The sequence below is a fragment of the Castor canadensis genome, chromosome 16 (assembly GCF_047511655.1).
Source record: "Castor canadensis chromosome 16, mCasCan1.hap1v2, whole genome shotgun sequence".
NCBI classification, from domain to species: Eukaryota; Metazoa; Chordata; class Mammalia; order Rodentia; family Castoridae; genus Castor; species Castor canadensis.
The window spans coordinates 270,273-342,361 of NC_133401.1; the positions used below are offsets into that span (position 1 = coordinate 270,273).

The window sequence follows — 72,089 nt, forward strand, 5'->3', positions numbered from 1 at the left end:
AAATTGAAAAGTGAAAGTTAGACAGTCAAGGGAGAGTAGTGGGCTCCAGGGTACAGTTGTCTAGGGTTTCTGCTTTTTTGTGGTTTTAGCCAGGCTGGTGGGAGAAACCTGGGCATTTCTGCAGGCGGGGTTAGGGTGATGAACAGATTTGGTTGAAAGTCAGATGTTATGTAACTGATTTCTGATTGAGCATGTTTCTTCCCATAAATTGCTCTGTTATAACTCTATTCATGAGGTTCCAGTAATAGTTATGAAATCCTAAGTAGGGGAAAATGCCTAAAAGGTACTACAGGTGACAGTAGTACCTGTCTTCAGAACTGGTTGGCATTGGCTATCACCCCACTTTGCAGGATGTGGGAGTCCATTAAAACTGCAATGTTAACTGTGTAAGGAGTCTTTTGTGGGCCAGGGTGGTTTGGATCTTATCTCCCATGCCAGTCTTCACATAACTTCACTTTAATATGCCCTGGACAACTACATCATAGTGGCCTGTTATCTCCCTGCCCACACACACCTAGCACACAGAGAGGACAGTGGCATGAATGTGCTGGGCTTGGGTCTATGGGAGGCACCCTGCATGCCCTGATCTGAGTGTTTATTCCCATCAAGCACCTGTGCCAGTTTTCTTTTTTTTTATTAAAGACTAGTCCTAATCCCTAGGAAAGATATTCATACCTCTTCATTCTGCTCTCTGGGCCTTGCCATTCTCTGAGTATTGTTATTTTTCCTTAAGAAATGCCTCAGTTTGCAATTAATGAACTTTCTCCACCTTTGGCTTGTGTACATAAAGTTAAGTTTTCAATGGACCCTTCCCATTTGATGTGTGTGTATATTTGTGTGTGTGTGTGTGTGTGTGTGTGTGTGTGTGTGTGTGTATTGACCTTGGGGCCTCATGAATGCTAAGAATACACTCTTCCACTGAGCTACACCCTGATTTGTCCCACTTTTCAACTTTTCTGACTCTCTTCTCCTTCGATACAAGCAATGACACAGTGTAATCACTGTTGGGAAAAACACCGCTCACAAAGAAAGCTCATGAGAAAAGTCTCACGTCCACAGAGCAAAGCTTAATGGCAGGCCCAAACTGCCAGGCTGACTGGGGAAAGATGGTGCAGCCCCCAGCCTGGGCGAGCAGTGGTTTTTGTACAAAGAAGAGGTAAGGAAGTTAGCACATGCACGGTAGTCTGTGGTAGGGGTGGGGCTGTCTTAGAGCACGGGAATTTGTTTAAGGGCGGGGCTGCCATTTTGGCCGATTCACAAAATGGCGACATTATTGTTCTATCAATCACTTTTTTAAAAGCCTGTGCTTCTTGTGCATGCCTAGAAAGCCTAGGAAAGCAGAGAACCTCAGGGCTGTCCTCACACAACAGTCTGAAAAACCTGGGCATTTGTGGCTCACATCTGTAATCCCAGCTACTTGGGAGGCTGATATCAGGAGGATCATGGTTCATGGCCAGGTGGGGCAAATAGTTCTCAAGACCTCATTTCCAAAATGACCAGCTCTGGTCATTGTGGTGTACTCAAGCAATAAAGCCAGGAAATCCTGGGTTCAAATCCCAGTCCCACCTTCCCCCCAAAAAGAAAAAAGTCTCTGAAAGGAGTTTACACCTTCAAGCCCTGGAGGTGGGGTTGTGCTGATTCTTGCGATGCCCTCGAGGCACCTTTTCAATGTACTGGGGCAAATAATTTGGCTTACTCTTAAAAGCACTAATCTCTGTAGCAAGCACACCTTGACTACTACTTTACACATGCTTCCTTCCTGAACAAAAGGCAAGTTTTCAAAACTTTTGCTCTGGTTTTTGCTCCCAATTCTCATGTATGTGTGGCTAAGAACAGTCATCCATATCCATGCCATACTCTGAGTGCTGTGCTGCCTTCAGCTGTCCTCCACCAGATGAACCAGTCCACCTCCTACAAACTCATCCCCTCACAAATATCAGGGAATACACAAAATGTACACAAGTTCTTTGCCAGATTGTTATTCTTATGATCTGCAGTCTGCTTCCCAAGGGAGTCCTGGTTCCCATCTGAACCTTGCAGTATAGCTTTGTGTCTGCTTCCCTATCAGCAGTCTAGCCTTCCAAGTCCTCACCAGAATTGTCCATTGAGTTCCATTTACAGTGTCATAGGGCTTGTCTAGCCCACATCTCCATCTTTTCCTAACTCCTCCAAACTAACTCCAAATGTTCTGAACCACATTAACACGTGCAGTCACACCAATGACCCCATCTTCCTGTGTCAACTTTGTGCATCACTTAGCCTTCCAAAACTGTAACAATCTACCCAAGATCAACTTACAAGGAGTGAAGATTGTTAGGGGTCACCATTTCAGAGGTTTAAGTCCATGGTCAGTTGCACAACTGATTTTTGATCTGTGGTGAGGAAGAACATTATCACAGGGAACCAACTCCTCACCTCATAGCATGTGAGAAGCAGAGAGCTTGCTTTTATAACCAAGCTCCTTCCTCAATACCCTTTATGCCATCCTCAATAAAATAAACAGTTGGCTTCTCTCCAGAAAACATGGCAGTCCAGAAAGCAGTGGAAAAACACATTTAAAATGGACTGGAAGAAAAAAGCAAAACATCCTTTAAGGATTGAGGAGAAATTGAGGCATTCCAAGATAAACAAGAAGGAAAGACGTTTCTTAACAGTAGATGGGCTTTACAAGAAATGCAAAAGGGCTTCCTACAGGCAGAAATGAAAAAGGATAGACAGTAACCCAAGGCCAAATGAAGGACATTGGTAGAGGCAACTACTAAGGTATTAGAAAGGCCAGTACTATTGCACTTTGGGTTTATCACTCTTCTCTTTATTTATGATTTTAATGTTAAATTTATCAAATGAGTGACAAATCCATGTTAAGTGGAACACAATATATAAAGACGTAATCTGTGTTGTAGAATATATAAAGGGAAGGAACGGAGCTGATTAAAAGCAAAGTGTTTTCATGCCACTGAAACTAAGTTGATATTATTCCAACTTGCTTGCTATGAGTTTAAGATATTCATTGTAATCCCAAAGACAACCAAGAAAAAAAACCTGAAAGAAATACAGAAAAGGAAAGAAAAAGGGAATCAAAATGATATAGTACAAAAACTCAACTGAAAGGGCTGGGATGTAGCTCCTTGTGATGTCGTCTTTACCTAGCTTGAATGATATCCTCGGTTAAAATCCCCAGCACTGAAAAACCAACTAAATCGATACAAATGATGATGCAGTAATTAAAAGTAATAAGCCGGATGCTGGTGGCTCACATCTGTCATCTTAGCTACTTGGGAGGCTGAGATAGGGATGATCAGAGTTCAAGAGCATCCCAGGAAACAATTCATTAGGCCCCATCTCCAAAATAACCAGATCAAATGGACTGCAGGTGTGACTCAAGTGATAGTGCAAACACAAAGCCCTGAGTTCAAACTCCAGTACAAGAAGCAAAAAAAAAAAAAAAAGTGACAGAGAACAAATAGCTAAATGGCATGAGTGACATGCTCCCTTTAAGGAATTCCTATGAAAACAAATAGTTTAAACTGTCCAGTTAAAAGGAAGAGACTGGCAGAATGGATTTGAAAACAATGATCAATATAGGCTGCATTCAGAGAGATTCACTTTGAATACAAAGAAACACAAAGATTGAAAGATGAAAAAACTTGTTCCTTGAAAACAGTATATTTCAGTAGAGTATGTTATCATGCAAGGTACATATAACACCAAAAAGTAGCAAGAACAATCAGTATATATTGATAAAAGTGTCAACTCACCAAGGTACAACAATTTTTATCGTAATATCTCCAAATATGTGAATACTCCAGAAATAAAGGAAGCAAAACTAGATGTAATAAAGACTTTGAGAAGTCATACCCAAGATCTGTGATGAAACAGAGAATTTGACCAACACTGTAAACCAATCAGGCCTAGCAGATTACACAGAATGCTGAAATCAACCCCAGAAAAATATACGTTCTTTTCAAACGCTCATAGAGCATTCTTCAGGGCAGATCATGTGTTAGGCAACAAGTCTTCATACATGTAAAAAGAATGAAATCATACAGGGTATTTTGTCAACTATAGTGGAATAAAACCAGAAATCAACAGCAGAAGGAAACTGCAAATTTACTCATGATAATTATACATGCAAATAAGTAACACATTCTTAAACATCCAGGGGGTCAAAAAAGGAAAGAAGATTCCTAGGGACAATGAAAACAAAACCAGAATGTACCCAAATTTAAGCACACAGTGAAATCAAAAGCACTGGTTACAGGGAAATTTTTGCCTTTGCACACTTGTGTTTAAAAAGAATGCTCTCATCTCACCAAAATGAAATTTAAACCCAAACTTAGCAGAAGAAGGAAATGATCAAAATTATGGCAGAGATCAATGAAATAGAGAATAGAGAAGCAAGAGAAAAATCAGTAAAGCCAAATATGGATTCTTTGAGAAAAACTAACAAACTTGATAAACGTTTAGCTGGACTAGCAAAGAAGAAAAGTAGAGGAGTCAAGTAATAAAATTTGAAACTGAAGTGGGAACATTGCTATCAACACTGCAGAAATAAAAAGGATTATGAGTATATACAGCACTGCATGCCAGCACCATACAATTGAGTACTATTCAGCCATAAGCAGGAATGGAGGACAGATAGATGTGAGAACATGAACAAACCTTGTGGATTATGGTTCTACTTACAAGAGACAGAATTCATAGATATGCAGCAGCCGTTACTAGGAGCTGATGGAGAGGGAAATGGGGAGTTAGCATTTCTTGCAAACAGAGTTTCTACTTGGGTGATGAAAGAATCAGTGGTTCTTCTCTTTGTGGTGTTGAAAACTGCTCCCTGGCTAACAAACATTCTGGAAATTCTCATCTTGAAACTCTTAAATACATTCCTAAGCCCTTTATTTGGTTTTATTACCAAAATACTCTGCCAGAGCTGGGCACTGGTGGCTCACACCAGTAATCCTAGCTATTCAGGAGACAGAGATCAGGAGGATGGTGGTTCAAAGCCAGCCTGGGCAAATAGATCACAACACCCTATCTCTAAAAATCTCATCACAAAAAGAGCACACTAAAAAAACCCCACAATAAACCAAATACTCTGCAGAGCTGTCCAAGCTGGCTCTTTCTACTTCCTGCCTCCACGTGCTCCTCTAAGCCAATGCTACAGTTGTTACAGACCCATGAATTCTCAGGAGACTATGAGATTGATTTGTTGATTGAAATAAAATATGAATTAGCAGTATGTCAGAGTGTAGCACACGTGGACTGTTTTCCACTGCTGTGTGGAATTGCCTACTCCTTCAGGTTCACTTTATACACACTAAACCTGTGGTGTAAGGTGCGCACACACTTAGAATTGTAGCAGTCTCCTTTAGAGATTTGGGACAAGCTCGAAAAGTTTTTTATTTAAAGCCAAGTGTGTCTGGCATAAGGATAGGCAATCTAACTTCTTTTTGGTTTGCTTTTCCTCAAGATACACCTAAGCATTTCTTTCCCTTATATGTGCACTCACACTACTATTTAAAGTCTGTACCTTATGGTGAGTATTTGGGACTATCAGGGACTGTAAACATAGTGTGGGGAGTCCCCAGTGAGCAGTGGTTGAGATGGCAAACACATGACTTTGACATGTGTCCTAGAATGGGAATTGGGGCATGATCAGTTGTAGCCAGAACCACCATTACTATTCTTGTTGTCACATTTCCCAGGAAAGGACATGCTAGCAAGGTGAAGTGATCCACTCCAAGCAGGTACACACTGAGATCTATGCAAATCCAATCAGAATTCAGAAAAGGCTCATGGATGTGTGAAGGAAGTCAACACAGGACATAAATGAAATAATGGATCAATATCAGTGGTCATAAAGAAAAGATTCACTCTACAACATACTAAAGAAAGGTAAACCTACTGTAATTTTAAGATATTAAAAAAGAAGAGGTCAGACCCTGGGCAAATTCAGTCAAAGCAGGACCCAATTACAAAGAAAAGTGACTCACCTCTACAGACTGGAAGCCAAAGATAAAACCACACCATGGATAAAAATAAACGCAGTAGTCTTGTATAAATCATTGGGGTGGGCGTCAGAGATGTTCACAATACATGGACCTTTAAATCTTAAAGACACACTGCTCACAGCTTCTCTGTACCCTAAAAACACAGACTCATGATGGTGTGTGCAGCTCCAGGTTCACACACAAAGTCAGTGCTAACCAAGATTTCAGGGCCAAGAGACACTTGATCCCCACCCTAGACACAAGACCTCCTATGAACACTGCATATGCAGCATTATATTATGGTCACATTGTTGGGTTGTCACTAAAATACTGTGGAGAAGAAATTTTGGTGTAAGAAATGTTGGGTAGGAGAAAGTAACAGGCACCCCAAATAATCTTCTAAAACAGGATGGGGATGAATTTCAAATTGGGGGGTGTTATTGACAGAATTGTGTGTGAACTAAGGACCTCAAGCTTGGTAGGTTGACTCTTACCACTTGAGTTATATCACAAGCCTATTATTATTATTATTATTATTTTAGATATTTTCACATAGGGTCTCAGGTTTCACCCAGGGAGTTCTGGAACACAATCCTTCCACCAATGCCAATCATAGAACTATGGTTACAGATGGGTACAGCTGTAACAACACCTGGCTTGTTAGAGATGGTATCTTGATAACTCTGCCCAGGATGGCCTAGAACCATAATCCTCCACTCTTCACTCCCAAATTGCTGGGATTATAGAAATGAGCACTGTTCTTAGGCCACCACATTTATTTGATTATCCCAAAAACTGACTTGAAGATGAAAGATGACAACACAGGTTTCTCTTCTGTATGAATGTTCTGATACACACGAATTGGGTGAGTCTCTCAGGAACACCTCCCATATTCATAAAGTAAGCATCAGTGGCTGTGAGTGCTGAAATGCACAGACTACACATAAAAATGCTCAACAGAGCCTTTGTTATGATTACATCTCTAATAAATCTCATGTGTAACAAATGGAGGTTGCTGGACCAGTGGAGGAAAAGCCTCTGTTCCAAATCACAGTGACTGAACACACATGAGGCTCCCATTTCAAGTCCAGGAGGACTGCAAAGTCATTGTTCCATTACAGCCCTGGAAGGAATGTTCATCACTGTGTCTGTATCTCCACAGAGAGCTGTGAAGTCTTGGCCACAGGAAGTGGCAGCAGAGAAAAGCTTGCCATATCCCAGAGGAAAGAATATGGGTTTTAGCAGAAACACAGTGAGTGTCTGCCATACAGGACTTTCCCATCGTGTAAATTCGCTGATGTTTCCTGAGGTTTGATTTCTGAGAAAGCTCTTCTACCTTCAAAAGCCTCCTCTCTTGTGAGTGGTCTGATGCCTACTGAGGTGTGACTTCCAGCCAAAGACTTTTCCACATCGGTTACACTGACAGGGCTTCTCCACAGTGTGAGTGTTCTCATGCTTCATGAGGTGTGACTTCCGGCCAAAGGTTTTTCCGCACTGACTACACATATAGGGCTTCTCCCCAGTGTGAACCATCTCGTGCGGTATGAGGTATGGCTTCCAAACAAGGGTTTTTCCACACTGACTACACTTAAAGGGCTTCTTCCCAGTGCGAATTATCTCATGCTTGGTGAGGTTTGATTTCAGGCTAAAGCCTTTTCCTCACTGATTACACTGATAGGGCCTTTCTCCAGTGTGAATTATCTCATGTCTATCCAGGGCTGACTTCAGATGAAAGAATTTTCCACACTGACCAAACTGAAAGGCTTCTCCCCAGTGTGAATCATCTTATGCCTAGTGACTTGTGACTTTGAGATAAAGGTTTTATGACACTGACAACACTTATAGGGCTTCTCTCCAGTGTTAATAATCTCATGCATGGTGAGGTATGACTTCCAAGCAAAGGTTTTATCTTACTGATTGCACTTACAGGGCTTCTTCTCAGTGTGAATTATCTCATGCTGGGTGAGGCGTGTCTTGCAGCCAAAGGTTTTTCCACACTGATTACACTGATAGGGCTTCTCCCCAGTGTGAATTATTTCTTGTTTGAGGAAGTTTGATTTTTCCATATTGATAGGGCCTTTCCCCAGTGTGAATCATCTCATGCACAGTGACGTATGAATTCCAGGCAAAGGTTTTACCACACTGAATGCACTTATAGGGCTTCTCCCCAGTGTGAATTATCTCATGCCTGGTGAGGTTTGATTTCTGGCAAAAGGTTTTCCACACTGATTACATTGATAGGGTTTCTCACCAGCACACATCCCCTCAGGCTTAACAGGGCAATGCGTGTTCTGACATACATTCAACTCCTTGGGCTTCACTCCTAAAGAGCCTGAATTCTTTACAATCTAATTTGAAATATGGTTAGAACTCAAATGAAAGGCATGTTGTAATGTAACTCTCTTAGTTGGTGTGTTGTTCATAGTGATTCCAGCTTGCCACAAATATCTGTCTTGACTTTCCCCACTGGTCTCTTATGATATCCACCTTCTGGACATCTAAAATGAGAAAAAAGAAAATGACCATATGCATGAAACACATCTAACCATTTCTATGGAATGTGCATATGTACATAAAGGAGATTCTTCCCCTCCTACTGGCATAAGATTTCATTTAAAAAAAACACAACAGGAATTGACTTGTAAGTAAATAGCTTTCTTCCTACTGACTTCAAGTAACAAATGACACTGATGGATTTTATATTGTTGAACTTTTTTCTTTGCTTCTTTCATTTTATTTCCATATGGTAGTATTTGGTTAAAATATTCACCTACAGCCTAGTCATCAGTCATCATTTTCTGTGGAGTATTTCTCTCCTGCCAATTTCCCCCCATTTTTTCCTCTATCATTTTGATAATGCTGGGGTCTCCTGCTGCTGTTCCTTTTGTTATTCTACTTTGAAGAGTGCAAGAATTTTCAGGGCCAGAAACTGTATAATACAAGTGAGGTTCAGCTGACTGCCACCTAAACAGGAACATGGCTTTGGTATAGCAGCATTTGCATCTATGTTTGTTTTGCTTTCATTCTTACCCAGGGAATAACTATACACATCTAGGGAGTTTTTCAAATATAAAATGTATTCTTTCCTGTTCTAGATGAAAATAGCTTCCTATAAAGTCCTGATTTAACCTCACTGACTCTGTTTCTCAGAAATGTAAGTTTTTTCTTCATCCCCCTCACTTTTGATTTCAAGCTACCAATTTCTAAATTTGTGCTTCCAAGAGTGATGTAGACTCTCAACTGTAAATCTTCATATTCACCTATTATGTGTAAAATTTTTAAAACAGGAACTAAAACTCAAGCTATTTCAAGATGAACACTTAATAATCTTACTACAAGTGAAGCCCATTGGTACAATGCTGGACCAGCACACTTGAGACCCTGGGTTCTATCCACAATGCAGGAAATTCAAACAAACAAATTCCACCTAAGTCTGTCTTCTTTGACAATCCTTCCTAAATGATCACATATCAATTTCTTTTTCTCACATTGGTTCTTATTTCACTACTTAAAATACACTACTTTCTTGCTTTTCTCTCAGCACACTATAAATTCGATGAAAGAGACATTATTTTGATAATTTCTTTCATCATTACATCAATAAAACTGCCAGTGCTTAAAACCAGCTTTAAGCTAGGCACCAGTGGCTCACACCTATAATCCTACCTACTCAGGAGGCAGAGATCAGGAGGATTGCAGTTCGAAGCCAGCCCAGGAAAATATTTCACAAGACCCTGTCTTGAAAAACCCTTTACAAAAAAAGGGCTGGTGGAGTGGCTTAAGGTGAAGGCCCTAAGAACAAACACCAGTACCGAAAAACAAAATAAAACAAAACAAACAAACAAACAAAAAACAGCTTTAGTACGATGTGAAGAAGCATAAATAATTTATGAATAAATGTCAGACAATACAAATCCATGAGATGCCAGGCATAGTGGCAGGTACCTGTAATCTCAAATCAAAGGAGGCAGAAACAGGAAGATCCAGACTACAATGCCAGGGTACATATCAGGAATCTGTCTCAAAAAAATTATTAAACCAGGTGCCAGAGGTTCACACCTCTAATCCTAGCTCCTTGGGAGGCTGAGATCAGGAAATCTGGATTTGAAGCCAGCCCCAGGGAAATAGATCACAGGACCTCACCTCCAAAATAACCACATCCAAATGGACCGGAGGTGTGGCTCAAGCAATAGAGCACATGCTTTGCAAGTGCCTGCCTGCTTTGCAAGATCAAAGCCCTGAATTCAAACTCCAGACCCACAAAAAATAATTAATTTAAAAGTAAATTAATTTTTTAAATCCACGAGAATGGAAGGTGAGGCAACTGAGAAAATAAATAGCAAAGAAAAGTATCTAAGAAGAATAGGGTTTAGATTTGGGATAAAGGAAACAATATATGTGTGAGAGCCCTCCTTGGTGGCTGTAATGCACAAGCCCACTGTCCTCAGGTCTGCAATCTGGAAGACAACCTGGTATAATCAGTCAACATAGCCAACATCTGCTGGGCTCCCCTCTAATGCCCTCCTCACTCAGGACGCATTGACTCACCTGGTGGGCTCTGGCTTGGGGGTTCTTCTCCAATCCATAGCTCTGCTCCTTGCTCCAGCTTGAAGATCAGCTCAGGTTTGGTGACGCATTTGCCTGTTCATGCAAAACAAGGTAGGATTTCGTCAAACAATTAAGTCAGGTATTCCCCTCCACTATCCATTTCTGCGATGACGGACATGTTCTGTACCTTTCTTACCAGCAAGGCTGCTGCCAGCCACAGTGGTTATCAAACATTTGAAATAGGACTAGTCTTGCTGAGGAGCTACATTTAAATTTTTATTTAATTTTTTTCTTTTTCTTTTATAGATGAATCAGCATATTGTAGTTGTATCAGAGATACATTGTGACATTTACAAAGTAGTTATATTAAATCCTCCCTCCCGTCATTCTTACAACAGTCTCAGTAGGTCTCATTATCCCATTTTCTTACACAAATACGTAATACTTCCGCCATATTACCCCTCCTTCACCCTTTCCTTATGCCATACCAAACCCTGGACATTTTACCTTTCTTTCCCTTATTTTTAAATTTTTATTTATTTATGATGGTTATACAGGGAGTTTCACTATGACATTTCCTTATATACGTATGTGTATTATAACCTGATTTGGCTTATTCTCTCCATTATAAATCAGGTTCTTTAATGCAAGACAAACCACAGCTTTGAAACTGTGCAATGAAGGGGCACATGTGAACTTTTCATGAGAGGATGAACAACTGATTTTTTCATAGGCTGGAACTGTGCATCTAAACAGTTTTCATATATTTACTAAGAAGATAGTGCTTGCTCCTGAGCACGATAGGACAGTTTCACTCACCTAAGGACACCAGGCTGCTGTAGGTCTCCAGCATCACCTCCCTGTACAGGGTCCTCTGAGCATGGTCCAGATCCCGCCATTCCTCCCAGATAAAGTCCACAGTCATGTCCTCAAATGACACCGACTCCTGGAATGCCAAATTTCTTCTCAACTCAAAAACCCTTGGAATATGGAAGTTCTGCTTCTGTATGTGGAGCTGGGAGTGGGGGGATTCTTATATGTATTTTGCAAAAAAAAAAAAGCTACTCATTTTGCACTCTGTATGGTAAAGGAAAATCACAGGAATGTATTGTCATTGTAATAATTTATTAAGTATCAAACAGTATTAAAATATTATAACAAAGTTTACATCACACATCTAAAAACATCCTTACCCTAGGGAATAAAGCATTAGTAAAAACAGGCCTGGTGGTACATGGCTATAATCCCAGTACCAAAGAGAATGAGATCAGAGTATTTTGAGTTGAAGGCCAACCTGGTCTGCACAGCAAGTTCCACTCTATTAAAAATAAAATAAAATTCTGCTCCTTCAAGGAGCTTATGAACTGGTATGAAGAAGCCATTAAACACAAATAAAAGCCCACAATCTGTTAGAAGAATTGATTTACAGCTTCAGTGTAAATGAAGCAGGGAAGCAGAACATATACTTCTATTTTGCATAATAAGTCTGCACTTCACTGAGAAGCCTAGGATATTTTCCCTTCCATTTGCTAAAAACATGTGCAGTAGAAGTCCACCCACAACCACACAATCAACAGCCACCACAGTAATGGAACTACACATGGTACCATGTTGAGGTGAATGAAACTGGACCATGATGGGAGATACACACAATATTGAGGCACTGATTATGCATTTTATATGTATACACAATATCCAACAAGAAATTTTATGTGCTTGTTGTTTTCTAATGACTTATAAACTAAAAATATGCACACAGCCTTCAAAAAATTTCCTTCTTATCTCCAAAAGATTGCTGGTATTCACTCCAGGCATCTCTGTCATTTCCCAAGCAACAGGTGTAAAATGTGAGATCAGGGGAGAACAGCTGAGCAAACAGAGCAGATCTACATTTCAACAGTCATCCTTGAGAGGAGAATTGGAAAGGCTTAAGGGAGAGTTAAAGAGTAAGAAACAAGAGTGAGATGTCAGGTCACAGAGAAGTAAGACTGCAGAACACAGAGGTAAACTTCAAGGGGAAGAAAGAAAAGAAGGGCAAAAACAGAATTGGGTTAAGATTTTGCTGAACAAAGATAAAAAGATGTTTTAGTTCCAGATGATCTACTTAGATACACGTGCCATGACATGAAATTTGGAAAATGGAAGAACACAACAGCAGGCTGGGTACTGCTTGGTCTCATCAGTAATCCTACTTACTCTGGAGGCAGAGATCAGGAGGACCCTTGTTCAAAGCCAACTTAGGCAAATAGTTCATTAGACCCTATCTCGAAAATACCCAACGTACACACACATACAAGAAAAACAACAACAATAAAAAAGCACAACAAAACAAGAAAGAAAAGAAAATACTCAATTTTAAAAAAGGGCAGGCTAAGTACCAAAATGGTAGGGCACCTGCCTAAGAACCTGAGTTCAAACCCCAGCACCTCAAAAAAAAGAAAAATCCAACAAAGTGACACAGACTTGAACAAATCACTTTTGGAATATCTGATACCACATATATAGGAGGGCCTAATACAATAACATACATGATTCAATAGTTCAGGAGAGAGATATAAAGCTAAAGATAAAATAATTTGTGCAGTAACAGAACTTTAGTGCTGCCTAATGTTATCACAGTGAGTGAAATGCATGGTCTTCAGAGAAGGAAAGTACAGTACTTATGTTCTTATAAGTAATAAGAATATAAGAAACTAATATTTCCTGATAGAGGACAAGAAATAGACTAAAAAGGCAAAGAAAGAATTTTCAGAGTTTGTGCCAAAAATAAAGAAAAATTCAATGTTAAGACTTTATGATGCTTTCATGATGGTACATGCGTGTAATCCCAAGACTCAGGGGGCCGAAGCAGGAGGATCATCACTTCCAGGCCAGCCTGGGCTACATAGTGAGACCCTGTCTCAGAAAAAAGAGAAAAACAAGAAAAAGGAGCTCCACTAACATAATTAAGTATATTCACATTCTATGGAGAAAAATTCTTTCAGTGGTTCACATGGGCATTGAGAAGGTTCTTTTTCAAATACCATCCTGGGCCAGGCATGGTGGTATACACCTGTAATTCAAGCACTCAGGAGGTAGAGGCTGGAGGATCCAGAGTTCAAGGCCAAGCTAAGCAACAGAGGGCAGATAAGGCTAGTATGAGCTAAAGAGGAATCCTGCCTCAAAAACACAAAATAAATGAAAATACAAGAACCATCCTGGTATAAGTTTTGCTTTAGCTAGGATACAAAATGCCATCAAGGACCAGGAGTGTGGGGGGAGGTGACAGGGGCAAAGAGATGGCCCAAACAATGTATACACATATAAATAAATGAATTTAAAAAAAGAAAAACAGCCAAAAATTAAAAATTAAAAAAAAGTATATATATAAAAAGGACCAGGAATGAAAGTCTAGGACCCAGCCCATGGTGCAATAGCAGGTGGTGAAATCTTTAAGAGGTCATGGAAGGTGTGCCCTGAAGGTGATATTGAGGCCTAGCCAATTGTTGTCTGTCTTTGCCTTCCTGGTTATGAGGCAAAAGTACATCTGGGCCTTGCACAGGCCCAAAAGGCAATGGGGTCAAGTGATGACACACTGAAAACTCCAAACCCAACAGACAATACAAATCTTTCCTCCTTTTAAGTTCATTATCTCAGGTATTTTGTCATAATGACAAAAAAATGATAAAAACAGTAAGCTGTCACTCCATCCAAAAATCAAATACAGAGCTAAAGAAACTAAAAATACAACTCTTCCTGAATCCAAAAGGGAGTGGAGGAGACAAAGCACACTGCAGCCAGTCTGTGTCATTCTATTATAGTAGCCTTAATAGAATAACACAGCTTGCCCTCCCTGATACCTTATCATATTACTAAATGCATTATTCCCAACCATTCCTCTTTTTTGCTATGACAGGTTAGGCTATGAAGAAAATAGTTCAAGGTGTATTAAAAGACAAAAACCAGAATTTGAAGTGGCAAAGAATGCATTGAAAACAGACATGGCATTTTTTTTTCATTTACAAAATTAGAGAACCAGAGGGGAGAACAGGTCCTGCCTCAGGAGTTTGGTACCAGTGGGAGGGGGGAGGAGGTGTGGAAAGGACGTGGGAAGGTGAATAAAGTACAAATACTGTGTGCACATGTATGTAAATGGAAAAATGAGACCTGTTGAAACTGTTCTGAGAATGGTAGAGGGGGTGAATTCAAGTATGATATACTTGACATATTGCAAGAACTTTTGTAAATACCATAATGTACCCTCACCCAGAACAGTAAAAAAAGAAGAAAAAAAATGATACTGGCTGAAAAAAGAAAAACCATCAATAAAATTCCCAATTATTGTGCTACATGCCCAGCTACTCAGGAGACAGAGATGGACAGGACCACAGTTTGAGGTCAGGCAGGGAGTATTGGCATGATCCCAGCAACTTGCAAGGCTGTAGATAGGAGGACCACAGTCTCAGGCCAGCCAAGCAAAAACCATGAGATCCTATGTGAAAAATACCTAGAACAAAATGGCTTCGGGGCATAGTTCAAGTGGCAGAGCACCTTCCAAGCACATAAGAGGCTCTAAGTTCAAATACAAGTATCATCCAAAAAAATCAATAAAATCCTTAAGCATATAGTAAGGTCACGAGAAAATCGCTCTTGCTTGTGATTTTTGACTGCTGTGGTAGGAACTGGGCTTTGCCCCAAGGATGGATTTACACTGCATACTGCTCAAATGTCTCCTTCTAGCACTCCCCTGGGTCCTCATATTTTGGCCCTCCAATTACAGCCATAGTCCCTGCCTAGCATCCTTACAGAAAGGTGGCTGCTTCCACTTTCAACCTACTAAAAAACATGTCAATCCCACCTATAAGACACACTTGGATATGTACGGACTCTTCCCCAGGTGGGATTTAAACAACTTATCCAATCAACTTTAAGGAACAGATGGCAATGAGTCCAAACTGAGGTGTAGGGCATCTGAGTTGTTTCCATAGCTTGGCTACTGTGAATAGTGCTGTGATGAACATTGGTGTACAGGTGTCTATATTGTAATCTTATGTTTCTTTGAGTGGATGTCCAGGAGCAGTATCACTGGATCATACGGTTGTTCTATCTTTAGCTTTTTGAGGAATCTCCATGCTGCTTTCCATAGTGGTTTGCATTCCCACCAACAGGGTATAAGTGTTCTTGTATTGCTGCATCCTTGCCAGTATTTGTTGTTGTTATTGACCTTGAATATGGCCATTACAAGTGTGGTGAGATGAAATCTAAGTGTTATTTTGATTTGCATCTCTTTTGTAGCCAGGGAAGTTGAACACTTCTTCATGTTGTTACTGGCAATTTGTACCTCTTCCTTTGAGAATTCCTTGTTTAATTCATGTGCTCATTTCTTCATTAGGATGTTGATTCATTGAGGGTTGAGTTTCTTGAGTTCCTTGTAGATTCTTGAATTTAGTCCCTTATCTGATGAGTAGCTGGCAAAGATTTTCTCCCATTCTGTGGGCTGTCTCTTGAGTCTAGTGACTTTCTTTGGGTGTGCAAGCTCATTATTTTGATGCAGTCCCATTTGTTCATTTTTTTCTCTTAGATGCTGAGCCTTTTTAGTTATACTTAGAAAGTCATTCCCTATACCTACATGTTCCAGTGTATTTCCTACTACTTCCTGGAGTTGTTTCAAAGTTTCAGGCCTTATTTTAAGGTCTTTGATCCATTTTGAGTTGATTTTGTATAGGGTGAAAGACAGAGATCTAGTTTCAGTTTTCTACTTGTGGATATGCACTTTTCCCAGCAACATCTCTTCAAGAGGTGCCTTTTCTCCATCATGTTTGGGCTCCTTTGTTGAAGATCGGGTAGCCACAGATGAGTGGGTTTATGACTGGGTCTTCTATTCTGATCCATTGCTCTTCCTGTCTGTTTTGTGCCAATACTATGCTGTTTTTATTGCTATGGCTCTGTAATATAGTCTGAAGTCAGATATTGTGGTGCCTCCACCATTGGATTTTTTGCTCAGAATTGCTTTGGCTATTCAAGTTCTGTTGTGTTTCCATATGTATTTCAGGATTTATTTTTGAATTCTGTGCAGAATATTACTGCAATTTTGATAGGAATTATGTTGAAAATGTATATTGCTTTTGGTAGTGTGTCCATTTTCATAATGTCCATTTTACCAATCCATGAGCATGGGAGATTGTTCTATCTTCTGATGTCTTTTCAATGGTTATAGTTTTCATTAAAAAGATCTTTGGTTTCCTTTGTTAAGTTTAGTCCAAGGTACTCGATTGTGTTTGAGGCTGTTGCACATGGGGTTCTTTCCCTGATTTCTTTCTCAGTCTGTTCATTGTTGTATATACGACAGTTATTGATACCTGTACATTAATTTTGTGTCCTGCTACTTTGCCCAAAGAGTTTATGCTTTCTAATAGTTTTGGGTAGTTTTTACAGCTTCTTATGTATGCAATCATGTCATTTGCAAATAGGGATAGTTTGATGTCTTCATTCCCTATTTGAATCCTTTTTATTTCTTGCTCTTGTCTTATTGCTCTGGCTAGGAATTCCAGAACTATATTGCATAGGAGTGGGAAAAGTGGGCATCCCTTTCTCATTCCTGACTTTAATGGGATTGGTTTCACTTATTCTCCATTTAGTATAATGTTGCCTATAGTTTTGTCATATATAGCCTTTATTATGTTGAGGAACATTCCTTCTATCCTTACTTTCTTCAGAGCTTTTATCATGAAAGGGTGTTAAATTTTGTCAATGGCTTTTTCTGCATCTATTGAGAGGATCATGTGGTTTTTGTCCTTGCTTCTGTTTATGTGCTGTATTATTTTTATATATGTTGAACCATCCTTGCATGTCTGGAATGAAACCAACTTGGTCATGGTGTGTGATGTTTTTGATGTGTCATTGAATTCTGTTTGCCAGTATTTTGTTGTGAATCTTTGTGTCTATAGTTATTAAAGATACTGGTCTATAATTCTCTTTTGGGATTTGGAATGAGTGTAATGCTGGCTTCATAGAATAAGTTTGGTAGTGTTCCTTCCCTATTTCCTGGAAAAGTTGAGGAGTATTTGGATTAGTTCTTCTTAAAAGGCTTGTAAAATTCAGTCATGAATCCATCAGAACCTGGGCTCTCTTGTAGATGAGCTCTTTATTACAGCTTCAATTTCATTGCTTGTAATAGGTCTATTTAAGTGAGTTCGAACTCCAGTCCCCCTCCCCCCTTCATAGCTTGCATGAGGACCTGGGTAAAATCCCCATGACAAGTTGATTTTACATCAAAAATGTAGCAAGAAAAGTCAGTATATATTGATAAAAATCTCAATTCACCAAGATACAACAATTTTTATCATAATACCCTCAAATATATGAACACCCCCAAATATATGAAGGAAAACTGAATATATTCAGTTAAAGACTTTAACATGTCAAATCCACAATTGATGGGAAAACAGAGAACTTGACTGCTAGAAATGAATTTTGGATATTGGGGTGGCACAAGAGAGATGGCACACCTCAGAGCTCAATAGGCAAGGCAAAATTTACCTCTGCAGAATGGTGTGCCAGAAAGAGTCTGGTTAGCAAGCACACTGGGTGGGAAGATTGCTCAGCTTTTATCTTTAATGCAAGTGTGCCATCACAGTGATTGAATGGGTTTTGAGTTCACAATTGTCACGACTGGATAATTTGAAAAGGGGACATGTGGGGCAAGCAACCTTGGGCAAGGGAGAGCAAAGATTTACTTGAACAATAGTTGCCTTAAGCAAGCAGTTTTTGAAACTAGGGCTTCTGATGATAACAGAAACTTACTCAGCTATGAAGAACACCACTGTGTTTAAAACAAGAATTTATAGGGTTAAGTGATTTCTCACAAGATACAGAAGCAACAATTCAGGGAGGTTAAGCTGACAAGTACGATGATAATGTACTATACATTAACACTTTTGACAGAAAAGACCTGACTTTAGTTGATTCTCACAATTCCTCCTTTTGTTAAAAGTTTTCTTCAAAATTATCAAGCATTAATTGACTCTTTTTTTGTTTTTTTAGCTGTATACAAGGAGGTTATTATTTTGGTAAGAAACAGGTGTTTAGTGAGGGTGTGATGGAAATGCAAGAGGAGGAATTTGAGCCAAAAGACCTTGTAACTTGAGAAAGATTAGGGTGGAAGATAGCCCAAGTATATAATTTTTTGAGAAATTGATCTTTGGTTTTCATAGTAGGAGATCAGAGTCCCTCCCCAGATAAGGCATTCCACATAACAGTTAAATGTTCCAAGAAGAATGTTCTATGACTATAAAATGTATCTATACAAACACATTTAGGTTCAGAGGCATGTGTCAAGTGGTAGAGCACCTGCCTGGCAAGCATGAGGTCTTGAGGTTAAACCATAGGACCAACAACAGCAAAAAATGTTAGTATGAAAACAATATACAAACACATTTCTTTCAAACAATGAAATAACTATTGGGTGCTTGGAGTGATCCTGGATAAAATAACAGCCATCCTTGAACATGTTCTGAAAAGTAGCATTTCTGCTCTGGAAGTGCAATCTGCAATATTTTCATAGTGAATAAATGTTATAAAATTAACCTGACATGAAGACTTTTAAGAAAGAGAAGCTGACAACTTCACTGCTCTAAATACAAGGAACTGTTCTCCACATGCCCTGTTGTGAACTCTGATGAATCCCACCCTCAAACAAATCCTCTGTTCCAGAATGTGGAAGTGACCTGATATATGGCACTCCCAAACAATATGAGAAAGTTGCAGCAATGTGACGCACACAATCACGTGAAGTCCAAGCTGATCCTAGCACACTGGAGTTGAAACCCTGCCCCATGGGTCATGAGGAAGCAAGCAATCCATGTGCTCTGTCTACAGAGAAAGAACCATAGGCAGCCTCCAGTCACAACCTGTAAGAAACCAGGCCTTAAACTATGTCCTCATCCTTTAGGAAACAATTTCTGCCAAAACCTGAATGAGGTTGGAAGTAGTGCTCCTCGGTTAGTCTCCAGGTAGAATGCAGCCCAGCTGACACCTCGATTCCACACTTCTGAGATCTGCAGCAGAGGACCTGCCCAAGTCATCTTCAGTCTCCTGACTCACAGACACATATAGTAAATGCCTGTCATTTTCAGCTGTTTCTTATGCAACAGAAGAAACACAATACCCATATAAATATCTCAAAAGACAGCAACTTGAGGATTAGCTATTTCCGTTGCCTTCACATCATCATTCATGTTGGCTGTACAGCACTCTGCCCAGCCACTCTCAGGGCCAACATCTGAAGCCACAATATGCAATCACAAGAGTGTCAACAAATAGCAGTCTCTCAACAAGAGAACATGTGTTCCATACCTACTGTTTTCCTTTGTGAGAATATTCCCAGACATGACCCCAAACCCTGTTATATCCCTGAACAGAGCTAGAATATGTTCTGAGGGCAAAAGGACTCCTAATGAAAATATTACTTAAGATAATCATAAAAAGAGAAACCACAATAAATTTCTGAATCACTATGTAGAAGTGCATACCAAAACCAAATAAAGACTTTGTCAGGGCCAGATGTGGAGGTACACAACTGTAACCCCAGCTACTTGGGACACAGATCAGGAGCATTGAGATTTATGTCCAGCCCAAGGAAAAGAGCAAGTCCATCTTAATTAATAAGCCTGGTGTGGTGGCAGCACCTGTGACTCCAGCTACATTAGAGGTTGCAGGTAAGGATTGTAGTGGGAGGCCAGGATTGGGCAAAAAGGTGTGACCCCCACCTAAAAAACAACTAAACCAAATAAAGCACTGGGGGGAATGGCTCAAGTGGTAGAGCATCTGCCTAGGAAGCATGAGGCCATGAGTTCAAATCCCAGTACTGCAACAACAAAAAACTTGGTCACAAGAGTGAAGATGGTTGTTGTGAAGTCCAACAAATCTGTTAGAGGCTTCTACCAATTTAATACAGTAATGGTATATGTGATGATAGTCACTGTTACCATCATGGCTACAGACTCTATGTTATTTATCAAGTGCTAGGAAATACTAGGAGACTTGTCCTAATTTACTCCTCACACTGACACTTTGATGCACATTCCATTATTACTTCCGTTTTCAACATGAGGAAACAGAAGCCTAGAGAGGGGGAAAAAAGTCATAGGCTAGGTGGGAGATCCAGGATTTACTGTGTGGCCTGTTAGTGGGCTTGATCACACAGCCCCATCAGTGAAAATGCAGAGGCTGCTCAGATGCACGGCACACAGCACACACACGCACAGCTCTGCTGCTACTCCATGGAGGATGGAGAGTAAGAACCAAGGGGGAAATTCACTTTGAACATTGATGTTCAAAAGACCAAAAATCGTATGTTCTCCCTCATATGTGGACTTTAGATCAAGGGCAAACACAACAATGGGATTGGACTTTGAGCACAGGATAAAAGCGAGAGCACACAAGGAAGGGGTAAGGATAGGTAAGACACCTAAAAAATTAGCTAGCATTTGTTGCCCTCAACGCAGAGAAACTAAAGCAGATACCTTAAAAGCAACTGAGGCCAATAGGAGAAGGGGACCAGAAACTAGAGAAAAGGTGAGATCAAAAAGAATTAACCTAGAAGGTAACACCCACACACAGGAAATCAATGTGAGTCAACTCCCTGTATAGCTATCCTTATCTCAACCAGCAAAAACCCTTGTTCCTTCCTATTATGGCTTATACTCTCTCTACAACAAAATTAGAAATAAGGGCAAAATAGTTTCTGCTGGGTATTGAGGGGGTGGGGGTGAGAGGGAGGGGGCAGAGTGGGTGGTAAGGGAGGGGGTTGGGGCAGGGGGGAGAAATGACCCAAGCCTTGGATGCACATATGAATAATAAAAAAAAAAAAAAAGCCCTCTGCCTAAGAGGGTTTGCGGTGGTTAACAATAAAGACACAAAAAAGTAAAAAAAAAAAAAAAAAAAAAAGACATTGATGTTCACTAAAAAGAATGAAAGCAGTACCATTGATCACAGCTGTGTAAATTGTTTTACGCTTAAGCTGTTAACAATTATGTGCCTGATTTGTTTGATTCTATGAAAATGTTTCTTTTTGACCCACAGACTGGCAGTATATTAGCTGCAGAACTTCGGGTAAAATGATCTTAAAAATTTGGAAGTAGGTGCAGTGGCACATGCTTGTAGTCCCAGGACTTGGGAGGCTGAGTCAGGAGGAGGTTTGGGGCCAACTTTGGCCTCAGACCTGTCTCAAATAGGATTAGAAAAAGGATACACTAGTTTTAAAAAGTATACAATACTTTCTACTTAATATAATTTATAAGATATAAAGCTAGGGTGACATTTGCTAAGACAACTCCAAATGGCTATGGTTTCAGTATGCTATGATCCCCAATAAGCTGCATGGATGCTAGGTTCTCAGTGTGCTGGTGAACTTTTAAAAGGTGCGGCCTAGTGAAGGCACTTTATGGCATGGAAGACAGTGCCCCAAAGGGAACCAATGCTCATCTTACAGTTACTGCACATAAGAACGCGTCAAGACAAAGACATGCAATGCATGTGGCATGGGACACAGACAAACGAGGATGAAATGAAGGGAACTCATATTGGAATTTCATCCTCCTAAACTGTGAGAAAAATTGTGATGGCAAATCTTGTCAACTGATTGGAATGAGAAGCACCCAGATAAGTAAAGCACCCTTGTGAGTTTGCCTGTGAGTGTAAGGGTTCCGTCTGTCCATGAGCTGCTATGTGCCACCATATGCTCCCTGCCACGATGCTATCTATGCCTCACCTTGGGGCCAGAAGCAACAAAGCCTAGGAATGACAGCAGGAGCCAAATCATTCCTCCCGTGTCTTCTGTCATTTTGTCATAGCAACTGGAAAGTGACTGACATGAAAGTAAGCCTGTTTTCATAAAGGTCTTGACTGAAAATGGAGTGTACAATAACCTAAATCACATTATGCTAGGGATATGTATTTTGTTACCTTAGTTGTTATGGGCCCATTAAGGAAAATTCCTACCATAAAACACTCATAAGCATAACCCTATATACTTGAGAGGCTGCTCTGTGTTCTGTAGGTTGTGACCCCACTTCTAAATCCTCCTTCCAGCACCTCCCAACCTCCAGTCTTGACAACAAAAATATCTCCAAACACAGTCAAATGTACCTTGGCAGGCAGTAGCACCACTCAAATGTCATTAGTGGTATATAATCAAATGTTTTGTGTTTGAGACTACATCTAACATTTCTATTTGAAAATCTAAATTGTTATTACACACCATGGATACTTTTCCTTTCATTACAAATTTTCTAATGCACTCAAAAAATTTTTGATTGGTAGTGGAGTTTGAACTCATGGTCTATCTCACATTTACTTGCCAGGTAAGTGCTCTACCACTTGAGCCACACCTCCAGTCCAAAGATGAAATTTTATAGAAATCTTCAACACATTAAAAATACAAGTTTACTTTACTCCCAGTGTTCAGTGAGAGAGCCTGCCCTGATAAAGGCATTTCTATATTTGCTTCAGCAATTCATTTTTTGGGGGTGGTGGTGGTGGTGGTACTGGAGTTTAATCTCAGGATGCCAAGCTTACTAGGGAAGCACTTACCACTTGACTCATCCCCAGGCTCTGTTATTTTTCATGTAGGGTCTCAGTTTTTGCCCAAGGCAACCTGGAACACAATCCTTCTACCTATGCAAATCACAGAGCTAGTGTTACAGTTGTGTACAGCTGTGTTGACACCTGGCTCATTAGTTGAGATGGGTCCTTGCTAATTTTTGCCCAGGATGACCTCAAACCACAATCCTCCAACCTCTCCCTACCACATTGCTGGAATTACAAGCATAAGCTACTGCTCCTGGGCCCCCTACATTTGATTTTCCCAAAACCTGACTTGGGAATGAAAGATGACAATGCAATTTTCTCTTCTGTTTGAATTTTATGGTAAACATGAACAGGGCGACACTCTCAGGAATACCTCCCATATTCATAAAGCAAGTAAGCAAGAGTAGCTATAGGTGCTGAAATGCACAGACCATACATAAAATGGCAGAACAGAGGAGGTGTTCATTTCTCATATGTAACAAATGGAGGGCACTGGACCAGTGGAGGAAAGTTTTCTGTTCTCTTCATTTTTGTCTCAAATCACAATTGAACACACCTAAGGCTTGAGCTTTGAATCTAAGAGGACTGCAAGGTCATTGTTACATTACAGTAATGTTCATCATTGTGTCTGTATCTCCACAGAGAGCTGTGAAGTGTTGGCCATAGGAAGTGGAGGCAGAGAAAAGCTTGCCGTATCCCAGAGAAAAGAAAATGGCTTTTGGTGAATATATAGCTAGTCTCTGCCATACAGGATTTTCCCACTGTGTAAATTCTGTGATGTTTCCTGAGGTTTGATTTCTGAGAAAGTTCTATCTCAAAATACTACTCTCTTGTGAGTGGTCTAATGACTGCTGAGGTGTGATGTCCAGCCAAAGGCTTTTCTACACTGATTAGACTGACAGGGCTTCTTTCCAGTGTGAATTTTCTCATGCTTCATGAGTTGTGATTTCTGGCCAAAGGTTTTTCCACATTGATTACACCGATAGGGCTTCTCCCCAGTGTGCATCATCTCATGCCTGCTGAGGTGTGACTTCCGGCCAAAGGTTTTTCCACATTGGTTACACTTATAGGGCTTCTCCCCAGTGTGAATTCTCTCATGCTGGATGAGGTGGGACTTCCAGCCAAAGGTTTTTCCACACTGATTACACTGATAGGAATTCTCCCCAGTGTGAATCATTTCATGCTGACTGAAGTGTGACTTCCAGCCAAAGGTTTTTCCACATTGATTACACTGATATGGCTTCTCCCCAGTGTGAATTATCTCATGCTTAGTGAGGTATGATTTCCAGGCAAATGTTTTTCCACACTGATTACACTGATAGGGCTTCACCCCAGTGTGAATTTTATCATGCATAGTTAGGTGTGACTTCTGGCCAAAGGCTTTACCACACTGATTACATTCATGGGGTTTCTCCCCAGTGTGAATTCTCTTATGCTGGGTGAGGTAAGACTTCAAGCCAAATATTTTCCCACATTGATTACAGTGATAGGTATCCTCCCCAGTGTGAATTCTCTCATGCTTGCTGAGGTGAGACTTACAGCCAAAGGTTTTTTCACAGTAACTACACTGATAGCGCTTTATCCCAGTGTGAATTATCTCATGTATAGTGAGGCTTGACTTCTGGCGAAAGGATTTTCCACAATGACTACACTGATAGGGCTTCTCCCCAGTGTGAATCATCTTATGCCTAGCGAGTTGTGACTTCCAGCCAAAGGTTTTGCCACAGTAACTACATTTACAGGGCTTCTCCCCAGTGTGATTCATCTCATGCTGGGTGAGTCTGGACTTCCAGCCAAAGGTTTTACCACAGTAACTACACTTATAGGGCTTCTCACCAGTGTGATTCATCTCATGCTGGGTGAGTCTTGACTTCCAGCCAAAGGTTTTACCACATTGACTACACTTATAGGGCTTCTCACCAGTATGAATTATCTCATGCTTGGTGAGGTGTGACTTCTGGACAAAGAATTCTCCATACTGATTACACTGATAGGTTTTCTCATGAGCATACATCCCCAGAGGCTGACTAGGGCAACACGTGTTATGAAATACATTCCACTCCTCAGACTTCTCTCCTAATGAGCCTGCATGCTTTACAATCAAATCTGAAATATGGTTGAAACTCAAATGAAAGGTATGTCCTAATATAACTCTCTCCTTAGTTGGTGTGTTGTTCATAGTGATTCCAGCTTGCCACAACTGCCTGTGTTGACTTTCTTCAGTGGTCTCAATTAAGACATTCACTTTCTGGACATCTAAAATGAAGAAAAAGAAAATAACCATATACATGAAACACATCTAAGCATTTCTATGGAATGTGCATGTGTATATAAAGGAGGTTCTTCCCCTTCTACTGGCATAAGATTTCATAAAAATCACAACAGGTATTGGCTTGTTAGGTAGTTTTCTTTCTACTGACTTAAAGTAATAAATGACAGGGACAGATTTTATAATGTTGAACTGTTTTTCCTTGCTTCTTTAAATTTTATTCCATGACGAAGTAATTGGTTAAAATATTCACCTACAGCCCAGTCATGGATTTCCATGGAGGGCTTCTCGCCTGCCATTTCTTTCCCCCATTCTTTTCCTCTATTGTTTTGACAATGTTTGTGTCGCAGCTACTGTTCTTCTCATTATTCTACTTTGGAGAGTACAAGAATTTTCTGGACCAGCTACTTGCAGATTACAAGTGAGTTCCAACTGACTGCCACCTGACAGGAACATGACTCAGGACAGTGTTTTGCATCTATATTTGTTTAGTTCTCATTCTTCCCTGGGGAATAACCTTAGGCATCTAGGAAGTTTTTCAAATATAAAATCGCTTTTTTCCTACTCTAGACAAACACAGCCCTCTACAAAAACCTAATTTAATCTTACTTACTCTGCTTCTCAGAAACATAAGTTTTTTCTTCCTCCCTCCACCCTAGACTCCCATCTTTGAAACTCATCTACTTTGTAAAGTTGTTTTCTGACTCCTTCAAAGATCAACAGCCCCAACATCTCTCCCTAATTTTTGGCACACGTACTCATGCTTGATAATCAACTTCTCCCAAACGATGTTATCTTGTACACTGGACTGTTACCTTTCTCCTAGTTTCATACAAAATGGGGTCTTCTGAACAGTTCCCCTCCTCTTTCTTGTTTATAATGATATCCACTAAGAGAAGATGGATAGGCTAACTTCAAACTAAACTTCCAAACACAAATCTGAGCTTTTGAACATGAAACCCTTTGTTCACTCAAGCTTGGGACAAAGAATGTCCTGGCTCTTCCCCAAATGCAGACCAATAGGCTGGATCCTCCATTGTCATGATGTGAGTCACCACAGTTCATATGACTAACTCTGGACTTTTCTCATCTTCTTATCAACTCCCTGGGTGAACTGCTCTCTAAGGTTAAAAACCAACTTCAAGGTACCAATTTCTAAATATGTGCTTCCAAAAGTTATGTAGACTTTCAAATGCAGATCTTCATATTCACCTATTATGCATAAAAATTTGAAAACAGGAACTGAAACTCAAGCTATGCCAACATAAAAAATAATACCACTATGAATGTAGCCCAAAGGAACATTACTTGACCAACACACTCAAGACCTTGGGTTCAATCCCCAACACAGCAAATTCAAACTCTTCCTAAGTCTGTCTTCTCTGACCATTCTTCCTAAATGATCACATCTCATGTTTCCTTTTTCTCATTTTGATTAAATATTCCTCATGCTTCTTATTTGACTACTTAAAATACATAATTCTTGTTTTTCTCTCAGCAGAGTATAATTCCATAAGAGATATTATTTTGATAATTTCTGTCATCATTACAACTATAAAGTTGCCAGTGCTTTAAAACTGGCTCCAGTAGGATGTGCTGAACTATAAATGATTTATGAGTAAATGTCAGACAATTCAAGTCTATGAGAAGCCAGGCATGGTAGCAGGCACCTGCAATCCCATCACTAAGGAGGGAGAAGCAGGAAGATTGAGACTACAAGGCCAGCAGGGGATGTATCAGGATTATGTCTCAAAAAAAAAATTTAAACCTAGTGCCAGAGGCTCACACCTATAATCCTAGCTACACGGGAGGCTGAGATCAGGAAAATCATGGTTCTAAGCCAGCTCCAGGCAAATAGTTCACAGGACCTCACCTCCAAAATAACCACAGCAAAGTGGACTGGAGATGTGGTTCAAATGATAGAGCACCTGCTTTTCAAGTGCCTGCTGGCATTGCAAGCTAAAAGCCCTGAAACCAAACCCCAGTCACACAAAAATTAATAAATTTAAAAGTAAATTAATACCTTCTTAAAAACCCATGAGATTGGAGGGTAAGCCAACTGAGAAAGTAAATAGCAAAGAAAAATTCCTGAGAACAGGATTTAGATTTGGGATAAAGGTAACAAGATATGTGTGAGAGTCCTCCTTAGAGACTATAATCACAGGTTTAATGTGTGCAAGCCCACTGTCCTCAGGTCTGCAATCTGGGATGTAACCTGGTAAAGGTGAACATAGCCAACATCTGCTGGGCTCCACTCTCATGGCCTCTCCACTCAGTAAGGAGTGACTGACCTGGTGGGCTCTGGCTTGCGGGTTCTTCTCTCATCCATGGCTCTGCTCCTTGCTCCAGCTTGAAGATCAGCTCAGGTTTGGTGATGCATTGCCCTGTTCATACAAAACAATATAGGATTGTGTCAAAGAATTAAGTCAGGATTTCCTCCATCACTATCCCTTTCTGCAAGGATGAACACGTTCTCTACCTGTTTGCCAACAACGGAGGTGAAAGCCCGTAACACTTGAAATAGGACCATATGACTGATGAGATACATTTACAATTTAATTTAATTTCTTTTTTCATTTAATGATGGATTAGCATATTATAGTTGTATCCGGAGGTACACTGTGACATTAACAAACTGAATAGGATATATCTTATTTAGATTCACCCCCTCCCTCATTCTCCTTTACCCTCCCTCCCTCATCCTTAGAACAGTTTCTATAGGTCTCATTGTTCCATTTTCATGCATGAATACATAACATTTCCACCACATTCACCCTCCTTCACCCTTTCCTTATGTCATACTAACCCCTGGAATTGTTTTACCTTCCTGTCCTTCATTGTTTACCATAGATATTTTTGTGTGTTTATGATGGCTATACAGAGAATGTCACTGTGACATTTTCATATATATGTGTGTGTATGTAAGTATGCATGTACGTATTGTACCCTGAGTGGCTCATCCCCTCCATTATAAGTCAGGTTCTTTGAAGCAACACAAACCCCAGCTTTGGAACTGTGCAAGGAAAGGCACATGTAAACTTTTGATGAGAGAGGGGTAAACTATTGAGTTCTTCATGGGCTGCAATTGTGCACCTAAATAGTTCTCATATGCTTACTAATAAGACAGCGCTTGCTCCTGAGAGCTACAGAGCAGTTTCACTCACCCAAGGACACCAGGCTGCTGTAGGTCTCCAGCATCACCTCCCTGTACAGGGTCCTCTGAGCATTGTCCAGGTCCCACCACTCTTCACAGGTAAAGTCCACAGCCACGTCCTCAAATGACACCACCTCCTGGAATGCCATATTTCTTCTCTACTCACCAGTCCTTGAAGTATGGAAGTTCTGCCTTCTGTATGTGGGTTGGGAGTGTTGAGGAGAAATTCTTATATGCATTTTGCAAAAAATGCAACTTGCTTTGTACTCTACATGTGAAAGAAAGTCACCAAAATGTACTGCCATTGCAATAATTTATTAAGTACTAAAAATACTATAACAAACTTTATCTTATAGATCTAACAACATTCTTCCAAGCTGGTCACCAGTGGCTAACTCCTGTAATCCTTGTTACTCAGAGATCAGGAGGATAATGGCTCAAAGTCAACCTGGGAAAATAGTTCACAAGACCATATCTTGAAAACACCCATCACAAAAGATGGCTGGTGGAGTGGCACAAGCTGTAGGCCCTGAGATCAAACCCCAGTACAAAAAAAAAAAAAAAAAAAGCAAGGGAAAATTCTAGTTCATGGGGATTAAAATATAAGTGAAAACAGTCCTGGTGGTGCACGGCTATATCCCAGCATTATAAACAAAACCCCCTTAATCTGTTACATGAATTCATTTACAGCTTCAATGTAAATGAAGCAAGGAAGGAGAACATATACTTCTATTTTTGCATGAAGGATCTGCACTACACTGAGAAGCCTAGGATGTTTAGCATTTTCATTTGCTAAAATCATGTTCTCATGGCTACATGGCAACAGCAGAAGTCCACTCACAACCACAGAAACAACACTCACCACATCAATAGAACTACACATAGCATCGTGTTGAGCTGAAACAAATGAGCCAGGATGTTGAGCTGAAAGAAATTGAACCAGGATGAGAGATAAACACAATATTGAAGGCCATGATTATGCATTTTATATATATATATAAATCTCCAACAAGAAATTTTATGTGCTGTTTTTTTCTAATGACATAAACTAAAAGTATGCACACAGGCAACATAATTTCCTTCCTACCTCCAAAAGGCTGCTGGTGTTCACTCCAGGCATCTCTGCCATTTCTCAAACAGGTGTAAAACGTGAGGTCAGGTGAGAACAAGTGGGCAAACTGAGCAGATCTACATTACAAAAGTCAGGAGGAGAACTGGAAAGCCTTAAGAGAGAATTAAAGGGTAAGAAACTAGAGTGAGATGTCAGGTCACAGAGAAGAAAGACTATACAATAGAGAAGTAATCTTAAAAAGGAGAAAAAAGAAGGGCAGGAACAAAATTTGGATAAAAAATTGTTGAACAAAGATAAAAGATATTTTACTTCCAGGTGATCAGCATGATTGACGCTACTTAAATATTGGCACCATAATATGAAATGTGGAAAATGGAAGCAGAATACAACAGCAGGCTTGGTGCCTCTGGCTCATGCCTGTAATCTAGTTACTCTGGAGGCAGAGATCAGGAGGATCCTGGTTTGAAACCACACCAAGCAAAAAGTTTGTAAGACCCTATCGTGAAAATAGCCAATACACTCACACACAAAAAAACTCACACAAGAAAATAACAACAAAAAAGAAAGAAAGAAAAAAAAATACCAAATATAAAAAAAGGGCCATGGGAGTGACTCAAATGGTAAAGCACCTTCCTAGCATGTGCAAGGCCCTGAGTTCAAACCCCAGCACCGCCAAAAATTACAAGTGTAGAAGTAACACAGACTTGAACATATCACAATTGGAACATCTGAGACCAGGTATATGGGACAGCAAACTACCAATTATATACATGATTCCAGAGCTCAGAAGAGAGATGTAAGATGAGGATAAAAATAAATTGGGAAAGTAACAGAATTTTAGTGCTGTCTAAAGTTATCCAAGTGAATGAAATGGATTGTCTTTTAAGAAGGAAAGTAATAAGAAAAGAATATAAGGAAAATAGTATTTCCTGATAGAGGACAAAAAATAGACTACAAAGGCCAAGAACAAATTTTCTGAGTTTGTCACAAAAATAAAGAAAAGCTCAATGTTAAAAACTCTACAAGGCATTCATGGTGGTGCATGCTTGTAATCCCAACATTCAGGAGGCTGAGGCAGGAGGATCATGACTTCAAGGCCAGCCTGTGCAATATAGTGAGACCCTGTCTCAGAAACAAAAAAGGAAAAAGGAGCTCCACTAATAAAATTAAGCATATTCATATTCTATGGAGACAAATTCCTTCAATGGTTCGCATACACATAGGTTCCCTTTAAAATTTGACCCTGGACAGGGCACGGTGGTATATACCTGTAATCCAAGAACTTAGGAGGTGAAGGCTGGAGGATAGAGACTTCAAAGCCAGTATGAGCTACACAGGGCATACAAGGTCATCATGAGGTAATGAGGGATCTTGCCTAAAAAACAAATAAATAAATGAAAATACAAGTACCATCCTGGTATCAGTTCAGTTTTAGTAAGGACATGACCAGCTGTGAAAGGCTAGGACTCAGGGCATGGTGAGGCAGGCAGGTGGTAGAATCTCTAAGAGGTCACAGAAGGTGGGCCTTGGAGCAGATACAGAGACCTGGTCAATTCTTGTCTCCCTTTTGCTTCCAGGCTATGGGGTAAGCAGCTGCTTCTGCCATGAGTTCCTGCTACGATGTACTTTTGGGCCTTCTACGGGCCCAAAAACAATGGGGCCAAGTGGTGATGCACTGAAAACTACAAACCCAACAGACAATATACATATTTCCTCCTTTTAAGTTGATTATCACACACATTTAAGATCTTGTTGAGCATCTTGTCACAATGACAGAAGGCTGATAAATACAGGAAACTGTCACTCTGTTTCAAAATCAAATACAGAGCTGAATAAACTGATAATTCAACAACTCTTTCTAGATCCAAAAGGGAATGGAGGAGACAGAGCACACAGCAGTAGTATATGTTATTTTATTATAGTAGCTTTAATAGAAGAAAACAGCTTGCCCTCCCCTGTAACTTACCATATTACCATGTGTATTATTTTTAATACTTCCTTTTACTTGGCATGACAGGTTAGGCTATGAAAATATTTCAAGGCATATTAAAAAGAAAAAAACCCACAATTTGAAGTGGCAGAGGATGCATCAGAACCAGACATGGCATTATCACAGAGCAAACATTCTTTAAAACTCTGATCAAGGCACTAAGGAAGCTAATGGATAAACTATACATAGCATGCCAGGACAGGTGGGCAAAACAACTCCAACTGTGTATGGCTCATTTAACTTCATTTAAATGCAAACACATATGCTGTCCTCACACCTGTAATCATACTAACTCAGAAGGGGGAGACAAGGAGGATCAAGTTTCAAGGTTAGTCCAGGCAAATAGTTGTGGAGACCCTATCTCAAAAACGTTCAACACAAGACAGGGCTGGCAGAATGGCTCCAGTGGTAGAATGCCTGTCTAGCAAGCATGAGGCCCTGATTTCAAACCCCAGTACCACCAAAAAATAAACACAAATACATACGAATTAAAAGGAAATGGATGGAGATAGGGTAAATGTGATCAAAGTACATTACATGCACATAAGTGTATGGAAATATCACAATGAAACACCTTCATGCAATTAATATACACTACTAAAATAATTTAAAAAACTAAATGGAGAAAATATATCATGCTGACACTAATTAAAAGAACTCAGGTGTAGGGACCTCCCTGAGGTGTAGAGCACATGCCTAGAAAGTGACCAGGAAAAGGGGCATTAGGTAATAATGCAGTGATTAAACTGCAATGTGTAACAATTCTGAACATATATGCATCTGATAACAGATTCTGAAACTATGCGAGAGCAAATTTGTTAGAAGTGCCAAAGAAAGATAACCCACAAGCATAACTGGAGACTTCAACAATCCACTTTCCAAAGTGGACAGACCCGCCATGCATATGATCAGTAATGACAGAGCTCAACTCAACAACAGTTGAGTTCCAGTACATGTAATTGGCATCAATCACTGCTTCCAGCAACAGATTACACATTCTTCCCAAGCACACATGAACAACCACCAACACAGACCACCTTCTCAGCCATAAAACACACCTGAACAGATTTAAAAGACTAGACAGCACAAAATGTCCGCTTTCTGACCAGAGTGGAACAAGTAACAAAAAGATAACTGAAAAACTCCAAATATGTGGAGGTTAAACAACATATGGAGAAAACATGGGGGAGAAAATAACTCTCAAGAGAAATTTTTAATATTGAACTAAATGAAAATGAAAGCACATCTTATGAAAATCTATAGGATGCAGCAAAAACAGTGCTTAGAGGACAGTTGATGGTATGGAATGTGTATACTAGATGAAAACAAGGATCTAGAATCAATAATCTAAGTTGCTACCTTAGGAAACTATGGGGGAAAGAGAAAATTAAATCCAGCAAAAGGAGAAAAATAGTAAGAAGCATTACAAGTAGAATCAGCTAAATTGAAACAGAAACTCAACAAAGAAAACCAATAATGGAAAAAAACTTCCTTAAAAATATCAATAAAGAAGAAAATCAGAGCAGATGACAATTTCAGTTCTCACAAAGATACTCCCTGTGTATGTATGTTAAAGAAAAATGTCATTTTTTTCCTTTTACAAATCAGAGAACAGGTCCTGCCTGGGAGGAGCTGGCACCAATGGGAGGGGAAGGAGGTGGGGAAGGGTGTGGGAGGGTCAATACACTGTCAGTTATTGTGCCTCATGCCTGTAGTCCCTACTCTTCTACTCAGGAGACAGAGATGTCAGGACAACAGTTTGAGGTCAAGCTGGGGGTGGTGGCATGATCCCAGCCTGAGACTGAGGGTTGCAGTCTCAGGCCAGCCCAGCAAAAATCATGAGACCCTATCTGAGAAATACCTAGAGTAAAAATGGCTTGGGGGCATGGTTCAAGTGGCAGAGAACCTGCCTAGCAAACATGAGGTTCTGAGTTCAAACACAAGTACCATCAAAAAAAAAAAAAAATCAGTAAAATCCTTAGGCGTATAGTCAGGTTATAAGAAAATAAAGGAGAAAGGGCACAAAGTACTAATAACAGAAATAAAAAGGGGATGTCACTACATATTCTATGAACATTAAAAGAATAACAAAGGAATACTCTGAATAACTCTACGTCTACACATTCAATAGGCTAGGTAAAATGGAGCAATGCCTGAAAAGACACAATTTATCCAAAATCATAAGTTGGAAATACACCGTGTGAACACATTTCTATTAAAGGAACTGAAGGGCAGTAGAGAAATTTCCTGGCAGGCACAGGGCCCTGAGTTCAAACCCTATCACCACTACACAAAAAAAGAAGGAACTGAAAAAACAATGAACAACCTTTCAAAAACAGAAACTATGAGGATGGAGCACTTTGTTGAGTTATGTTAAAGAACAGAAAAAGCAGAATTCAGGGTAACAGAAAAGACATCATGGGAAAGGCTGTGACAGGGACTAACAAAGAAGATGTCAAGGAGCACATCACAAGCAGTAGCTTCAAATATGTCAAACAGCGGTAGATGCAGACTACAATTTAGGCTATTAATGGGCTTCTGAATAGTTGAACTAAGGCAACACTAAGCGAGTTAAAGGACTAATGAGCAGTGAGAAAATCTGCCAGGAAATTTAACTTTGAACAGTGCGAACATTTACACAGCAGCTGACAGACAGGTACAGAGTCACTGAACAAACTGTGGTCAACTCAATCCTCCATATAATCTAGGTTTTATCCATGAATCAAATATGGCCTTCCAAAAGCTGCCTGGGAATAAACTATTTTAACAACTCCAGAAAAATTGATTAAGAGAGTATTGTATTAGTACCAAATAACCATTTCCACTGCATAATATTAGAAGTGCTATTTCCAAGCCAGACATTAGTAGCTTAAGCCTGTAATCCTAGCTACTCAGGAGGCAGAGATCAGAAGGATCATGGTTTGAAGCCAGCCGGGGCAAATAGTTTGTGAGACCTTATCTCGAAAATACCAAACACAAAAAGGGATGGCGGGGTGGCTCATGGTGTAGGCCCTTAGTTCAAGCCCCAGTACCTCAAAAAAATAAAAAAGTGCCATTTCCTGAAAAACTCACTACAACATTTATGAAACCAGATAATGTTTTAGCCTTTGGTGAAGTTTTTGTGTCCCATGAGAAGTTAGCATGCTCTCTTCTCAGGTAGCACTAAAATTATGTAACAAATGTGTCTTCCCTTTGTCATGGCATCAGAAAGACCAGAGGTAGGGCCAGACACAGTGGCACACACTTGTAACCCTAGATATTCTGGAGTCAGAAACAGGAAGATTCTGGTTCAAGGCAAGCAGGAGCAAAAAAGTTAGCAAGACCTTATCTCAAAAATCAGGCTGGGCATGGTGCACACCTATAGCCCCAGCAACAAAGGAGATGGAGGTAGGGGGATTATGGTGCCCCAGGCAAAAACACATGATCCTTTTCCTAGAAAATAAAGGAAAAAGGGTGGCAGCATGACTCAAATGTAGAGCACATGTCTAATAAGCACAAGGTGTTCAAACCTCAAAACTGTACTCCCCACCAAAAAAAGTCCAGAGATAAATCTGTGCTCAGCACAGATGTTTTTAGCATCTTAAAATCTGCGTATGGCTGGTGCAGTGGCTCAAGTGGTAGTGTACCTGCCTAGCAAGCACATGGCCCTAAGTTCAAACTCCGGTACTGACCACACACACACAAAAAAGGAAAAACCCTGCCTATTATCAACATGCCAACTCTACCTTCTTTATGCATTACCCTGACGCCGTCTTACTCATTTCTACAAGTCCATTTTTATTTATAGATTTCACAAAGCTCGTAAAATACCATAAAACAAAGTGAAGAATCACTAAACAACTCACCGGAAATGGAGTCATTTTTTATTTCTCTTAGAAGCACATTCTGGAGGTGTAGCTGAGAGAACAGCAGACTCATGAGTCGACAGGCATTGTTTGGTCAAGATTCTCCTGCTCAAAACTCTACATGTTAGCTGGAAGAAAAAAGAAAAAACCTCTCTAGGAGAATAGTCCCTTATAAAAGAAAAGATAACAAAGTCCCCAATGAAGACATACCTGTTAGGGTGAACTAAAGGAAGCCAGGTTAGAACTGGATCCCCTCCCTCTTGAAGGTTCGAGTTACTGCAGGCATGGAGCCCTGAGAGTTCAAACCCCAACCCCACTTAAAAAAAAAAGAATAATTTAAACAAACATTATGTCTTCACTAAAAATGCACCCAGGGCCCTCAACCCAACAATAAAAAAATAAAAAGCATATTATTCAAAAATAAATGCACCTGGGTGCTGGATGTGGTAGCACATGTCTTCAATCCCAGCTACACAGGAAGGAGAGATCGGAGGAAGATCATGGTCTTGTAAGAATGAACTTAGGTTGGTCTTTTCTGTCAAAGGATTTAATCAGTAACCACTACTGCTACAAATGCTAGTCTAACTCATTTCCCATAGCCTTGCTACATGGACTCTGCAGAACCTGATAAGAGTTACTATTAAGAAAAAAAGGGTTATTTTCCCTAGCTGTCCAAGTTCCTGTTTCTGTTAGATGTCCTGGATCTGGAACTGATAACCTAATACCACACTGGATGGTTGTTCCCAGTGTTCGTGTTCTGGCACAGTTGATATTGAGGGAATCCAACAAGTAGTTAAGAATTAAAGTAAGTTCACACCACACGGGGAGTTGAGAGTAAAGCAAACACAAAGTTTATTGAAAGAATAGCAAAGCACCTTAACGGGTGGGACTTAGTGAAAGAGCTAAGCCAAAGAATGGCTGGAGTTCATGAGATAAAATAGGAACCTGACTTTAAGCACCCTCTGCCCACTCTACTTTGAAGCTGTAGCTATAATTGGCTGTCTAATTAGCTTCTTGCTGAACCCAACCACCTGGATACTCCTCCCCTTCCCTGCCTTCCTTATCAGACTGGACATTCCAAGAGGGTCTGGTTAGTCCATCCTGTCCTTGAAACATTTTATGACTACTGCTTATTATTGTGATGAGTGCCCCCCACCTTGTTTATCTTGGACCCTTTGCTCATCTTGTCCTGGCCTTGGGCCCACTACCCACATTGTGCAGCTGCACCTTGTTACTTTGGTGACAGGCTTGGTATTTCTCTGAGAAGCCCATTGTTTCCCATCCCTCTTTAGATGTCTGCTTTAAAGCACATCTCTCATCCAAACTGGTGTCACCTCTGTCATTGCTCCCCTTACACTAAAACAGTTATTGCTTCCCTGAACTTTTAAACTTCTTTGTCACCAAAGCCCCTCTGCCCAAACTCTCCCCTTTGTAATTAGCCAACCACATGGCCTGTGAACCTGAAACTTGGTCATCCAGGCAAGGGGCAACTTAAAAATAAAACCACAGTGGATTTCCTGCCCAGTTTGTGTTTGCTTCCCAGATTCTTTGCAGGGTGCACACCCTTCTGCACAAGTAAATTTTGCTTTGCCTATTGACTTCTGAGTTTTGTCATCTGTTTTGTGACACCCCAATATCTTAGAGATATTTCTAAGTCTGAGAAGCAAGCCCTATTAGAGGGCTGGGGCATAACTCAAGTGGTAAAGCTGCTTGCTTCAAGGCCCTGAGTTCAAATTGAAAGGGGAGCAATGACAAAGGGACTCCATTTTGGATGAGAGACATATAAAAGGGGCATGTGAAACAACAGGTTTCTCACAAAAATAACAAGCCTCTAGCCAAAATAACAAAATGAAGGTGCAAGATGTGGGCCCCAAGGTCAGGACAAACTGACCAGACCTTCTTGGCAAGCTCAGTTCTATAAAGACAGGGACAGACAGGTGCCTGAGTTCAGCAAGAAGCTGACTTGGCGCCAACGAATCACAAATAGAGTTTAAAGGTAGAAAGGTTGGACCTCAGCCAGCTAATGCTCTCTATCATAGGCTAGACTTCAGCCACTGTTTGGCTTAGTTCTTCCAGGAAGTCCCACGCATCAGGGAGCTTTGCTATCCATTCAATAAACTCTGTGTTTGCTTTCCTCTTAACTCGGGGTCAGGGCATGAACTTGCTTTAACCCTAACTACTCCTCCTATGCCTTCACTCATGACTGCACCAGGACACAAACCCAGGGGGAAAATTCTGTCCAGTATCATAATCCCACTACCGCTAAACAAACAAAAAGTTATAGTAAAACGACACTATCTGAAAATTCAACTACAAGTAACACGGGCTGAGGGTGCAGCTCAAGTGATGCAGAGCTTGCGAGGCCCTGCGTCCAAAACCCCAGTACTGCCAAAAAAAGAAAATCACTTGGGCTAAAGGAGGAACTAATCACTGTCCAGAGAACTCCAGAAGCCACTCCCACTGCAATTCCTCCTCTCTTCATGGAGACATGCATGCTGCAACTCCGTACTTTGCTGATGCTCGTGCGTAACAAATGTACCTGGACCTTGGGGGCAGCGTCCCCGTGACGGTTCCAGGAGGCGCCTCCGCGTACCCGCAAGACAACGATCTGCGCTGTGCCACTGACGCGCCCTGGCCACGAGGACGCCACCAGATGTGACACGACCAAGTGAGGAAAGGCTTTGCACCAAGGTGCGCCTTCCTGGCCGCACTCACACACATGGCCGCTGCCACTTTCCCTCCCAGCCCGGCTCGGCTCCGCCGGCCACCTGTGTCACCACTTGCGATTCCGCCAACACCTCCTCAGGGTCTCTGGTCTTGCACCCAGGGTCCCCAAGGCCACTTTCTCTCTCATCCTCGCACAGACCTTCAGGGATTTGGCGGAAGAATTCAAAGCCCCCGCCACAGTATCCTCACAGCGGCAGGTCTGGGAACTTCCGGTGGAACTTGGCGGGGGCCGGGGGGCGCCTGCGCAAAGGAAACCTGGAAGAGCTGCGCTCCTGAAGATGCCGGTGACTGGACTGTGTGAGACTACATTTCCCACAAGCCTCTGCGTGGGTCCCACAAGGGCAAGGGACATTTCATTTCCCAGGTCTTATTGCAAATAGACCAGGATGAAATGGTTTAGGATTGGTTTGTACTCACGTGATAGTCATGTGCTGTTCTGCTTCCTTATTAAATTCTGCTCTCACAATCCAGCCCATTGTGGGATAGTTTGAAAGCTTTAGGTTAAAGGCATTGCACCCTGGGTAGCTCAAGCCTGTAATCCTAGCTACTCCAGAGGCTGATATACGGATCCTAGTTGGAGGCCAGCCAGGGCAAAAAGTTCTAGAGATCCCATCTTGTCCCATGGCTGGGCATAATGATTCATGCCTGATATCCCAGCAACACAGGGAAGCATAAATTGAAGAACTGTGGTCCAGGCCACAGGCAAAAAAAGAGACCCTATCTCCAAAATAGCCAGAGCATAAAGGGCTGGCAGCCTGGCTCAAGTGCTAGCAAGTGTGAGGCCCTGAGTTCACCTCCCCATGCCACCAAAGAAAAAGAAAACAGAAAAAATAAATTCAGAGAAAACTAGAAGCTCATGCATGTTTAACCAGGTCACTCAGTTACTAGCTTAATCTTCAGTGCATATTATTCACACAACAGTAATAAGTTTTCTAAATGATAACTTTTGATTTGATGAAAAGGAAAATTAATTCATGTTAAAATGTACACTAAACAATCCAAGGAAAGTGTTTAATCCTGCATTATGAATGGAATATCTTGTACATAGAGATGTATTTCTTTTGCAGAGCACTTGAATTGGCACCTAACTTACAAGTAGGCAGGATACATGTTCCAGCAAACTGTTTACTTTCTGGTCAAATTCTGTCTCTCTCTCTCTCTTGCTCCCTTTCTTTAAACAGTTATATTAAAACTTTAACCAAGTAAGAGATTCTTTAAGAATATTCCCTCAAAGGGGTGAAGTTAAATACTGTGCCTTTTCTTTTTAATGGCTTAAAGTTTCAGAGGTGATAAAAATTAAAATCACACGACCATTTGATGCAGATTTTAAATGTCATCTATGAGTCATTCACTTTATGCATCACACTTAAGCTTGTGGTAGCTTTCTTTTTTCTCCAGATCAAACTGAACTATGTATATAACACTATCTGTGAAATACTTCAAAAAAGCATTTATATTTGCATGATAGTTTCAACTGACAACATAGTATATATGGGTCATCTTGAAGTATTATGTCACATTGAAAAGAAGAAAACCATATAGATAACTATGAATGGTATGAAGAAGAGGTTATTTCTTGTTTTGTACTAAAAATCAATTGCATGAATGAAATCCACAACAGTTATAAAATAAATTTAAGTCTTATTTTTCCTGTTAAGATATTTAAACACTGCTGTACCCAACCAGCTCCATCCTGAAGTTTTCAGCTAAGATTGATTTCCTAGAACAGACTGTTAATTTTCAAAATTCCTTTTTATTGGTGAAATGGAAGTACTGCTTTTCCTTGTAGATGAACACCCACATTTGTAAGTGCTTAGCTTGTATTTCAGATTTTTTTTTTTTTTTTGCAGTACTGGGGCTTGAACTCAGGGCCTACACCTGGAGCCACTCCACCAGCCCTTTTTTATGTTAGGAATTTTTGAGATAGGGTCTCATGGAATTAATTGCCCAGGTCTGGCTTCAAACTGCAATCCTCTTGATCTCTGCCTCCTGAGTAGCTAGGATTACAGGTGTGAGCCACCGGCACCTGGCTCATATTTCAGGTTTTAGCAAGATGTGAATAACTGCAGAAAAATAACTTGCTAACTCCATAGGAAAATGCTATGAAATGAACTGTGTACATACTTCTGGGGAAAAAAAAGGTTAGTCATTTCTTCCATTAAGTACCATCAACATAGTGTGATTCTTTGTTCTGTTATAAATAAAGTCAGTGGTGGTCCATTTTCAAGGCAAGGCATTTAACCCTGAGTGGACAATTACTGGCTGCTTGCTTATCATGAAAAAAAAAATCCCATCACTGGCTTTCAACAGTTTAACAGTTCCCACTAATGTATAAAAACTATCATTTTGAGTTATTTCAATTCATGTAAATGCATCCATCTGATGCTCTTTCCCCATTAAGAAATCTGCTGAAACCCTTTTTGTAAAAAAGCATGGTGTAGATAATGGAAGGTAAAGAGCATTTGGATCATGGGAATGTTGCTACTGAAATGGAAGAAGTGACAGCTTCAAAAGTTCTAGATCAGTTTGAGGTTCTTGGGAGGCTCCTCAGGCTTAAGGGGGAACTGGCTTGGATAGAGAAAAAAACAGAAGTTTGATTGTGCAGTCATTCACTACTAAACTTCCAAGCAGTATTTTTTTTCTTTTTGGTGGAACTGGGGTTTGAACTCAGGACATTGGGCTTGCAAAACAGGTGTCTTAGCACAGTGATGAGAGAACAATGGAAAACCATAGATAAAAAACGAGCCATTCACTGGTGGTTGACATCTGTACCCGATTCCTTGGAGGCTGAGACCGGAGAGGATCGAGATTCAAGGCCCAATCGTTCTTGAGGCCCCATCTCCAAAATAACCAGGACAAAATGGACTGCAGGTGTGGCTCAAGAGGTAGAGCACCTGCTTAGCAAGCATGGAGCCCTGAGTTCAAATCCATCTCAACCAAAAGAAAGATACAAACATTATAGCTTATATAAAAATTCACTCAAAATATTCCACAAACTTAAAATGAAAAACTGTAACAATGCTAGGAAAACATAAAAAGTTCAATGTGACCAGATATTTGGGTGATGAGTTTTAGATTCAACAGTAAATCCAGCCCACAAAAGCAAAACACTGATAACTTTATTAATAATACCTGCTCTGTAAAAGACACCTTTTCCCCCCTGGCAGTACTAGGGTTTAAACACAGGGCCTCATGCTTGTTAGGCAGACACTGTAGTGCTTGAACCACTTCTCTAGCCCAACACACTCTAAAGAGAACAAAAACTCAGGTTACACAGGCAGAGAGAAATTGTTTGGGAAAATTACTTGTATCCAAAGCATAGTAAGAGACTCAAATGTGGGCATGGGGGTGCACATCTGTAATCCCAGGACTAGGGATGCTGAGGCAGAAGGATTGCCAAGTCTAAGGCCAGCCTGTATTATACACTGCTACCCTGTCTCAAGAGGAAAAAGGAAAAGAAACTCTGAAAGATAAATGGAGGAAAACCACCCAATTAAAAACAGGTATAGTTCTCAACAGACACCTCATTCAAGATACACACAGACCCAGCCCAGTGGCTCACCACGTAATCCCAGCTTCTCAGAAGGCAGAGAATGGAAGTATCAATTTCAATTTGATGCCAGCCTGGGCAAAAAGTTAGCAGGAACCCATTTCAACAAATAAGCCAAGCGTGGAACCACACACCTGCACTTCCAGAGCTACATGGGTAGTCACAGGTAGGAGGATTTCCAGTCTGAGGTCAGCCCCAGACAAAAATGGGAGACCCTACCTAAAAAGTGACTAAAGAACAAAAGGGCTGAGGGAGTAGCTCAAGTGGTATAATGCCTGCCTAGCAAGCATGAGGCCCTGAATTCGAATCCCAGAACTACCAAAAAATAAAGATATACAAAGGGCACACAAGCATACAAATGATGCTTAACACATCATGAGGAAAAGCAAATTAAAGTCGTGAGCTAGCACTGCATATCCTAAAAGTGCTGATATATTTGTTTCCTTTTTTGGCAGTGCTGGGTATTAAACCCAGGCCTCAAGCATCACACTTGCACAGAGATACATCCCCAATCCTAAAATCTTTTTCTAAAAAACAGTATCGAGGTGTGTGTGGTGGCACATACTTGTAATGCCAACACTTGGGAGATGGAGAGTCTGTACACCAACTTTCAGCTGTGTACACCATTTCTTACCACAATGGCCAATATGTTAACAGGTGACTGAGTAACCAAACTGGGATACATGCCTGCAGTGGAATGCCAGTCAATGAAGGGGTGCAGAGCCACCACCGCAAAGAGAGCTTACAAGAGATAAGAAGCACTATTCCTGAGTGCAAGGATCCAGTCTGAGGAGGCTGCCAACTGTGTGCCCCATTGAATGAGATTCTGGAAATGGGAAACTATCAAGAACAAACAGATCTGTGATTGAAAGTATTGTATAGAGAGCAAGGAGTGAGCTGAACAGAAAATACAGTGATGCAAGATGTGCAAAAGGACCACATCCCAGTGGTTTTGATTTTTTAAAAAAATGACATCAATTGTTCCAGGCCTGGTGGTGTATGCCTGTGATCTCAGCTTCTAGGGAGGTGGAGATGGATCTCAGTTCAAGGTCAAGCCCAGACAAAAAAAAGTAAAAATGTCAGCAAAACCCCCATCTCAAAAAACCAGACAGGGTCAGTGGAATGGCTTAAGTGGTAGAGCACCTGCCTAGCAAGTGTGTTGCTGAGTTCAAACCCCAGAGACACATTCACGCAAACAAAAACCCAGAATAGAGGCACGCATGATAGTACATGCCTTCCTGTAACCCCAGTGATGAGGGAAGCAGAGATCACAGTCCAATGCCAGCCCTGGGCGAAAACACAAGACCCGTTATGAAAAATAAAACTAAAGTAGCAGGTATAGGACATAGTAATATGTACTGAAAGCTGTTGAATAATGGGGGACTGGAGGGAAGGGTAAGGGGAGAAAAACAGAGGGGGTTGAAGTGACCAAAGTAAAGTATACTCACATCTGGGATACATCAAGAAGGCCCTTCGAACACTGACTTTGGAAGTAAAAATGAAGGATAGGACTGTAAAACAGGCATAGTGTGCTAAGGTACTTGTTGGAGTGGGAGGGGGAATGGAGGAGATGAAGGTGGGGGAATATGGTTGATGGACTTCATATACATATATGAACTAGAATGATGAAACCTCTTGTAATTGCTTTAAGCGGGGTGGGAAGGGAGTTAAGGTGATATGATGGTGGGGGTGACCTAACCAATGTACAATATAAGCCTATATGGACTTGTCACAATGAATCACCCTGTACAATGAATACATGCTAAATAAATGAAAAAAAAAAAAACCAAAGAAACAAGAGCAAAGGGGCTAGGGGCATGGCTCAGGAGGTAAAGAATCTGCTAGGCAAGCATGAAGCCTTCAGTATTGCCACAAAAAAAGACATCAATTACATTATTATCCCCAGAAATGGACCTTATCATTTTGATAGATAACAAGGCACTTTAGGTAAAGTGCTTGGTAGTGGCTGAAGGGCAGCCATCAATAAACTTCAGACAACTCGTGGTCTCCTTGCAAGCCCTGAAACCCCAGAAGAAACTTGACTCACCAGAGGGTAAAGACAGAGAGGCAAAGTGGCATGAGGGCCTTTATTCAACAGCAGCTCAGAACTTGATGCCTCCTTCCTGAGGCAGCTCGTGGGCCTGGTTTTGCTTCACCCCTTTCCTCTGTGACAGAAAGTGTCCTGTGCAGGCTCCACTTATGGGATGAGGGCCTTCTCCTAGATGTACTTATCACAACCTTTGTAGGCACAGTCTGGAGGTGGAGCTGCACAGGTCACTTGTAAAAGTGGGACAGCAGAGTCTCACCGTAGCCCATGAGGAGGTAGAACTTGTGTGTGGGCAGCTGCTGCAGGACCACCGCAGAGATGTCCACTTTGTTGGTCTGGAGCTTCAGGACCACACGGGCCTGGGAAGGTGCCTCACATGAACTTCTGAAGAAGATGTCCATCACTGTCTGCTCTGCAGCATGGTCCTCCCCGTGCAGGTTCCCTGAAGAGGAGACACGGCCTAAACTCACCCCAGGAAGTCCTGGGGTAGTCAGTGTAAGGAGCCAGCACAGACTGATCCTCTGTAGGGGACTGGCCAAACCCTGAAGAGTATCCAGGGTAACGCATCCCCTTCCTCTGTAACCAATGTGATTCCAGTCAACTGGGATTAGAGCAGGCCAGGATTTTAGGGGAAAATAAATAAGAACTGATTGTTTTAAACTCTGAGTGAATGGTGTGTGAGTGAGCGGCTTGACTCACTTGAGTTTCAAGCTCGAATTTGTGGCTCCATGGCTGGGCACCTCTAAGGTCCCCTAAAATTACAGAGTCTGAGTGGGCTCAATCTGTGACTTCACAGTGATTGGCATAGTGTGATGGTAAGTCACTCTGTCGGGCTGAACCCACTGCAGCCAAGCCACACCTGACCCCATCGCCTAGGGTTGTGGCTAGATGAGCACCTGTGTGGCCTCTCACTAAGAGGCACCCCCTTCCCTTTGTCTGTCCTGTGACACTGATAATCATTGGGCACATATAAAGTGGGTTCTCCTGGGTCAAAGCACCTGACAGTACTCCAGGCCATGCTTGCTAACTTTAAGGACAGTTTCTTGGGTGACTATGGAGTTCGGATGAAGCCAGCAAAGCTCTGAACCATTTTTGAGGTAGAATGGCCCATCTTCAATGTAGGATGGCCCACAGAGGGCACACTGGACCTAGCCACTATTGCCTGTGTGAGAGACAGAATCGTTGGGGATCCAGGTCATCCAGACCAGTTTCCTTACATTGACTCCTGGTACATCCTGGCCTCCCGCCCACCTGACAGGGCTATGTTTTCATGCACTCTGGAGACATACAGCTATTCTGATTAATGGAAAAGTAAAAGAAAAGAAATTTGAGGACCACCACACCTGGGAACCTGAACCACCAGACCTGCCACCATGGCTCCTCCAGAGCACCTCACTGTGCTGGCCTCCCTGAGACCTGAGTCCAACTCAGAGGACCCCAACAAAAAGGAGGAGGCATAAGAGTCAAACCCCTGCCCAATGACTCCCTTGTTATACGCCCCCCCCCTTTGCCTTTGATGGCCCCAGAGAAAGATACGAGCCATTGGGGAAGATCACCGACCTCTGGGAGGCTAACAAGCAAGAAAGCAGGAGCCCCAGCTGTGGCACTATGCCCCCTGTGCCAGGCTCCTGAGCTGCCATTACCCCAGGCAGATGGGTCATACATGGCTGGACCCATGCAATATTTGTACCAGCCCTTCACTACCACCGACCTCCTGAATTGGCGGCAGCACACCCCAGCATACTCAGAGGAACCACAGGCTGTAATAGAGATCTTAACCAACATCATCCACAGCCACCAACCCAACTGGGATGATTGCCATCAGCTCATGTCTACTCTCTTCACTTGTGATGCACGCTGGGAGTATACCAAGCAGCCAGAGCATGGCTAGTTACCCAAGCTCCACCCCAGACTGCAAATCCAGAGTGATGGGCAGATGAGAGGATCCCGGATACCAGACTGGGCTGGGATCCAAACACTCCCGCCGGGCTCCAATCCATCCAGCGTATGAGACAAGCCATCCTGGAGGGAGCCCACCAGGGGACATGAGGAGCAACCAACCTCTCCAGGGTCAGTGAAGTCACACAGAAGCCTGATGAGCTGCCTATCCAATTCTATGACTGGTTATGCAATGCTTATGATCAGTATACTCCATTTGACCCTGAAGCCCCCAAGAACTGGTCTATGATCAACACCGCCTTTGTCCAACAGTCTGTCTCTCATGTTTGCCAAAAGCTACAAAAGATGGAGGGCTTCACAGGTGCCGATATCGACCAACTCAGTATAGCAGCCAAGGTAGTAGCAAACCGAGAGGAGATGGCCAAAAAAGAGAAAGAAAAATATCTGGGAAAAAAAGGCAAAGATCCTGGCTATGGCCCTCAAGGAGGGAGACGGGAAGACTGGAGACTGGAAGGGAGGCCCCAACAGGAGAGAACGGAGAAACCCTCTGGGAAAAAAATCAGTGCACCTACTGTAAGGAGGAGGGACATTGGAAAAATGAGTGCCCTAACAAGAAAGGAAAGGAAAAAGAAAGAGTGAGAGTGGCTGCTGCCAAATCAAAGGAAGCCTGCAACCTAGAGACAAACAGCCTGGGGAGACAGGTCTGACTGAGCGTGACAAGGCTCCCTATTGGTCAGCCCTCAGGAGCCCATGGTCAAGATTGACATTGAGGTCCACCAAATAGACTTCATTCTGGACACTGGGGCAGCCATTTTTACCATGACCACACCAACCAGTCAGCTCACCAAGGACTCAATCACCATTATAGGAGCCACTGGAAACACCAAGAAGTACCAGTTCTGCAAACCCCAAGAATACATGGTTGGTGAACACCGGGTCAGTCACCAGTTTCTGTATGTGCCACAAGCTCCAGGCCCCCTTCTGGGAAGAGACTTACTTTCTAAACTAGGCACCACAGTATCTAAGGATCTGGGACCGCCTGATGTGAGTGCCTTGCCAGTGCTAACCTTGGAGGTCAGTCTTGAAAAAGAGTGCTGCATGCATACCCTCAGGGACAACAAAACGATGATAAGCATAGCATAACTGGTCATAGAATTGGCTAGGCAGCTCATCAGGCTTCTGTGTGACTTCACTGACCCTGGAGAGGTTGGTTGCTCCTCATGTCCCCTGGTGGGCTCACTCCAGGATGGCTTGTGTCATACGCTGGATGGATTGGAGCCCGGAGGGAGTGTTTGGATCCCAACCCAGTCTGGTATCCAGGATCCTCTCATCTGCCCATCACTCTGGATTTGCAGTCTGGGGTGGAGCTTGGGTAACTAGCCATGCTCTGGCTGCTTGGTATACTCCCAGCGTGCATCAGAAGTGAAGAGTGTAGACATGAGCTGACAGCAGTCATCCCTGTCGGGTTGGTGGCTGTGGATGATGTTGGTCAAGATCTCTATTACAGCCTGTGGTTCCTCTGAGTATGCTGGGGTGTGCTGCCGCCAATTCAGGAGGTCGGTGGTAATGAAGGGCTGGTACACATATTGCATGGGTCCAGCCACATATGATCTAGGAATGGTTGTACCTCATGAAGCAGTTCCCAGGCGTTTGGGACCAGGACGGGTGAATCGGGCTGGCAACAGGACATCCCCCAATATTGGTCACCATCAAACCAGGAGCTAATGTGGTGCATCAAAGGCAATATCCAATACTTCTAGAGGCCCGGAAGGGAATCGCACCACACATTTAATGCCTATGGAGCCAGGGAATCCTGAGGAAAGTACAATTATCCTGGAACACCCCTGACACTGAAGCAAAAGGACAATTAACCTGGACTAGGCTCCCACAGGGCTTCAAAAGTTCCCCCACTATCTTTGGGGAGGCCTTAGCCAGAGACCTTGAAAACTGCCGACAAAAGACTGCACTACCCTCCAGTATGTAGATGACATACTGTTAGCAGCCCCCACCCTGGAGGCCTGCAAAAGCGGAACAGAAGAACTACTCCAATTCCTACACGAAGCAGGATACAAAGTCTCACAAAAGAAAGCACAAATCTGTCTAGAGGAGGTCATATACTTGGGATATCACCTGAGCCAAGAGAAAAGAAGGCTGGGAAATGGGAGAAAAGAAGTGATCCTGCATACCCACACCTAGAGTCCCGGCAACAGCTCCAGGAGTTTCTGGGCACCACAGGCTTCTGCTGCCTTATGGATCCCTGGAATCTTGGTCACTTCTGGGCCATTCTATGCAGCACTAAAGGGGAACCCCATAGGACCGTTGCATTTGGGCCCTGACCAAGAAGACACATTCCAAAACCTTAACAACACCTGGATAAGGTACTGGCCCTGGCTCTCCCAAACATCACTTGCCCTTTCCACCTGTACATCCATGAGAAGAGAGGCATAGGATTGGGTGTCCTGATCCAGCCACTGGGGCCATAAAACTGGCCAGTAGCCTACCTGTCCAAGAAATTAGACACTGTGGCCTCAGGTTGTCCCCCATGCCTCTGGGCATTGGCAGCAGCGGTCCTCTTAATACGAGAAGCAGATAAACTGACTCTGGGACAAAGCATCATGCTCCAAATCTCCCACCAAGTAATTTCTCTACTCAGTGGCACTGCCAGTCTATGGATGATCCAGGAACAAGTGGCCAGATATCAGGCTTTATTGGGCAAGAACCCCCTGATGAGAGATAAAGCAATGAGGACTCTCAATCCTGCTACATATTTCCCAGAAGAGGAGGGAGAACCTCTCCACTCCTGTGAGGAGATTCTAGACAAAGTCTTTTCTTTCTGGCCTGACTCCACAGACACTGCCATTCCCAACGCTGACCTGGAGCTCTTCACTGATGGAAGCCAGAGCCTACAAGAGGGAGGATACTGGACAGGAGGATACTGGACTGGGTATGCAGTGACTACTGTCACACAAGTAGTGGAACATGGACAGCTGCCAGACCATTGGTCAGCCCAATGCGCAGAGTTATAGGCCCTCACCTGGGCCCTCACCCTAGCAGATGGAAAGAGCCAACATTTACACTGACTCGTGTTATGCCTTTACAACCTTGCATATCCATGGGGCTATTTACAAAGAGACAGGCCTATTAACATCCACAGGTAAAGAGATCAAAAACAGTCAACAAATCTTACAATTGTTAGAGGCAGTCTGGAAGCCCCAAGCCATTGCTGTCATTCACTGTCCGGCCCATACCAACCGACCAGACAAGATCAGCCAAGGAAATGGATTGGTGGACAAGATAGCAAAAGAAGCGGCTCTCTCAAAAGAAGTACAAAAGGAAGACGCTACTCCAGCCAAATTATGCTTTGCCCTCCCTGTCCACCTGGACCGACCAGAGTACAGCCCACAAGAGAGAGAAGAGGCCCCTGAAATAGGGGCTAAAGAGAACTCAGAAGGGTGGTTCACAACCCCAGGGGGAAGGATCCTAATATCAGAAAAGACAGCCCCGGGCCTGGTAAGGTTGACACACAACATAACCCAGGACAGGGACCCAAGCCCCCGCTTCTCTCTCAGAAGAAGGGGGTCTACCCATTCCAACACTTAGAGATGGACTTCACTGAGATCCACCAGAGTAAAACTTATCAGTACCTCCTGGTGGTGGTCTGCACTTTCACAGGCTGGGTAGATGCATATCCCACCCACACAGAAAAGGCCACAGAAGTGTCAAGAGTGCTAGCCAAGGAAATTATTCCTTGGTTCAGGATACCTAGCAGCATTGGGTCAGACAACAGGCCTGCCTTCATCAGCCAGGTGGTCAAAGGCATAGCTCATGCAGTTGGGCTGACCTGGGATTTGCACACCCGGTACCACCCCCAATCATCAGGCCAAGTGGAAAGGATGAGCAGGACTATCAAGACAGCACTAGCAAAGTAATGTCAAGAGACAGGGCTACCCTGGCCAGATGTATTACCCTTGACACTGCTCAAATTAGGTGTACACCTAAAAAATGCATTCTCTCTCCCTTTGAAGTCCTGTATGGAGAGCTGCCACCACTAATACCTGAACAGGTTGGAAACCTTCAGGAGCATAGACAGATTGGACTCCACAAGTTCCTAGTAGGCTTGGTACATGCTTCCAGGGAGATTGCCCAGCACCTAGGACACCTGGAGCTGACCCCTGGGACCCTCAGGCCTTTGCACCCATGCAAAGGAGTGGAGTCTGGGGGACTGGGTTTGGGTCAAAACCCCAATTAGAGGGAGTCTAGACCCAATGGGAGGGACCTTACCAAGTTACTCTAACCACTCCTTCAGCCTTAAGGTTGCAGGACTGAAACTTGGGAATCATCATACACATGCCAAGCCAGCAGAGGATCCAGGCCAGGAGTGGAAGTCCACAGCCAACCCAGACCAGCTGTTGAAACTGACCTTGACATGAGGGAGTGCTGATGAGGCCCCAGACAGACCTACTGAGTCTACTAACAGCTGTAATAACAATAAATGACTCACAAACAAACCCTCCAGACCCAGCTGGGGACTCTCATAAACTGATATGGGAGGTCAAACTCTCAGAGGGACAAGAGGGAACTGTATTAATTAGCCACACCATCTGTGCTTTGTCAGGCCCTTGTCTTGTCTCCTTTAGGTATTGCCCAGGCCTGCAGGCCAGCAGATGGGCCCTACTGGGGCCCTCTACCCTGACTTGCTCTGGCCCATCCAGAGATCGCTTATCCAATGTGTATGGCCAAGTACTGTGGAACTGGGATGACTGTGGGGGTCCTTCATGGTCCTTTCTAAGACACTGGTTGTGTGTCGATTTTGTCTCTCTGGGGACTGGGAAAGGCTCTCCCGAAAAGGCCAGGGTGTCAGTATTCAGAGGCTATCTTCAAACCTTTTCAACATGAATGAGTGGTCTAAGGCACAGGGAGAAGGAAAGGGAAACCTCTTCCAATTAACAACAGATGAACCACAAAGATGGGGAACTAGGGTCTTTGGGCTGGGAGGATTCCTCGAAAATCATTGGGGAGACCCTGCAATCTTAAATATCCTGAGGCTTGAGATTAAAGGAGCAAATGTCTCTCTCCTGGTAAGTAAAGTTAACTCCTTGGACCCCTGGGCACAGGGGCAAGTCTTCCCTCCTCCTTGGATGGGACTGATTGGCCCCCATTATCCCAACACCCCTCATTAAAATGATAGCTTTGGCAAACAGCAGCCACCAGCTACTACAATGAGCAGACCCTGAACTAGGCAGAGACTGTTGATTTGCCTGAGGGCTGGCCAAAGGTCATATGCCAGGGTAGGCCTGACTAACATATCCGAGATACATGAGCTGGGCCTGGACAACTCAACCCAAAATGACAATACCTGTCTCACAGGCCCAGCTATCCAAATAATTGGAGAAACTAAATGCTTTGGTTACAAAATGAATTGTACCAATCTGGTAAAAGGAACCAAATCTCCTAATGGGACTTACTTTGCCTGTCAGGGTGTGATTTACACCTGTTACCCGGGGGGTAGAGCGGACTTGTGCCCTGGTTTTCTTAGTCCCAGACCTGGACATACTGCCATACTGCCTGGGACTGAAGTTGCTCGATACCTAAACCAGTAAGCTGATGGCCAGACCTGTTTCCAGCAGGACCTCATCCTCCTCCCGGTACTTCTGGGAGTCACCCTGGCAGGAGCAGTGGCCACAAGAGCTACCACTATTGGCATCAAGTCCAACACAGTCAACTGTCTAAACAAATCCATGAGGATTTAAGATTAGTACAACAGAGCATCGTCACGTCACCCTACAGAATCAGTTGAACTCACTGGTGGCCATAGTCTTACAGAACCACAGAGACTTAGACCTCATTACTGCAGAAAAAGGAAGAATTTGCATGTATTTAGGGGAAGAATGTTTACTGGAGAAAATCAAAGCAAGGGAAAGAAACAAGGAAACATTGGAATACAGGATGGAAGAGCTGGGCCCCATGGGTAGCCCCCCTGGTGGGGCCCACTTACTGTGCTCCTTATGCTATTACTCTAAGGGTCTTGTGTGATAAACTCCTCACCAGGTTCATTCACAACCGGATGAATGCTGTTAGATTACAATTAGTGAGGCAATATCAAAGACTGCTTCTAGATAACTCCCCTGAATGCTCATAAGAGATTATGAAGAGTAAGAGGAGGGAATGATAAAGAAACCCAGGGGAAGATCTGAAGGCAAGCTCCCTCCCCCGCCAGGCCCCAGTTTCACAGATGTGCTAGTGTGGTATGCTGTAACCTTGTGCTAGTGTGATAAGTTGTAACCTTGTGCTAGTATGATATGTTGTAACCTCCTAGCAAGAGGCTACCACATCTGCTTTTGTCCTTCCCACTTGCTTGCTTCTGCATTCAGAGGCATAAAAACCCTGCAGCCCTGAGCTGCGAGGCCGGTGCCATTTTTGGAGAGATCCAGGGTGCTGGCCCACTAGTGTAATTAATCTTCCTTTCCTACAACCAGCTGGGTTTGAGTCTTGTTCTCACAGATCTGACATGCTTCCCGCAACAGTCCCATAACATAAATCAGCCTGATGACATCTTAGGAATGTGGAAGCCCCCGCGACCTGGGAGAAGCTGAGGAACCAGCTTGTCCAGAGGACCAGGAGGTACAGGAGGCCTGTGCAAGCCAAGAATGGACCTATAGGATTCCACTGCAAAGTGTTCTTTGGGTTAGGGTTGAAGCCACTCGCCACTCAGCATTCAGACCCTGCCATGTGTCTCTCCACTCAGTCTTTCTCTATCAAGAAAGTTTCTTTCCTGCCTGTAACTCCAGGGCTCCAGCCTCTTATTCTTAAGAGTGTTTTGAAAGCAAGAATCCTTTAGTGCATCCATGGATTCCCCCGTGACATCTTGTGTCTGTGACATCTTGGTGACCATGAAGGGACCCTCTTCTCTCCAGGGTGAGAAGTTGGTATCAGCTGTGCCTAACCGGAGATGGTCTGTCTGGGAAATGACCATGATCATCTGGCACTACTATGGATTCTGCCTACTGGGAGAGCCCCCTGCTGTGGAGTAGCCTCCTTCTGCGGGAGGAAGGTTTCTCCTGAAAGCAGAGGAGGAATTTCTCGAGCCCACTAAAGCTTCCAGCAGAATCCAGTACATCCCTCCTCAGAGTGCAACTCACTGAGTCTGTCCCAGGGTTTATACTGGACTGCCCTACTGCCACGTGGGTGAATCCAACTGCCAGGCTTTTCTCTCTCTTTCTCATTTCTGCACTATGACCCTATGGCCCTTTTGCCCCTGACAACACTGGGTGACCATTTTCTGGGACATATGGGAGGACTCCATGCCTTTATTTAATAGGGAGAAAATAAAGCATCTTTGCCCTCAGGAGGTTCCCTGCCCTTTTCATTCCTCACTTTTCTTTGGATGACATGTGCCCCCAAAACTGAGTGCCAATTTTGGGGGTTTTTACAACACCTCACTGAGCACTGTCCTCCCTTACACCCCCACTGCCCCATCTTTATCCTTCAGGACTGCCCCAGGGAAGGTATTTGCACTGTTGTTATGGCACATGCCACTTGGATTTTCCCATGTCCACCAGAGTACATGGGATATCATATTTGCCAAAAACACACCCTTTCCTCTCAGTCTTCTCCAGAAAATGCAACTGACCCTAGGCTCACCCAACATCCCCCTGGCCTTCTGTGCCCTTATGTCTCTCATTGAGCCCTTCCTCTTGTGAGTTCTATTTGAACTGGATGCCTTAACAAACTGGAGACATTATAAGTACTTGGTCTTTAAGGCTGGCAGGGTCACATGTGGTTGTGGCCACACCGATGGGGTGACCACAACACAGAAGGCCCTTTCAGCTTTTCCCTTGTTCTTGGTCACAGATGGCAGAAGGGACAAAACAGAGGGAAGAAGACACTCTCCCCAGGGAGGGACTTCTTTATCAGGGTGCTGATAAACAGGAATATCCCCTCCATTGTAGACCATGTGTTCTTTTTCCAGATGGGAACTTCCTCCTCTCGAGTTCTGGCAGGGTCTCTCCTTGCCTGTCTGCTAAAACATTGGAAGGACATTGATTCTGACAACCTTCACAAAAAGGCTTTGATTTTCTTTTGCACTCAGGTCTGGCCCCAATATCTGCTTTGAGATTAGGAAAAATGGCCTGATGGTAGGACTCTTAACTACAACACTATTCTCCACTTAGACTTGTTTTGCAAGAGGGAAGGCAAATGGACAGAAGTCTACTACTCACAACTGTTCTTTTTCCTTAAAGAACATCCACAATGGGTAAAACAATGTAAGGGAGGTACTCAAACCCTGACCATGGTTTGTAGAAAATACCTAAAGATGGGGATACCTCTAAGACACCCCCAGTTGCCCCTAAGAAAGCCACTCCTTCTCCTTTGCCCAAGAGAGTGAGGAGAGTGGTCATCCAACTCCCAAGGCTCCCTTGCCTTCTTACTTGGTGGCCTTGAGCTGCTGCCCCCTCCAGCCAGTTCCCAGGGGAAGGGGCAGCCTCCCAGAAAGAATCCATGTCCCTTTCAGATTAAGTGACCTTAAGGACATTAAATGGGACTTGAGCAGCTTTACTGATGACCCAGACCAGTATATTCTGGCTTTTATAACTGTTATCCAAACTTTTGGATGGGCTTGGAAAGATGTCATGCTGCTCCTACATCAAACCCTCACTCCCCTGGTGCTTCAAAGACTGTGGGATCAGGCCACTCAGGTGGGCAATGATTATCACCAACAAAAATCCTCTGTTAAGCCCACACCCTTACAAGGGGAAGCTGAGGAACCTGGAATCCTGACTTGGGCCCAAGTGGTTCTGAGGATGGATCCTAGATGAGATCCCCGAAGTGAGGCCAGCAAATGGGCTAGACACCATTTCATTCACCTCACCATTGAAGGTTTAAAAAGGGCTACAGTGAAACCCCTTAATTACTCCCAGGTTACTGCTGTCCAACAAGGACACAATGAATCCCCCCATGGTCTTCTTACAATGTCTAAAAGAGGCCATTATAAAATATACCACAGTGGAACCAAAGTCACAGGTCAGGGAGGTCTTCCTAAGAGATAAATTCCTCATCCAATCATCCCCAGAAAACTTCAAAAGCTGGTGGCTGAGGGCGAGAAAACATTAGACCAGCTGGTACAGGTGGCTACTTCTATATACTATAATCGGGACCATACTAGAAAGAGAAAAACATCAGGCATCACAACCTAGTGACAACTCTTAGAGAATTCCCCTCTCAATGTGGACCAAACGTCAGTACTCTCTACCATTGTGGACAGCACGGACACTTCAAATGGGAGTGCCCATAAGAGGGGTAGCCCAGGAGACAGTCCTGGCCCCCTCTGGGACCCTGCCCTCTCTCTAAGGGTAACCACTGGAAGTCACATTATCCCTGTCTCCACTTGGAGAAAAGGCCAGATGGCTCCCTTAAATGATGTGTTCCGGGGTCTCTTGTTCGGGCTCTGGTTCTTGACATCCAGACCAAGGAGCCCTGGGTAGTCCTGACAGTTGGGAAGCACAGGACATCTTCCTTTTGGATGGCAGAGCTCACTTCTCTGTCATTCTTTTCTCTCCAAGTCCCAGGTCTAACAACAAAGTCAGCATTTGGGGCACATTGACCAGCCCCTAGAACAATATTTTACCCACCCTTTGGCATGCTCTTAGGGGAGCCTCCACTTCTGCCACTTATTTCTAGTAGTCCCTGAGATCCCTAGCCCCTTGTTGGGAAGGGACTTCCTGCCCAAACATAAAATCCAAATAATACTCCCCCCGGAGAGTATTTCTGTATGCCCCTAATTGAGGAATAAATGGACCCATCAGTCTGGACAGACAGCTCCACCATTGGGAAGGCAAGGACAGTCCCTCCTGTTCAGGTTTACCTAAAATATCACCTCCACTGTGCCTGGAGACCCAATCCTCAGGGAAGATGGAGCGGGCCAATGGGTTGCTCAAGCACCATCTAGCCAAACTGGTCCAGGAAACACGTCTTCTCTGGCCCAAACTCCTGCCCTTGGCCCTCCTCTGCCTCAGAAACACCTTGGGCAATCTGGGTATCACCCTTTTTGAGTCTCTTTATGGCCATCCATTTCTCACTAATACCTCATTTTGGATGGTGAACCAGCCAGACTTACCTCCCATATCATCCATTTAGCTAAGTTCCAACAAATCTTAACTGAGTTGCACCAAGGCATCCCTCATGACCCCTCTTCCCCTTCACCCTTTTGTCCCAGTGATTTGTTGCTCATTAAAATTCATCATGTATCCAGAGAAACTTCAGGGCCCCTATGGGAGGGCCATACCCTCCCATACATCCCAACAGGAGTCCAAGTGGCTGGATTGGAATCTTGGATCCACATCTCCAGAATCAAGCACTAGATTTCCCCTACTAACACAGCCACTGTTAAACCTGCTCCTGCAGAGACTCACTACTTACACAAGACCATCTCAGATCTTAAATTTCTCTTTAAGGAGACTCCATCAGGAAAGTAACTTATGTCCTTTATCCTCCCCTATGCCTTCATTGCACTCTATCTCACTCTAACCATAGTTCTAAGCATAGGCCTATGGGTGACTTCGCTCCAAGGGTGGACCTGCCTACACTGTGGGGTTCTAATTTTCAGTTTCCTCTTTCTGTGCTCTCTCCCACCCATAATCCACCTTACGTTATCAGATTTATTCTTGTTTTTTTTTTCCCGTTCTAATGGGACAGTTCCTTCACCACCACCCCTGAACCCCACCATCAACTACCTGGCAAAAATTACTAATCTCACCAACTGCTGGGTTTGTCCCAAGGATCTCTGGGCACAAGATGGGAGTTGGGGTTACCAGACTCTCATTTACATGCTCAATCAAATCATTAGACTGCACAGTGGTAGTAGAAAATTATCACCAACCAGACTGCTTCTGCCTTAGAATTACTGGTCAGGCAACAGACCCAAATGTGTGCTGCTATTTATCAAAACTGCCTGGCCTTAGACTATCTTTTAGTTGAGGAAGGGGTTGTATGTGGCAAATTCAACTATTCAGACTATTGTCTTCAAATTGATGACAACAGACAAATCATAACAAACGTTGCCACTAACATCAGAAAAATTGCCCATTTCCCCATACAAACCTGGGATGGATGGGAACCTAACAATTGGCTTGGAGGCTGGTTCTCATGGCTTTTCCCTCTCCCGGGACCCATTGTTGTTATCAGAGCTGTCCTGTGCTTTGGTCCATGCCTCCTTAACCTTCTTGTGCATTTCATTTCTTCTCACCTAGACTCCATCAAACCCCAAATGTTACTCTTCACCCACTCTTACTTCTATGGACTTTTGGACATCCCCTCAGGTTTGGATCCCTGACCCCTGCTGGGGCCCTTCTTTGCTGCCTCTAAGCAGGATGTAGCTAAAGACTGGATCTTGATGGCCCATCTCCCTAATGGCAGTTAAGGGCTCCAACCCATGGCGGGATTTGTAGCAGTCCCATAACATAAATCATCCTCATGACATTTTAGGAATGCAGAAGTCCCTGCAACCTGGGATAAGTGGAGGAACCAGCTCAGAAGAGGACCAGGAGTACAGGAGGCCTGCATGTGCCAAGAATGGACCTATAGGATTCCACTATGGACTGTTCTTTAGTGGAAACCATAGATAGATAGATAGATAGATAGATAGATAGATAGATAGATAGATAGATATCTCCCCACTCTGGCGCTCAGGGGGCACCCAGTTTCCTGACTCCACTGTGCATCTCTTTGTTCAGCCTTTCTCTATCAATAAAGTTTCTTTCCTGTCTGTAACTATGGTGCTCCAGCCTCTTATTCTTAAGAGTGTTTTGAGAGCAAGAACGCTTTATAGCATCCATGGATTCCCCTCTGGCATCTCACACCTGTGACAAACTGACATAACAACTGTGGGATCCTGTCCATAATGACTCACTTGGGAAACATCTGTGATAAAGTCCATCCAGTCCATGTAATGGTCACCCTGTGAGTCCTTCAGGACATTCAAAGTCCCCTCACATGTGTGCAGAGACATCCAGCCCTTCCATTGGGCAATGTAGTGTGGAACATGCACCTCCTTGTAGCTCACCGGCTTGTCCCTCTTGTCCATGCAGACTCAGACTGCCCAGTTCTAGGACAAAGGGGCCATCACTCTGCATGCCCAACCTTGACCTCACACTCACACCCACAGGTCTCCCACCTGGCTATGCTCACCTTGCCACACACAGCAGAGGTGTGCAGGACATGCCACATGCAAAGCAGCTCCCAGCTCCAGGACAGCACATGTGGGAGAGCAGGCAGGAAGTTTAAACCCATAACCCTTCCCAACACTAACTATCACTGAGTCATCCACTCACCCACAGCCCCATGCCCCACATGCACCCAGGTGATGCCATCTTGTGCCTGCAATGTGTGTAACATATCACTGCACAACACTGGCCAGGGATGGTACTGCAGGCAATACCAAGTCAGATCCAGCTTGAGGGGCAGGAACCTCAGAAAAGTGGGGCTGCAAATCTCAGGAGCTGGGCAGAGATCCTTGGTGGGGTGGGACTTTGAAGTTCCATGATGTGGGAATTAGAATTTCTGAGGGGCAGGACTTTGAACCTGGGGAGGGTGGGCTTTGGGTGATGGACTGCCCTCTGCTCCAGCGCATTCCTGTGCTGCCCACTGGGTCAGTGGGGTTACTGGCAGCAAATTTCAGTCCAGGAAATTCCATGATGCACAACATGAGGTTTCAACTTCAAGGAGCTCCTGCCAGGAGAGGCAATGGTGTCTTGAAGAGAGGAAAAATGTGCCACCCCACCCAGCTGGGCCTTGGATCCCAGGGATTAATTTGCTATCTCCAAACAATCTTTTAAAATAAGGGGATAGAAATTCCAAGATGGCAACTAGAGGGAGGAAGCAGAAAGTATGCTCCCTAAAGTAAAATCTTGAAGAGACACTGGAGATACACCTGGCAGGAAAAACCACCAAGAAGCAAAACTCCAACACCTCCACACCCCCAGCCTGCATGTAGCATCCCCACTCCATGTTAAATGGAAAAACCCGGAGGGCTCCTGTGCCACCAGATGCCAACTCCTAACCTGCTTGGGAGACACAAAACACCGGGTGAGCAAATAAGTGGCACGCAGTACTCCCACAGACAACCCTGGGACAAATCAGCTAGCCCCCTGGACAGACTGACCCCCACCCAGGGAAAAAAAGAGAAAAGCAAATTGAATAATAAACAAGCAGCTAAAAAAAAAGACTCTAGCAAAGAAGGTGGGGTGCCTTGAGCTCTGGAGAGTGGGGGAGGGGCACTCCCTTATGCAAACTGTAAATAAACAAGCCGATTGGAGAAGGCAGGAGTGGCATCACCTCCCCCAGTGAGCTTGGAGAGGGGAAGGTGTCCAACAGCAGCTAAAGTGTGGCATGCTCCACTGGAGAGTGGAGGAGGGCACCTCCCCATGCAAACTCTAAATAAAAAAGGACTGCAATTGCAACACACAGGTAGGGCTGTATACTGGAGTAAACAAAAGGGGCATGTGTCCAGGAGAACTGTAAATAAACAAAGCCTGAGGGGCTAGGTGAGTGTAAAGCTCATTCCTGAGATCTGCAATAAATAAAGACTGCAGCAGCAGCTGACTGACAGTAGGTGGCAGGTGAGCCGCAGCCTCAGATAGACATTCACAAAGCTGTCTCCAGACTTTTTTTTTCCTTTGATGAGATGACAACAACAGAACTACTACTCAGACACCAACAACAGGATTGGATGCTGAAGGACTAACACCAAAAGTATTAAGACTGAAACTTTATTGCATTTGAATTTGGGGATTTTTTTTTTAACTTTTATCCTCTCTCTGTCTCTCCAATGCCTGTTTAGCTCACTGTTGATTAGTACACTATCTCTCCCTGTTTATTTCTTTGGCTGTTTTTTGTTGTTGTTTTGTTTTGTTTTTTCCCTTTTTATTTACCTTCTTTTTTTTCCCTCTCCTCTCACCCTTCCACTCTAGATATCACCATTGTTATTATTACAAGCTAGACAATATTGAAATACACACAGTACAGGGACAGTAACAGAAACAATGGCAATGATGGAAAGACAGAAAAAAGAGGGAAACCATTTTTTTCCCAATAATAAATTAGTACAGGAACCAGAGGGAAATGAAGAAAACAGATACCCAGATCCAGACACCAACAAAACAAAGATAAATTATGCCAAAGAACCCAATGAAGCCCACAAGAATACTCTGAAAGAAGAAGTCCTGCAAGTAATCAATGAGAATTTTATAGAGATGATACTGGATATGGTCAACCAAAATGTGCTGGAAACACTCAGGAAATTCCAAGGCAATAAAAATAGAGAATTTGAGAAAGCACAAGAACAAATAAAAGAAACTATAGAAGCACTGTATAAACACCAAAGTTAAACAAAGAACACAATAAATAAAGAGATTAATGAACTCAGGACGAAAATAGACAATATTAAAGAGGAAGAAACTCAGGATATGGAAAACCTCAGAAAAAAGACTGAAATAATAATGCAAAACAAAATAAAGGCCAATCAAGCAGACTAGAACAAGCAGAAGACAGAATCTCAGAACTCAAAGATGAAATGTTAATTAAAGGAAAAGCTGAAGAACTATTAGCTCAACAACTCAAGACCTGTGAAAAGAAAATGGAAGAATTTACTGACTCCATCAAGAGACCAAACCTTATAATCATAGGCATTGAAGAAGGATAAAAGGTGCAAGCAAAAGGAATTTGTAATATATTCAACAAAATACTAACAGAAAATTTCCCAAATCTAGCAAAAACTATGCCCATACAGATATAGGAAGCCTCAAGAACACCTAACAGACCTGACCAAAATAGAACTACTCCACAACATATTATCATTAAAACAACAAGTATAGAGACTAGAGAAAGAATATTGAAGGCTGTAAGAGAGAAAAAAACAAATAACATACAAAGTTAAACTCATCAAAATCACAGCAGACTTCTTAACAGAAACATTAATAGCAAGAAGAGCTTGGGGTGAAAACTTCCAGGCACTGAATGAAAATAACTTCAACCCTAGGATACTCTACCCAGCAAAATTATCATTCAAAATAGATGGAGCAATAAAAGTCTTCCATGATAAGCAGAAACTAAAACAATATGTGACCACAAAGCCACCACTACAAAAGATTCTTCAAGGGATTCTGAACACAGAAAATGAAACCCAACATAACCATGAAAGGGCAGGCAGCACCAAACTACAGGAAAAGAAAAACCAAGAAAGTAGAGAGTAACCTCGATTTAGGTACACACAATCAAACCTTCAAACAACTAAGACAACTAAATGACAGGAATCACCACATACCTATCAGTACTAACACTTAATTTTAATGAACTTAATTCCCCCATCACAAGGCAGTGTTTGACAAACTGGATTAAAAAGGAAGATCCAACAATTTGTTGCTTACGGGAGACCCATCTCCTTGACAGAAATAAGCATAGGCTTAGGATGAAAGGCTGGAAGAAGATTTACCAAGCCAATGGCCCCCGAAAACAGGCAGGAGTAACAATACTTATCTCTGACAAATCAGACTTCAAACCTACATTGATCAAATGAGATAAAGAAGGACATTACATACTAATAAAAGGGGAAATAAACCAAAAGGAAGTAACAATCACCAACCTATATGCACCCAATGTCAATGCACCCAATTTCATCATTTAGGTGAAGGACTTAAAAGCATCATTAACTCCAACACAATGGTTGTAGGAGATTTTAACACCCCACTATCATCAAAGATAGGTCATCCAAACAAAAAATCAATAAAGAAATCCTAGATCTAAAATATACCATAGACCAAATGGTGATAGTTGATGTCTACAGAACATTTCATCCAACTTCTACACAATACATATTCTTCTCAGCAGCCCATGGAACCTTCTCCAAAATAGATCATATCCTAGGGCACAAAGCAAGCCTCAGCAAATACAAGAAAATAGAAATTATACCATACATTCTATCAGATTACAATGCAATAAAACTAGAACTCAATAACAAAGATAAAGACAAAAAACATGCAAAAGTTGGAAACTGAATAACTCATTGCTTAATGAATGGGTCATTGATGAAATAAAAGAAGAAATTAAAAGGTTCCTGGAAATCAATGAAAATGAAAACAAATGTACCGGAACCTATGGGAAACAGCAAAGACAGTCCTGAGAGGAAAGTTTATAGCCATGAGTGCATATATTAAAAAGACTGAAAGATCTCAAATCAATGATGTAATGATACACCTCAAACTCCTAGAAAAATAAGAACAAGCAAAACCCAAAACAAATAGAAGGGGAGAAATAATAAAAAAAGAGCTGAAATCTATGAAATAGAAACCAAAAAAACCATACAAAGAATTAATGAAACAAAAAGTTGGTTCTTTGAAAAAATAAACAAGATCAATAGACCCCTGGCAAACCTGACTAAAATGAGGAGAGAAAAAAAACAAATTAGTAGAATCAGGAATGCAAAAGGGGGGATAACAATAAACCCCATGGAAGTCCAGGAAATCATCAGAGACTACTTTGAGAACCTATATTCAAATAAATTTGAAAACCTTGAAGAAATGGACAGATGTCTAGATACTTATGATCATCCAAAACTGAACCAAGAGGACATTAATCACCTAAGTAGATCTATAACACAAAATGAAATTGAAGCAGCAATCAAGAGTCTCCCAAAAAACAAAAGTCCAGGACCTGATGGATTCTCTGCCAAATTCTATCAGACCTTTAAAGAAGAACCGATACCAACACTCCTTAAAATGTTCCACAAAATAGAAAGGGAAGGAAAACTGCCTAACACATTTTATGAAGCCAGTATTACACTCATCCCAAAACCAGGCAAAGACACCTCCAAAAAGGAGAACTATAGGCCAATCTCCTTAATGAACATTGATGCAAAAATCCTCAATAAAATTATGTCAAACCAAACTCAACAACACATCAAAAAGATCATTCACCACGACCAAGTAGGCTTCATCCCAGGAATGCAAGGGTGGTTCAACATACGAAAATCAATAAATGTAATAAACCACATTAACAGAAGCAAAGACAAAAACCACTTGATCATCTCAATAGATGCAGAAAAAGCCTTTGATAAGATCCAACACCATTTCATGATAAAAGCTCTAAGAAAACTAGGAATAGAAGGAAAGTAGCTCAACATTATAAAAACTATATATGACAAACCTACAGCCAGCATTATACTTCATGGAGAAAAACTGAAACCATTCCCTCTAAATTAAAATGAGACAAGGATGCCCACTATCTCCACTCCTATTCAACATAGTACTGGAATTCCTATCCAGAGAAATTAGGTAAGAAGAAGGAATACAAATAGGTAAAGAAACTGTCAAAATATCCGTATTTGCAGACGACATGATCCTATACCTTAAAGACCCAAAAAACTCTACTCAGAAGCTTCTAGACATCATCAATAACTATAGCAAGGTAGCAGGATATAAAATCAACATAGAAAAATCATTAGCATTTCTATACACTAATAATGAACAAACTGAGAGAGAATATATGATAACAATTCCATTTACTATAGCCTCAAAGAAAATCAAATACCTAGGAGTAAACTTAACAAAGGATGTGAATGACCTCTACAAGGAAAACTATAAACTTCTGAAGAAAGAGGTTGAGGAAGACTATAGAAAGTGGAGAGATCTCCCATGCTCATGGATTGGCAGAATCAACATAGTAAAAATGTCGATACTCCCAAAAGTTATCTACATGTTTAATGCAATTCCCATCAAAGTCCCAATGACATTCAACAAAGAGTTGGAAAATCTACTGTTAAATTTATTTGGAAACACAAGAGACGGCGAATAGCCAAGGCAATACTCAGTAAAAAGAACAACACTGGAGGTATCACAATACCTGACTTCAAACTATATTACAAAGCAATAGCAATAAAAACAGCATGGTATTGGTACAAAAACAGACACAAAGACCAGTGGAACAGAATAGAGGACCAAGATATGAAGCCACACAACTATAACCAACTTATCTTTGACAAAGGCACTAAAAATATACAATGGAGAAAAGACAGCCTCTTCAACAAAAACTGCTGGGAAAACTGGTTAGCAGTCTGCAAAAAACTGAAACTAGATCCATGTATATCACCCTATACCAATATTAACTCAAAATGGGCAAAGGACCTTAATATCAGACCCCAAACTCTAAAGTTGGTATAGGAAAGAGTAGGAAATACTTTGAACTAATAGGTATAGGCAAGGACTTTCTCAATGGAACCCCAGCAGCTCAGCAACTAAGAGATACCATAGATAAATGGGACTTCATAAAACTAAAAACTTCCGTTCATCAAAAGAAGTGGTCTCTAAACTGAAAAGAACACCCACAGAGTAGGAGAAAATATTTACCAGCTACACATCAGACAAAGGACTGATAACCAGAATATATAGGGAACTTAAAAGACTAAATTCTCCCAAAATTAATGAACCAATAAAGATATGGGCAAGTGAACTAAACAGAACTTTCTCAAAAGCAGAAATTCAAATGGCCAAAAAACACATGAAAAAATGCTCACCATCTCTAGCCATAAAAGAAATGCAAATTAAAACCATGTTAAGATTCCATCTCACCCCTGTTATAATAGCCATCATTAGCAACACCACTAACAACAGGTGTTGGTGAGGTTGCAGGGAAAAAGGAACCCTCTTACACTGTTGGTGGGAATGTAAACTAGTACAACCACTCTGGAAAAAAAAATTGGAGACTTCTTAAAAATCTAAACATAGATCTACCATTTGATCCAGCAATACCACTCTTGGGGATATACCCAAAAGAATGTTACACAGGTTACTCCAGAGGCACCTGCACACCCATGTTTATTGCAGCACTATTCACAATTGCCAAGTTATGGAAACAGCCAAGATGCCCCACTACTGACAAATGGATTAAGAAAATGTGGTATTTATACACAATGGAATTTTATAGCCACGAAGAAGAATGAAATCTTATCATTTGCAAGTAAATGGGTGGAACTGGAGAACATCATTCTGAGAGAGGTTAGCCTGGCCCAAAAGACCAAAAGTCGTATGTTCTCCCTCATATGCGGACATTACGTCAAGGGTAAACACAACAAGGGGATTGGACTTTGATCACATGATAAGCGAGAGCACACAAGGGAAGTATAAGGATAGGTAAGACACCTAAAAAACTAGATAGCATTTGTTGCTCTCAATGCAGAGAAACTAATCCAGAAACTTAAAGCAACAGAGACCAATAGGAGAAGGGGACCAGGAGCTAGACAAAAGGTTAGTTTGAGAAGAATTAATTTAGAAGGTAACACACGGGTACAGGAAAGCAATGTGAGTCAACTCCCTGTAAGCTATCCTTATCTCAACTAGCAAAATCCCTTGGTCCTTCCTATTATTGCTTACAGTCTCTCTTCAACAAAAGTAGAGATAAGGGCAACATAGTTTCTGCCTGGTAGTGAGGGGGTGGAGGAGAGAGGAAGGGGGTAGGAGGAAGGGGGGAGAAATGTCCCAAACATTGTATGCACATATGAATAAAGAAAAAAAATAAAATAAGGGGAGAATGGCTAGGTGCAGAACCTGGCCTCTGGAAAAGTAAATTTTCAAGTAGCAAGGAAACTCATGACAGTATCTTATGGCCTGTTATACTGCAGCCAGAGAGGTACCAATGTAATTGGTGTCCACTAATTATGAATGTCAGAGGGAAACCTGGCAACACTGGATATCTTATTTTAGGACTCACTGCAGAAGACAACACATGGGTTCTGGAGTCAGACTCTTGTCTTACAGGCTTTGTACAAATTAGCCTCAGTGCCAGGATCTCTAAAATGAGCTTTAATGGTAGTCACTACTGTTAGAATGAAAGAAGAATGGAAGAGGCAGAGAGATGGCTCAAACACCAGCACAGGGTTTATTGTTTGGGATGGAGCCCTGCAGTGTATCCAGCCAAAGCCAGAAGCCCACTGCCACTTACAGACTTTCAGTAGATATAGGGAGGGGTCCAGATGGGATATTTGGCTGGATGGAAGATTATCCCAGAATGGAGTTAAGAATTGCTAGAGAGAGCTAGAGGGGATACATGGTAATTAGGTAGATGGTCAGCTCCAGACCCTCTGGCAGGTGACAGTTAGTCATTTCCTTGAAGCTAGGTGTTTCCAGTAAGCTGCCTGCAAGGGAGGGGGTCTGGTCCTGACGTGGCTTCTTTTTGTTCACCCTCAGAGCTGTTATGATCCATACAGTGTTTAATAAACGATAGCTGCTATTTGTTGTGTTATAGTGGCCAATGAAATGTCATGTGACCATGTATGAGACAAGACAAGCTGTACCCTCCCCCATCTCTGTAACCTGCTCTAAATGGTATATAGGAACGCCTCCTTTGTTCTGGGGGCTCAGCCTTTGGGACTCGAGTCCACTGAGTAACTCCTGGTTTGCTTAATAAACTTGCTTCCCAAAAGCTTTGTTGCCCCATCTCTCTGTCTGAGTCATCCAATAAGTCCAATAATAAAAAACTGGGAACTAGTGTCTTAAACTCTGTTTATTTGATGGGCTCCAAAACCCGTATCTGCAGAGACCCCTTTAGGGAAGGCTGTGACAGTTGTCTGAGGGAACTAGTTGTAGCCCAAGCCTGCCAGTCTTAGGCCACCAGGCAGAGGAGGGGCCTGGTGGTTGTCAGGATGTAGAGATGGTCTGTCCAGCTGGATCCACTGCTGCCATCACAGTCACTCCAGTGCCCAAAAGGCTGTTCCTGGAAGTCACTCTGGGATTTTTGTTAGTATTGTTGTGTGTTTTAAAAATTTTTTTATTTATAGCAGTACTAGGATTTGAAGTCAGTATCTTGTGCTTGCTAGGCAAGTGCTTAACAACTTGAGTCACAGCCCCAGCCCCAAGGAGTGGCTTTGTATAAGAGGAATCCTCTCAGCTGGGCATGGTGGTTCAACACTACAATCCCAGGTATTCAGGAGGTGGAGATCTGGAGGATCACAGTTCAAGACCAGCTTGGGCAAAAAGTTCTCAAGAACTCATCTCAATCAATAAAAGCTGGGTGTGGTTGTGTGCACCTGTCATCCAGCTACCAGAGAAACGGAAATAAGAGAATCATGGTCCAGGCTAGCCAGGGCATACACTAAGACCATATCTCAAAAATAACTAAACTGTGTGTATAGAAAGTAAAGCAGTGGCTTAGAGGAGTATGTGGGAGTTGAAATAGAATTATCCAGTCTGGACAGTTCTGGCAGAATGATGCACAACATAAGGTTTTGACCTTAAGGAGCACTTGTGTTTTGTTTTGTTTTGTTTTGTTTTTTTAGTGCACTCTTTTTTTTTGATGGGGTTTCTTGAGGTAGGGTCTCATAATCTATTTGCCTAGGCTAGCTTCAAATCACAATCCTTCTGATCTCTGCCTCTGGAGTAGCTTGGATTACAGGCATGAGCTACTGGCACCCAGCCTCTGGCAATGTGTTTTGGGAATAAAGTAAAATAAAGGGCTGGGGAACCATGAGAATTTCCAGAATGTTTGTTAGGCAGGGAGCAATTTTTCAACACCACAAAGAGAAGCATCACTGATTCTTTCATTACCCAAATAGAAACTCTGTTTGCATGAAATGCTAACTCCCCATTTCCCTCTCCATCCTGGTAACAGCTATCTGTGAATTCTGTCTCTTATAAGAAGAACCATAATCCACAAGGCTTGTTCATGTTCTCACACCTATCAGTGCTCCATTGCTGCTTATGACTGAATAGTACTCAATTGTATGGTGTTGGCATGCAGTGCTGTATAGCACTCATAACCCTTTTTATTTCTGCAATGTTGATAGCAATGTTCCCACTTCAGCTTCAAATTTTATTACTTGAGTCCTCTACTTCTCTTCTTTGCTAGTCTAGCTAAAAGTTTGTTTAGTTTGTATTTATCAAAGAACCAATATTTGGTGTTTTTCTCTTGCTTCTCTATTCTCTACTCCATTGATATCTGCTATAATTTTTATTGTTTCCATCCTTCTGCAGGCTTTAGGTTTAGATTTCATTTTTGATGAGAGGAGATATTTCTGCTTTTCTCAGACAGGTGTGGAGAGCTATAAATTTCCCTCTGAGCAGTGCATTTGATTTTGCTCTGTGAGTAGATTTTGATTCATTGCTTTTGTTTTCATTGACCTTTGGTATCTTTTTTCCTTTGTGACCTTTTTAGACCCCATCAGTGTTTAAGAGTGTGTTATTTATTTGCACATATAATTATCATGAGTAAATTTGCAGTTTTCCTTCTGCTATTGATGTCTGGTTTCATTCCACTAATAGTTGACAAAATACCCTGTATGATTTCATTCTGCTTACATGTATTAAGACTTGTTGCCTAACACATGATCTGTCCTGGAGGATGTTCTGTGACCACTTGAAAAGAATGTGTATTGTGTGTTCTGCTGGGGTTGATTTCAGTGTTCTGTATAGCTTGCTTGTTTATAGTGTTAGTCAAGTTTGGTTTCCCCATGGATCTTGAATATCACGTGTTATGGTGTTTATTACATCTATTAGTTCCTTTATTTTGGGGGTATTCATATGTTTGGAGATATTATGATAAAATTGTTGTATCTTGGTGAATTGTGACTTCTATCATTATATATTGATCTTTCTGACTACCTTTTGATGCAAACTCTACCTTGCATGTTAATAAATTCATCATTGAAATATACTGTTTTCAAGTTTTTTCCATCTTTAAATTGTTGTGTATCTTTGTCCGAGTCCGTCTCAATGTAGCCTACATAGGTCATCATTTTTCAAATCCATTCTGCCAGTCTCTGCCTTTTAACAGGACAGTTTAACTCATTTGTATTTATAGGAATTCCTGAGAGGGAAGGTCTAACTCCTGCCATTTAGTTATTTGTTCTATGAATGTCTTTTTGTTGCTGTTGTTGTTGTTTTGCTTCATGTACTGCTGAGGTTTGAACTCTGGGCTTTGTGTTTGCAAAGCAGGCACTCTACTGCTTGAGCCACAATTCCAGTCCATTTTGCTCTGGTTAGTTTGAAGATATGGCCTCCTGAATTATTTGCTTTGGCTGGCCTCAGACTGTGATCCTCCCTATCTCAGCCTCCCAAGTAGCTAAGATGACAGATGTGAGCCACCAGCATCTGGCTTACATGCTTATTTCTTTCAATTTCTGCATCATCATTTTTTATGGATTTAGTTGGCTTTCCAGTGCTAGGGATTTTACTCTAGAACCTCATACATGCTGGTCAAAACTTTTTGTGAGAAAATGTTAAAGGAAGAAATTGTCTACTTATCTTTGTTATGTATGAGGATGAAATAAGGTAGACTGGAGAGGATTCAACAGTTGATTCCTACACAATGTCTTCATTCTCACAGACAGTTCTTTCTTGCTGCCTGTTTGCTAAATTAAAAATACCTTATACCCAGGTACTAGTGACTCATACCTCTGATCATACATACTTGGTAGGTTGAGACCAGCATGTTCCAAAATTTTTGTGAGACCCATATCAGCAGAAAAAAAAGCTTGGTGTGGTACTGTGTGCCTGTCATTTCAGTGGCTCTGGGAAGTGTCAATTAGGAGAATAACAATCCAAGCTAATCTGGGTGAAAAAAGTGACCATATATCCAAAATAACCACAGAAAATAGGGGCAGAAGTGCACCTCAAGTGGTAAAGAAAGAGCAAAGGCTGAGTTTAAACTCCAGAACCACCATCTCCCAAATTCCTTGTAAGTATACTATGTTATGACTGGTATGGTGGTTAAAGCAATGGACTTTTTGTCACACATGGATTCAAATTCTGAACACTATCTAGGTGTGCTACCTCAGAGAAGACATTTCTGTTCAACAGTGTGTGACTCTGGTTTGCATTACTATAATAAGATATCTTAGGCAGACTAACCTTTATTTATTTCACAGTTCTAGAGGTTCAAGAACCAAGATTGGGTTGCCCCCATGGTTTGGCCTCTTGTGAGAGTGCAGGAATGTGTGCAGGAAGAAGAGTTCACATCTTAAAAAGAGACAGCCTGAGATTGACTGGGGTTCCACAGTCCTTCATAAGGGGATGTCCAAATTGACCTAAGGTCTTCTCACTAGGCCCTGCCTTTAAAAGTTTCTACACTAGCTATCAATATTACCACCATGAGGACTGACGTTGTAACACATGAACTCTTGGAGGACAAACTCATACCACATCCATACCATGGCATTCTACCTCTGGCTCTTAAAGGTCATGTTTATCTCAATGAAAACTGCATTCCAAACCCACAGTTCTAAAGTCGTAACTGAGTATCATTGAAAAGTCCTAATTCAGTGTCCTGTGACATGCAAGGTAAACTCAGCTGTGAGCTTTTGCAAAATCAGAAAAGAAGTTACCTACTTCAACATACACTGGTGAGACATGAATAGGACAAGCATTTCTATTTGAAAGGGAGAAATAGGGAAATAGAAAGGACTACTTGGCCCCAAGTGGTATTTAAACATAGCAGGGCAGACATTAAATCTTAAAGCTTCAAGGACAGCACTTTGTGCACACTGTGGGTAAGGTGGTGAGTCCCAAGGACTTGGGAAGCACTGCTCCTTCAGCTTTCCTGGTTGCAGGCCACATGTTTATCCTCTTGGGATTCTTTTGCATGCTGCCTACAATTTTCCCTGACAGGCATTGGATGTTTCCATTTCTTCTGTCCTATTGCAGTCACTACTCAGCTCTAACCCCAGGCTCACTAGGAATTGCCCCACTGGGGCTTCTCTACAGAGGCTCTAAGGCTACAGCAAACTGCTGCCTGGCCTTCCAGGCCTTTCCTTTGATATCTATGTATGCCCTCAGGACTGCATAACCTTTGAATTCTTTGTGTCTGCAAATCCAGCTCCACATGAACACCAAGGTCTGCCACTTTCGTAAGATGCACAAACCTTGGCCTATTTGAGCAATGGCTGCAGCTGTAGTGTTATTAGATGAGAAAAAGCAAGGATACAAATCCCAGGAAATCAGAGAGCACCCTAGACATGAAATTTCTTTTGTCGTATAAGTAGGTCCATTATTCTTAAATTCAGCCTTCCAAAAAATCCTAGGGCATGAGCATAAATCATTCAGTTTTTGTATTGTTTGTTTTGTTTGCCACAGTGTAATGAATGTAATCTTCCCAGTTTCCCATATTGTCCTCATTTCCATCTGGGACTAGATATCTACTCACTTATTTTTTGAGATCTCACCAGAATTGCCTATAACTCTCCACCTACAACATTCTAGGCTTTTTCTAGCCTCCTTATCCATACTCTTCCAATCTTTGCCTGGAATCCAATTCAAATGCTGCTTCTACATTTTTAGGTATAGCTATACCAGTGACTCCACTCCTCAGTACCAAGTTTCTGTATTAGTTTGTAATTAGTTAATAATTAGTTGTAATTAGTTTTATGTAGTTTATATTTTGGCTAATTTTATGAAGAAAAGAGGTGTATTTAGTTCATAGCTCTAGAGATTCAAGGACTTGGTGCTGGCATCAGGTCAACTTTGGTGAGGCACTGATTGCTGATGACTAGAACACATGTGAGTGGTAGAAAAGACATAACCAAACATTAAACTTAGGAGCAGTTTAGTTCTTATACAACTTGCTCTCTTGAACACTACTTTAATCCATTCCATATACCATGTACTGAACCCCAAATGACCTAAGGACTTTCACTAGGGCCTCTCTCTCTTTTTCTCTCTCTTTCTCCTCTCTCCTCCCTCTCTTATCTCTGTCTCTCTTCCCTCTCTCTATCTCTGTCTCTCTCTCTCCCCATTATTTTTGATGTTTCTGGGTTTGAACTGTGGACTTGTTTTTCCCAGAGATGGTCTCCAACTTCAGTCCTCTTCCTACATAGCTGGGATTATAAAGGGACATGCCACCATGCCTGGCTTATTTATTGAGATGGGGTCTTGTTAACATGTTTTTTGCTTAGGCTGGCCTCTACCCACATTCCTCCTAATCTCTGCCTACCAAGTAGATGAGATTACAGGCAAGATTCACAACACATTGCCTAGGGTCTGCCACTTAATATTTACTTCCTAACGTCACCTTACTAACTACCAAGCTTCTAATACATGAACTTTTAGTGGACACATTCAAACCACATCCAAACTATAGCAAAAGAACTTAATTCATCTATAGGAGATATTTGTTTGCACATTGTGTATGTGGAAGACACTGTGCTAAGTACTTGGGATATAAAGTGGAAGAAAGCAAATGCTATCATGTATCACTACAGTGGCATAGCCAAAGGTAAACACTGACTGTAATAATTACTATATTTTAATTATGATTATTATAATATTGTCAAAGGGGCATAGGTTCCTATGAAAATGAAGGACAGGGAGGTCAAGGCATGGTAATTCAGTGAAACTAAGGCAATCTGGTTCAGATTTGACAACTGCCTAGGAATTGAATGAGAAGTAGGAGACTGGAGCCT

The 72,089-nt window shown here is 42.1% G+C and overlaps 2 protein-coding genes across 8 annotated transcripts; both read right to left on the reverse strand.

Annotated features, from left to right (window-relative positions):
- Positions 1-2,961: 2,961 nt before the first annotated feature.
- LOC109686427 (zinc finger protein 39-like) lies at positions 2,962-21,257 on the reverse strand. The gene is made up of 3 exons (XM_074056957.1): positions 11,358-21,257; positions 10,539-10,631; positions 2,962-8,488 (listed from the first exon to the last, which is right to left on the reverse strand). The coding sequence occupies exons 1-3, from the start codon at positions 11,461-11,463 to the stop codon at positions 8,394-8,396; spliced, it is 294 nt and encodes a 97-aa protein (XP_073913058.1). The 5' UTR covers positions 11,464-21,257; the 3' UTR covers positions 2,962-8,393.
- Positions 21,258-21,894: 637 nt separating this feature from the next.
- Positions 21,895-38,458, reverse strand: LOC109687923 (uncharacterized). 7 transcript variants are annotated; one of them, XM_074056943.1, is made up of 8 exons: positions 35,866-38,442; positions 35,436-35,563; positions 30,869-30,975; positions 29,616-29,751; positions 29,391-29,452; positions 28,539-28,723; positions 27,666-27,758; positions 21,895-25,361 (listed from the first exon to the last, which is right to left on the reverse strand). In XM_074056943.1, the coding sequence occupies exons 6-8, from the start codon at positions 28,675-28,677 to the stop codon at positions 23,947-23,949; spliced, it is 1,647 nt and encodes a 548-aa protein (XP_073913044.1). In that variant the 5' UTR covers positions 28,678-28,723; positions 29,391-29,452; positions 29,616-29,751; positions 30,869-30,975; positions 35,436-35,563; positions 35,866-38,442; the 3' UTR covers positions 21,895-23,946. The 7 variants fall into 7 exon arrangements, with proteins under 7 accessions (XP_073913044.1, XP_073913046.1, XP_073913045.1 ...); XM_074056945.1 differs by having other exon boundaries at positions 28,539-28,796; XM_074056944.1 differs by lacking the exon at positions 29,616-29,751 and having other exon boundaries at positions 38,302-38,458.
- Between the last annotated feature and the right edge of the window lie 33,631 nt (positions 38,459-72,089).

Coding starts and splice junctions, on each gene's coding strand:
- LOC109687923 (XM_074056944.1), bottom strand. CDS start 28,677: ATGGCATTCCAGGAGGTGGTGTCATTTGAGGACGTGGCTGTGGACTTT. Junction 27,759..28,538: donor CAGCAGCCTGGTGTCCTTGG/GTGAGTGAAACT, acceptor TTGTATGAACAG/GGCAATGCATCACCAAACCT. Junction 25,362..27,665: donor CGCAAGCCAGAGCCCACCAG/GTCAGTCACTCC, acceptor TCTTCATTTTAG/ATGTCCAGAAAGTGAATGTC.
- LOC109686427 (XM_074056957.1), bottom strand. CDS start 11,463: ATGACTGTGGACTTTATCTGGGAGGAATGGCGGGATCTGGACCATGCT. Junction 10,632..11,357: donor CAGCAGCCTGGTGTCCTTAG/GTGAGTGAAACT, acceptor TTGCATGAACAG/GCAAATGCGTCACCAAACCT. Junction 8,489..10,538: donor CCCAAGCCAGAGCCCACCAG/GTGAGTCAATGC, acceptor TTCTCATTTTAG/ATGTCCAGAAGGTGGATATC.